The sequence below is a fragment of the Polypterus senegalus genome, chromosome 10, assembly GCF_016835505.1.
Source record: "Polypterus senegalus isolate Bchr_013 chromosome 10, ASM1683550v1, whole genome shotgun sequence".
Classification (NCBI taxonomy): domain Eukaryota; kingdom Metazoa; phylum Chordata; class Cladistia; order Polypteriformes; family Polypteridae; genus Polypterus; species Polypterus senegalus.
Genome location: NC_053163.1, coordinates 17,573,892 through 17,645,980, shown reverse-complemented (window position 1 = coordinate 17,645,980; position 72,089 = coordinate 17,573,892). Strand labels below are relative to the sequence as shown.

Here is a 72,089-nt window from a genome sequence, read left to right as displayed (position 1 = left end):
CAAGCATCTTTAAATCTTTGACTAATGGATCAAAAAAAGCTTCATAACCAAACTCTTTTACATCCACACTTTTGCTTATAAGTGCTAACTGTATTGCATTGAGATTGCTTCGAAATTCTGATGGCCAGTTAAGAAGAACCCAGTATACTGCAGTTAACTTGTGTTTCTTGCGTGAAGTGCCAAGTGGATTGGCAACTTCAAAATCATCAATGTACAAACAAATAGCAATTCTGAACTCTCTGGAACCAAGAAGTTTGTTTTCTTTATAAAACTTTCCATCAAGATATGACATATAATATCCTGGTGTCTCCACTGGAGTATTCAATGTGTTCTCCAAAACATCATCTCGACCCAGCAAAGTTGTTAACACTTTCAGTATTGGAACATAAACAAATGACTTGTTTTTTATTCGGTTGAACACAAACTCAACTGGTTCAACTACAGCAAAGTTTTTCTTAAAATAAGCCTTTCTTTTGTGACCAGTAGCAAGTGTTCCTCCTTCACAAGCTTTTAAAATGGGTTGCTTTTGTGAATGGTGTCTGAAATATTTGCAAGATCAGAGTTACCAAGAGTGCAGCCATTTTTCTTCAAAGTGTCTACAATAATATTTAAGGTTTGGGATTCTGAAAGTTCTGAGATCTCTTTTAAATTTTCAATAATCTGTTGCACTGCATTTTGTGAAACGTGCAGCACAGTTTGCATGCACAAAAGAAAGCAGCAAGCTTATGTTCAATTGCTAAATCTAAATTTTCTCCTTCAACAACAATACTTGTTAAAATGTTACTGCTACACGCCTCTGTGGTATCTTCACCATTATTAGAGTCCTCTAAAGTACAGCAAGCTTCACCTAATTCATCCTCTACAAGCACCACAGATGTTCTAAAATCCTTCAACGAGTGATTTTTGTGTTTTCTATTAATGTGCACTCGGAATGTGGAAAGAATGTTGGTTTTAAAAATACAATTAGAATATGGACATTTCACAGTTTCATAGTTTTTCAAGTGTCTGCTCAAATGAATAATATAAGTCCTTTCTTTGCAAATGTCTCTGAAATGACAGTTTTCACAGTTAAATGTGCACACTCCGATTTATCACTTTTATAATGCACGCGGCTTAGGTGCGTTTTTAAAGCTCCTATTGTATTAAATAAAGCTAAACAGTCCAAGTACAAACACTGCACTCTTCTGTTGGTTAGATGATGCCAGTGTTTTAATCGATAGTGCTTAATCAGAATGTGTTGTTTTCATGTGAAAATTTGCAATAACGACAAGGTATTAATGGCGTGGACATTATTTTGTTATTTAAACTCGACTTCCTTAAACTTTAAAATTGGCACATTCATTAACATTTCTGATATAACAAGACTATATAAACTAGGACTATTCTGAAATTTTGGCAGAAAAATAAAGAAGTGCAACTAAAGTGAAACGAAGTAAACTGCTTAGCTATGCAAACAATTCACGGCTCACGCTATTAGACTTCCTCCTTTACGGCAGGTTAATTATTCGCGAATTATTATGAAGCTGACCGCTTTCCTTAACTCACACTGTCAATGTCAGAGAATATCACGTACCTCAGAACTAAACAAAATCTTCACAAAATACCGCATGCAATGAAAATGGAGTCACTTTCCTGAATCTGCCGGAATATCTAGGCAATATTTTTACCTCTTTTCTCATCACTTTAAAGAATGAACATATAGATTTATATCTGCAGAAGTCAAATAACATGTCATTAAAGGTTTCATGACATTCAGAGAAAATTTGTTGTCATTGAACCAACCAATTAAACAATCCACGTATTACAAGTAATGGTTTTGAATCTCATCAAGTATGCATCTTGTCATGCCAGTTTACCATTGGAGACCAATAAAATTCTGTCTATCACTGTGCCTTGTGACAGTTGTCCTGTGTACGTGTTTGGTGTCATTGGCAGTTTGCACCTTTCTGCTAACAGTGGAATGACTGGATTTGAAATGCCAGACTGGTTCATGTGGAAGGGAGCAACTAACTCGGAGGGCCAAATAAACTGTAAGGGGAGGAGCCGACAATACTTAAAAAGAAGTGGTGGCGAAGAAGGGGGAGAAGAAAGGAAGGAAGCGACAGATTGGAAGGAGAAGTCAGACTTTAATAAAGGAGGGAAAGCTACATTTCACGCTGAAGGAAGTCGGGTGAGCCCGGGTTCATTTCAGGAAGCGTGCGGTGAAATCGGGAGAGGACCTGACGAGTCAGCGTAAGGGATGGTGTCTGATAGGAGGGTCCCAGGACTTAAGGTACGGCTCGGCGCATCCTTCATAAGAACAAACTGTAAATGATCAGTAACAACGGTGGACATTTAGAGGACGCTTTTTTACATTAATTCTTTTCTTACAATTGTTATTGGCGCGTTGGTGGTTTATTTCGTGATTCGTGCGGTGAGTAGCGAAGAATGAATGTATATTGGGGATTCATTTGCTTTGCACATTTTTTTTTTAATTTACAGAATAATAACATTTATCGTTTAACTGAACATTTGTTTCTGTACTTTTTGTAGTCTAGTGCGAAAGTAGTGTTGATCGCTCGCGCCCTGGATCATTTCTTTTATTTTTTTCTCACTTTGCTGCCGCTTTAGATTGGCTGCGTATTTAATACATTTCCGGGCTCACCGTGTGGGAGAACCTTGTTTTTTCATTCAATAGAGCAGCGGTTCTCAAACTGTGGGGCGCGCGGCGCCGAAGCTGTACAAGGGGGGCGTCGACTAAATGAACAAGACATCAAAATTAATTTTTTACATTTTTCTTTCAAATTTAAATTTGCAAGCATATAATCACAACGAATGTAGTATAACTAAAATTAAAATAAAAATTTCTAAGGCATAGATCTAATGACTAACTGACGAGCGGCGCTGCTTCTGCTTTTATAGCCGCGTATTTTCAATCCAGAAAGTTCGAGACGTATCGGTATCAGTCGCGAACATTCTGGTAACAGTAGATCTGATAATGCGGCGCCACTGCACCATACTGGCAGCGTGGCCAATATCGCCAAATTGAGTTAAATAATTTACTGCGTATTGGGTTATTTTCATACGGAAGCGTATTAGGGCCACGGTGAAAAAAAAAATACGGACACAGCGAAAAAAAAGACTAAATGTCGAGATTAAAGTCGACATGTTGACTTTATTCTCGACATTTCCACTTTATTCTCGCCATTTATGTCGAGATTAAAGTCGACATTTACACTTTATTCTATTGTTTATTTTGTCAGTAGAATGTCGCAAACTAAATATCTTTAAATGAATGTTCAATTTACTAGATTTTCTCAAACCCCTTCATTAATTAATGTAGCACATTAAATGCTTTATATTAAGTGTTCCCCGACCCAGTTTTTAATCTCTATGCGCTTCTTCAACTGACTTCCTCTTGCACTGTGAGGCGCAGACAGCGATCGCCGCACATTGACTTCATGATGTTCCTGCTCCAAGAACATTCAGAATACTAAGAGAAATACTTGATATCTTCTTCACGATAAAATGCAACAAAGCATGTATTAAACATGGGTGGCGTGGCTATAGAGCTGCTCCCTTGCATTAAGGGGTCCCCAGTTGTATGTTCAGTGTAGTGCAAAGTCCCAAAAACTGGATATATGAATGGGTATCGCGCAGGTTTAACTTAAATATTGTGTAAATATTGGGCTTGGTGGGTCGGAGACACGAACACAGGATTAAATGGATGTTCTTCTGAGCGGGCTTTCTTTATTGCATGCGTGCTGTCTTTATCTGACGTACTAAACCTCCAGTTTCTATCCTTGTTTTTTCTTTCTGCACATAACCAATCACCACAAAATAAACGTCTTTGTGAAATTAAAACAAGTTATAAACTTAGACCTCGGAGTTTTCAGAACTTTAAATTATTAAAGCATGTGGGGCACGGTGCTTGCTGGGATGGAGTTTTCAGAATTTAAAAAAAAAAATCTTCATTATACATGCTTAATTATGCCATCCATTCAGGGTTGCGCCCATCCCAGCAAGCATCCTGTGCGAGGCAGGAGTAAATCCTGAATGAGACGCCAACACATCGCGGGGTGAATACGTGCAACATATAAAGTAGCAGGGTCAATAATACATAACAAAACCCCACATCCTACATGTCTTTGAAAGGAAACTGAAACACGCCGAGTAGACCCACCAGAAAAACATGCAAACTCAAGGCAGGGACCCGGGACCCCCTTGCTGCGAAGCAGCAGTGCAACCACCACGCCACCGTGCCCCCATATGCTTTAATACATTTTAAGTTCTGTACATTTTAAGTTTTGAAAACTCTGGGGTCTAGGTTTATAACTTGTTTTAATTTCACAAAGACGTTTATCGTGTGGTGATTGGTTATGTGCAGAAAGAAAAAACAAGGATTGGAACTGGAAGTTTAGTACGTCAGATAGAGACAGCGCGCATGTAATAAAGAAAGCCCGCTCAGAAGAACATCCATTGAATTCTGCGTTCGTGTCTCCGACCACCACATCACGAACCCAACACTTACACGATATTCCAGTTAAACCTGTGCGATACCCATTTATATATCCAGTTTTTGGGACTTTGCACTACACTGAACATACAACTGGGGACCCCTTAATGCAAGGGAGCAGCTCTATAGCCACGCCACCCATGTTTAATACATGCTTTAATGCATTTCATCGTGAAGAAGATATCAAGTATTTCTCTTAGTATTCTGAATGTTCTTAGAGCAGGAACATCATGAAGTCAATGTGCGGCGATCGATATCTGTGCCTCTCAGTGCAAGAGGAAGTCAGTTGAAAAAGCGCATAGAGATTAACAACTGGGTCGGGGAACACTTAATATAAAGCATTTAATGAGCTACATTAATTAATGAAGGGGTTTGAGAAAATCTAGTAAATTGAACATTAATTTTAAGATGTTTAGTTTGCGACATTCTACTGACAAAATAAACACTAGAATAAAGTGTAAATGTCGACTTTAATCTCGACATAAATGGCGAGAATAAAGTGGAAATGTCGAGAATAAGGTCAACATGTCGACTTTAATCTCGACATTTAGATTTTTTTTTTTCTTCACTGTGTCCGTATTTTTTTTTTCACCCGTGGCCCTAATACGCTTCCGTATTTTCATGATACAAATAACAGCGGTTTAATATTTGTCAGACGATAATACGTTCGTCTCGCGCAGATTGATTTCATCGGTGTCCTCGTTTACGAGATTTTTTTTTTTAATTTAAAACATTTAATCGTTTCTTTACATAAAAAAACTAATTAAATAAGAATAAATAATTTTTGGGTTTAAAATTACTATAAACCACACAAGGCATTTTAACAGTTATTAAAGCACTTAAAAAAATAAATTGCAAATATTTCATCGAAGTTAGCCGAACGCATGCAAATCTTATGGAAGTAAAAATGATAGGAGACCGTGACACCGCACGAGTATCATACCTTTGTTTGTTGTATCATGGGTTATTCTCATCTATCTTATCTTATGTAGTGGGCGCAGAATTATTCCAAAAAGAAAAGGGGGGCGCGAAATACAAACGTTTGAGAACCGCTGTAATAGAGTGACTTCCAATGGCGTAGGTGGAGTTCGTGCCGCTCAGAGCGGGACGGGGCTTCAGTTTGCCGCCCTCTAACATATCTGAATATGTTAACCTATTTAAATAGAACAATAAAATGGCGTATAGAGGAAAAACTAAGGTACATTCTGCACATATTTATTCATATATATAGAAACAGCAAAACTTTTTCGCATATAATTATTTATAAGCATCAACTAGACAAGTATATAGTATAGACAGACTGATAAGCCATGTTCTAATTATTAGTTTAATATAATTACGCTGCGAAAAAATGTAAGCCGATCTTGTACAAGTGACAGGTGGGGATGTTTTCTGCGCAAAACAAGAACGCATTCGGATTGATAACGAAACAAAATTATAAATTGTAAATTAGTTGTTTATCTTCTTAGAAATTATTATCGGTATAATGTTTATGTTTATTTTTTTTATTGCCTCATAAATTTCATTTGCTGTGTCTGATGCCATCACAGAAGGACAGTCTGAAAATTATCTTTGAAGCATTTATGGATAAAAATCAGAGAATTTGACTTTTTTTCATTCAAGAGGGCTATTTTTCCGAACCCTGCTGCTTACACAAGAATTGTACTGGGCCTTTTTGACCAATAATTACACCCCTAGCTACGCCACTGGTGTCTTCCATCTCTATATATAATCTTCATTTGGATCTTGATCTTTGTTTGTCCGTGAATGAATTAGAAGAAGAAGCACTAGATGGCAGTAGAGAGACAGCTAAAACATAGGCATTGCATTAATAATCTCCTCCAGGCTTATACTACTGAAGACTGTAGTACTCCAGTCACACCTCAAAAAACAGACATTCAAACTAAACAAATACCTATGTGTAACCTCGTTTATAACCATTGCACTGTGTATATTGCCTTACTCTTTGGATTGCCACAAAGCAACCTGCGAGATTAGAGGAAGGTTGAGAAGACATCGTGAGAGGAAACGATAGCGTCGTGGAAACGAGGCGGACTGTGAACGGACAGAAGCAGAAATGCTCCTACACCACCACATAATTACTATTCGGACAGTGATTCCGAGTAGGCCGTTCCTATCAAATCAATATCCAAGGGTTTTCTTTTGTAATTTGTTTCCCTTATAAAAAAATCATAATGCTGTGCAACGAAGGGCCCGGTTCACGACTGGCAGCAGCGTTTAAACAGGGAGCCATTCACAGGCAACTTTAACACGCGCATTGTAGTTGGGCGCACATGGCTAGTATTTCATATAGTGCCTTTCACACTCTATCACAGTTCCTTACATATTCTTTAATATAGTGCCTTTCACAATCTTTTACAGTATCTTGCCTATTGTTTAATATAGTGCATGCCTTTCTAGTCTGTTATATTGTCTTTCATAGCTCTTATATCCTACCTTTCAAAGTCATTAACCTTTCCTTATCTATTCCTTTAATATAGTTCCTTTCATATCTCTTATAGTGTGCCTTTCACAATTTAATGCAGTATCATGTCTTATTATTTCATTTAATATAGTGCCTTTCTCATCTCTGATGTAGTGTCTTTCATATCAGTTATTACTTTTCACAGTCAACTTTTCCTTACCTATTCTTTAATGTTCCTTTCATATTTCTTGTATAGTACCTTACCAATCTATTATTGAACCTTATATGTAATATAGTCATTCCTATCTGTCTTATATACTGTCTATCACTGTGTTTTATCTGTCCTTTCAGTACCCTTTCTTTAATTTAATAGTGATTTTCAAAGCTATCCCATGCACTGCATTTTACATTCTATCACAGTCATAATCTATTCATAAAATACCTTTCATATCTGCCATTTAGTATCTTACCTTTTATCATTTAATATAGTGCCTTACCCTTTATTTCATAGAATAACCTTCAGTCTTATAGTTCTTTATCTGTTTTAAAATAGTGCCTTTCACAGATGATCACAGTACTTTGTTTCATATAGTGCCTTTCATATCCATCTCATGTACTGTTTATCACAGTGCCTTATCAGTTCTTTAATACAGAGTTCCGCCCCGCTCTCATGTGCCTTTCATATTTCTCATATACCATCTTTCACTCTCTATCATGTTGTGCCTTATCTGTTGTTTAATAGTGTTTTTTTATACCTACTGTACATCATAGTGGTTTTCACAGTAAGACCATGTTTTCTAATCCCAATTAGTGCCTTTCATATCTATTGCAGTTCCTTATCTATTGTTTAACAAATTTTCCATAGTGTGTTTTTCTATTACACTGCCTTATCTTTTGTTTAATTTGTGCCTTTCATAGCCATCTATCTTCTAGAACAGCTTTTTCCTATCTATATCTTATAGTTCGTTATCTATTAATTTATTTTATAATGTGGCCTGTCTATCTGTATGTCAGACTGTCAGTACACTTAGTCAAGGAATAATGGCCATTGTCTTGTTTCTGGCTGCTGGTGTACACAAAACATAATAAAGTAGTCTGTTCTCAACCCGAGGAGCCCGTTTGTCTGCTTAAAAGCCGTTTAACAAAGAGGTGCATCCTCTATTTGGAAACAATTTTAAAAACAAATTCTCAATCTATAATGTAATAAAAACATATACATTGTTCAGTTTATAAATCATGTATAAGCCTGTACGCGTACTGAACGGGAAGAGTATTAGGACCATGGAGAAGAAAAAGAAAAAAAAAAAAAAAACAAAAACACGGACACAGTGAAGAAAAAAAAAAAGTGGATGTCGAGAATAAAGTCGAGATGTCGACTTTAAAAATATTCCACAAATCAAGCTTTAATATAGAGACAAGCTTGTGAAGAAATGTAGATATGATGTAATTTAACCATCGGTGCGCGTCCTCTTCTCGCGTGTGTCATGAAGATGCTAACCGCCAGATGTGTCAAAACATTTCACTGGAATGGAGATATGGGCTTGCCCCCCTGTAGTCAGCATTTCATACGTGAAAGGAATCGCTGTAATATTGTGTCACAGCCATTACTGCTTACGTTGCGACTGCAGCACCTTCAGCGCGTGCGCAGTCACAGATTCATTTGACAACAGGGGAGTTGTCCTCGAAAAGCACTTGCTTAGTGTAACACAACACAACACAAGAACGGTCAACTCCACTCGGGGGCTGCAAGCGAAGGGGCCCCAAACATCTTGCCCTCATGAGATAACATCACACAAACAGACTTAAGGTTTAAAAAGGGAGGAAAAAAAAATCGAGAAACATCAGCTCTACATGTCTTAACCCCACCTCCTTAAAAGACCCAGCTGTGTTAACCCGAGGGTCTTAAGAGGGGCTGGACTGCAGAATGAATCTGAGAAATACAAGCTACTCGGTGGTCCACAGACTCAGTTGGGACAGAGCCTCCCGGAGAAGTTTGGATTCCCCCAAACAGGACTGCATTTGCCAAAACCGATGAGTCTTAGCGAGTAACCAGTAACTTTAGGATGCACATACAGTATGTAGCGTACAAGCTGCTTTATCATGCGTTTCACAAAACCATTCTTAAGCAGTTATTTTACGAGCAAGCCAAGCATAAAGTAATTTTTAGTTAAACCCGACCTTGAAGGTGCCTACACTGTAAAAAATGTTAGTAAATTTAACGGTAAAAATACTGTAAATGGTGAAAGTAAAAGACCTTTTCTGAAAAAATGGAATGTTATCTTATGTTCTACTGAAAATTACAGTACTGTATATCTTAAACAATACATTTCATAATTTTTTACAGCCAAGTTCTGTAAGATCGATATTTTTCTACCTTCAGAATATGCTAAATACCGTTTACTGATGCATTACGATTACACTGAAAAAATCTGTTAATTTTACAGTGTAAAACTGTTAAATAGCGAAGGTAAACAACCGTAAAATTTAAAACGGTAAAGTGCTGCTTCAGTAAAGCCGAGGTTACGATATTTGCATAAGGACACGCCCCCGTTTACCATATTGTTCCTGGTAAACCGCATATGAACAGTAGGGGGAAAAAAAAACTTAAACCAAGTTAGCAGACTTATTTTTTCACTGCATGCTGAAGGTTTTTTGAGGTTATGGAAGCTGACTGATGGTGGGTTGTATTCGATAAGCTGGCACACCTGTAGGACACCATACACCACATAAGCAAACTTTACTTCCCCAACAGACAATGTGACATAGCTTCCTTAAACATTGAATTGTTTTCAATGTGTATAATTAAATGGTACATGTTTGGTATTGGTTGTTACTTTACTGATGCATGCTGTGTTCTGGAGTTTGACCCTGACAGTACTTTCTAATGGTTTATTGATTGGCATATTTATTACATTACATAAATTTCTAGTTATGGTTAAACATTTCCTTCTGTTGGAATGTGCTGCAAAGAAAAAAAAAAGTTATTTACTACAAAGTTATACTGCAGACCTAAAAATATTATCACCTTATTTATTACAGTAAAATTTTAGCAACCCAGATGCCAGTTTTTATCGTGAAAATAACATTTTTATAGACCTAAAAATACTGTCGCCTTCTTTTTTTACGGTAAAATTCTGGCAGCCCAGCTGCCAGTACTTTACTGTAAATTTAACTTTTTTTTTTTATTTTTTTTACAGTGTACAATAAAACATCACAAGTCGACTAAAAAATACATGCTACTTCGGTTATTAGAGAAACCTTTGTAATTGCAGTAACATCATTGAAACCTGTTATTCTGTTCACATGAACTACAAGGTACTGGCATTCCTAAAGCTCAGTTCTGGGTTTAATAACGGCCAAAATGAAATAAGTTTCTTGACAAAGCTGCCCGTCTATTGTTTTGCAGAATGAAGGTGACTCACTGTGACAGATTGACAAGAATCTGAAGATTTCATACAAAGATGTCTATTACTGTCTTGAGAGAAGAGGGCAAACTGGATCTAATTAGGGTTGTAAAAGAAGGGGGCCACCCAAATGCACACAAGGATAAGAGCGTCAGAGTGTGTAGTGTAAGAAACAAAAGCCTTACCTTTTCCTCGATTGTCTTCTTCGTTAAAAGACACCAAATATCAGTGTCCTCTGCATGTGCCTGGAACAAAAGTCTGCAGCTACTCCAGCCTTCCATGAACTGAGTTTGACACCCCTAATTTAGAACAAAATGGTGATTTTTCCATTCTGAAGAGTGGCAGAGATTCGGTTTAAAGGCCGTAAATAGGTCTGCACGTATGGATGGAAAAGTCAAGAGAGTGCTGTTGCCACACGACTCCAATTCTGCATGAGAGGTATACTAAATGAGAACCTGTTCCACAGCCCTCTACACCTTGGAGTGGGCTGAAGGTTGACCTTACAACAAGACAACATGCGAGTGGCTTGGAGACAACTTTGAGAATGTTCTTGAAGGGCCCAGCCAGAGCCTGGACTTGAAGCCAATCAAACATCTCTGGAGACCCTTGAAAAGAACTCCCCACTGATGGTCTCCATCCAGTCTGACAGAGTTTGAGCAGAACTGCAGAGAAGAATAACACCACATCCTTAAATGTGCCATGTTCACAGGGCCGCAGATTAGATCAGGGGTTGCCAGCTCTGGCACTGGCAGACCACCATGGCTGCAGGTTTTCATTCTAACTCCTTTGTTAATGAGTGACTTGTTTTTGCTGCTAATTCATTTCTTTTTAACTCATTTAAATTGACTTGTTATTGAAGACTCAGACCCCTTGACTGTTTCTTTTTTCTTAATTAGCAGCCAAACAATAATGACCAAACAGGACTGACCTTGGCGACCCCTGGATTAGATTAACAATTCCACAGTACAACCTCTGCTACAGTGGCTCATGCGTAAAGGAACACGTGTGGTTTGATATCCCAGTGCCTTCACTGTGAAACAGAAAACATGAGCTCATAGCAGCTAACGAGGTTGCGTCAAATTAGTTTAAAAAAAAACAACAAAAAAAAAAACAGTATTATAAAGAATAAGTTTACAGTGACATCTATTGGCGACCTACACAAACTACAGCAGAATTTAAGGTGGAATGGAAAAATCCGGGCCGCATGGTGGCGCAGTAGGTAGTGTTGCTGCCTCACAGTTAGGAGACCTGCGGGTTCACTTCCCAGGTCCTCCCTGCGTGGAGTTGGCATGTTCTCCCCGTGTCTGCGTGGGTTTCCTCCCACAGTCCAAAGACATGCAGGTTAGGTGCATTGCCGATCCTAAATTGTCCCTAGTGTGTGTGTGTGTGTGTGTGTGCGCCCTGCCTGGGGTTTGTTTCCCGCCTTGTGCCCTGTGTTGGCTAGGATTGGCTCCAGCAGGCCCCGGTGACCCTGTAGTTAGGATATAGCGTGTTGGATAATGGATGGATGGACGGAAAAATCTGAAAAAGTAGCTGGAGAATAAGTAGCCAACTCCAGCCTCGTGTAAAACACAGATTATCTCAGAGGTTTTGAAACTCAGTCCTGGGGAACCCCTGTGGCTGCAGGTTTTTGTTCCAAACAGCTGCTGTTAATTGGACTACTAATAATTAGGGCTAGTTAAGTGAACTGTTATTTTCTGGATTCTGTGTTTTGGAAACAATACTTTTTTTACAATATTTTTTATCTTTATCTTTTATTCTACTTTTCTAGATGTTCTAAAAATCCATTATTTAATAATTAGTGGGATTGGCGCTAAAGTAGCTGTAGCCTTTCCGATTCTGGCTGTCTGCTCTGCTAGTTTTTAATTGTCATTATTCAGATACAATGAAGGGAGCAAACTGCACAAGGAAAGAGCAAAAATATAATGAAATCAGCAAAAGAGAGTTAAGCATTTAAATCTATGGCAAAAATAGAAATCAGTCTTATAAATGTAAAAATCATGCTGTGCATTTCTGAATGTAGAATAAGAAGAAGGAAAAAAAAAAAAAAACAGCTGTGTTATAAGTTGTTGTCACCGATTAAGAATCAGGCTGGAACAAAAACCTGCAGCCACAGTGCGTCCCCAGGGCTGAGACTGAAAACCCCTGGATTATTTTACGAGTCCATAATTTTGAGTACTCCATCCTATTTACAAACTCCGTCTCAATGACATGTCAAAATGTGATTAACATTACTCTCGATTAATTAGGTGATGACTAGTTAGGATATCTGTGGTGGGCTGGCGCTCTGCCTGGGGTTTGTTTCCTGCCTTGCGTCCTGTGTTACCTGGGATTGGCTCCAGCAGACCCATGTGACCCTGTAGTTAGGATATAGCGGGTTGGATGATGGAAGGATGTAAGAGGTAACAAGACAACGAAAACAATAAAATTTGTTGGCAACTATTTTAAGCATCCATTGTGGTTGGTTAGTTGTTGCACCCCTAGATTAATTGATAAATGAAGTGTTCACATACAGTGGTTTCAGAAAGTATTTGGACCCCTTCACTTTTCTCATTTTGCTATGTAACAACCTTATGGTAAAATTGTTCAAATTAATTTTTCTCCTTTATCAAGCAACACTTAATACCCCAGAATGACAAAGCAAAAACAAGATTTTAGATTTGTTTTGCATTTATTTAAAAAAATAAATAAATAAACATTTTCAAATAAACACTGGCTGTTTGGCATGAGGGAGTGCATGAGTGTGTTCTGAGTTAGTCAGGTAAGCCAGGCAGGCCTGCTCCCTTTACTGCCAGAATAGACATCAGCTTAGAAAAATAGTGGATGAAAAAATGGATTATTATACATCTGAAACATTTTTGAAAGCAGGTCATAAGCCATCAAGTGTTTTATGTCAACAAATTCACACAGCATTGAGTATGTTTACCGCTCTATAACATTTTTTATGTGCTTTGTGAGCACCACGTGCCTTAACAGATGTACCATTTCTGGGTTGCTCCAATGCACTGCTTACTTACAACTTCAATTTGTAATTTCAATGCAGTATGGAATTTATAGGTCTATCAAGTCATATGAAATTCTTCTTTATGTGTGCTACTCAACAAACAACTTGTCACCACTCTCCGGCACCTAAAAGAGCGAATGGAAGTTACTGTACCATTTAGCCTTTTCCCGTTCTACCAGTTTGCATTTTCCTTTGGGTACTCCATTTCTCTCTCTCACATCTGAAATCACTGCACAGCCAGTTGGCAACTCTAAACTGACTCCATATAAGTGTGCCCTATAATGTAATAGCACATAGCATATGAAAACGTTTGGGAACTCTTCTTAGCCTGCATAATAATTAACTCTCCTTTCAACAAAAAAAAATAACAGTGGTATGTCTTTCATTTCTTAGTAACATCGGAGTAGTGCAGTATTTTCTGAACAAAGATTTTTAGTGAAGCAGTATTTAGTTGTATGAAATTAAATCAAATGTGAAAAACTGGCTGTGCAAAAATGTGGGTCCCCTTGTAGTTTTGCTAATTTGAATGCCTGTCACTGCTCAATACTGATTACTTGCAACACCAAATTGGTTGGATGAGCTCGTTAAGCCTTGAACTTCATAGACAGGTGTGTCCAATCATGAGTGGTAAAAGGTATTTAAGGTGGTCAACTGCAAGTTGTGCCTCCCTTTGACTCTCCTCTGAAGAGTGACAGACAGCATGGAATCCTCAAAGCAACTTTCAACAGATCTGAAAACAAAGATTGTTCAGTCTCATGGTTTAGGGAAAGACTACAAAAAACCTTCTCAGAGGTTTAAACTGTCAGTTTCAACTGTAAGGAATGAAATCAGGAAATGGAAGGCCACAGGCACAGTTGCTGTTAAACCCAGCAGGTCTGGCAGGCCAAGAAAAATACAGGAGCGGTATATGCACAGGATTGTGAGAATGGTTACAGACAACCCACAGATCACCTCCAAAGACCTGCAAGAACATCTCACTGCAGATGGTGCATCATTCCACAATTCAGCACAATTTGCACAAAGAACATCTGTATGGCAGGGTGATGAGAAAGAAGCCATTTCTGCACTCGCGTAACAAACAGAGTCACTTGTTGTATGCCAATGCTCATTTAGACAAGCCAGATTCATTCTGGAACAAAGTGCTTTGGACTGATGAGACAAAAATTGAATTATTTGGTTATAACAAAATGCGCTTTGCATGGTTGGAAGAAGAACACTGCATTCCAAGAAAAACACCTGCTACCTACTGTCAAATTTGATGGAGGTTCCATCATGCTGTGGGGCTGTCTGGCTACTTCAGGGACTGGGGCCCTTGTTAAAGTCCAGGGTCGGATGAATTCAACCCAATATCAACAGATTCTTCAGGATAATGTTCAAGCATCAGTTACAAAGCTGAAGTTACGCAGGGGTTGGATATTTCAACAGACAATGACCCAAAACACAATTCGAAATCTACAAAGGCATTCATGAACAGGGAGAAGTACAATGTTCTGGAATGGCCGTCACAGGCCCCTGACTTGAATATCATCGGAAATCTATGGGATGACTTGAAGCAAGCTGTCCATGCTCGGCAGCCATCAAATTTAACTGAACTGGAGAGATTTTGTATGAAAGAATGGTCAACAATACCTCCATCCAGAATCCAGACACTCATCAAAGGCTATAGGAGGTGTCTAGAGGCTGTTATATTAGCAAAAGGAGCCTCAACTAAGTATTGATGTAATATCTCTGTCGGGGTGCCCAAATGTACGCACCTGTCTAATTTTGTTATGATGCATATTGCGTATTTTCTGTTAATCCAATAAACTTAATGTCACTGCTGAAATACTACTGTTTCCATAAGGCATGTCATATATTAAAAGGAAGTTGCTACTTTGAAAGCTCAGCCAGTGAGAAACAAAAATCCAAAGAATTAAGAGGGGTTCCCAAGCTTTTCCATATGACTGTACCTCAGAACACTTACGACGAACACAGGCCATTCAGTCCAACAACTCTCACCACTCCTATTCACCCAATTTCTTAAAAATAATCTCAAGATTTAAAGGTCCCTCAAGTCCCACTGTCTACCTTGGTGTATGATTTTTTTATTCCATGTGCACATGGTTCTTTATGTTGGGAAAAGATGTTCCAATATTCATGCAAAATTTACCCTGAGCACATCTCCCTCCATGTTCTTTTTCAAAAGTTAAAGCTCAGATCCTTCACACCAATTCACTTCATAATTTTAAACACTTTGTGTCACCTCTTAAAATCCATTTGATTAAATTGAAATGGTTCAGCTCCTTCAACAATGTCTCCTCATAGCTCAATATTCTCAGTCCTGAATCTCCTGTGGACTTTCTCTAGTGTGGCAATCTCTAGTTTCAATATGGAAACTAAACTGCATGCAGTACTCCAGGGTAGGCCTCACTAGTAGAATATAAAGCTTAAGCATCACCTCCTTTGACTTGTACTCCACAAATGAGGGCACTATATAGCCTAACATGCTATTAGCCTTCATGCTCATCTGGATGTAGATAGTAAGAACTCCACAATGACTCCTAGGTCTTTCTCGTAAAGTATACTTTCAAGCTTCAGCCCTCCCATTGAGTATTCAAATCTAACATTTCTACTTCCTACATGTAATACTTTACATTAGCTTACATTCAATCTAATCTTACCATACCTACCTTCTGTCTAAATCTCTCTGCAATAATTTGGCCAATTCTAGACCATCTGCCAGTCCTCCTAATTTATCTGCAAATTGAGACGGCTTGTTATTTATATTTTTATCATGGAACATGTTATTTTACTGTCTGTATATTTTAAATCACCCTTGATGTTCCCTGTAAATTTTGCATTCTCTTTGACCTGTTTTGCACTATTAAAATAGTGAAAGTATCTCTTTGGATCATCTTTTGCATTTTCTACAAGTCTACTTATTTCCTTTTGCTACCTAAAAAGGCAACAGCTCCCTGCAAACCTGAACTAGATATGCATTTAAAATTATCACAGCATGCTATTACTTAGATCACTCACTCACACACACACACACATACATACACACGCGCGCACACACACACACACACAGTGAAGAACTGGATTTCGATATTCCTACAAAAATAGCCAAGAAAAGAATCGGATATGGCAATTATATTCAGAAGTTAAATATGATGTCCCGCAGGGTTCAGTCCTCTGACCTTTACGGTTTTTACTTTACATGCTTCCAAACCCAGCAATAAATTGGTGCAACGCAGGAACAATCCCTAGATGGGGCAACAGTCCCATTGGAAATTTTACTCATATGCAGATGATACCCAGACAAACCTTTCTTTTAAACCAAATAAAATTTCTCAGATGGTATTTGTTTCCCTTAGCATTATATTAAGCCTTGGAAAAATGAGCAAAAGATGATGAAATGTTTTTTAACAGGAAAAACTGTTATTACATATAACAGAAATGGGTAAACACTAAAATGTCAACATAAATACAGTAGGAAAGGTATGTCAAGTGTCCACTACTGTACTGAGGCAGATTTACTGTAGTACATGTAATTGTGTAACACTGAAACATTGACCAATGCACAGCCTTACGCCACAAACTAGAAGGTTAAAGCATGTTTCTTTGCACACTTTTCTTATATTTTTTTCTGTTGCTTGTGCGTGATAAGGTAGAATGTCAGTACCTGGGCAGCACCAGTGATGCATCTCTTGTATTAGTGTAGAATACTACCACACAAGGCTTAGTAACGTCCACATTTTCCCCCTGACATGAGCATTCACTGTTGATGCATTGTGAACAGTGCTTAGGGACCTAACATCTTCCTGGTGAACTTCCATTGGATCAAATTCACACCCCTTATCATGACGGTTCAATTGCACAGTGCTGTATGCATCAGTCTTACAATCAGTGCCAACATCTGATGACCAATTCTCACTATCATCACTTTTGCTTGATTCAATTAGTGGCTCAGTTTCACTTTTTTCTAAAATTGGTTTTACAGCTTTTCATTTTTTACCCCATTGTGTTTTTTTTTTGTTGAAGCTTTGAATCATTCAAAATTATTTAGGAGTTACCACTGAGTAGCAGAGCACATAGAAAAATTTAAGAATGTTTTGCAGTATGATGCTATTTCATTTACAAGATGGCAGCAGTACTTGGGTTTAATGCTCAGTATCTCAACAAAATCGATTGGCCTGAGCACTGCTCATAATTACCCATATTACACAGAATTCTCATCCCAGGAGATGCTTGGGCATAACACCATGAGGTTAAGGAATTTTGTCAGTGAGTTAAAATAGTGGATGGATGTGAACTATTTGCCTCTGAATACAGAAAATAAAAAAAAAAAACAAATAATTAATTTATGTGTGCATGTGTTTGGGTTATTTTCTGTCACTTTTTTAACTTAGTTGGAATCACAACTAGTTTTACTAAATCATTTATAGTGTTATCATTGACACGTGCATGCCATTCAACACACACATTACGCCACTATCCAAAACGTTTTTTCAATCTTAAAAATGTTGGAAAATAGAGACCCTAAGCATAGTAGATACTGAGAAATAAATTTATGCATTTATTTTTAGTGGGATTGACTACTGCAATGCATTATTCACAGGCTGCTCAAGTCATTAAATAAGCAGCTTTCCGTTAATTCAACATATTTCTGCAAACATTATTACAAGAACTAAAAAGTATGGCCACATTATCCTATCCATGATTATATGGAAGAAGACATTTTGAAATCAACCCTAAGTTAAATGGAGCCCAGTGTAAAGAGTCTTCAATAACCAAGGCCCCACTTACCTATTTTATCGCTACTTAAAAGCCACAGCAATCTTTAAGATCTCAAGATACTGGCCAACTAAAGATTCCAAGAATTAATAAAATGACAGTAAGAGTGTGGGCTTTCAACTGGTGGGCTCCAAAGCTGTGTAATGATGTGCTTGCTTATATAAGAGTTGCTGCTTTGGTCTCCACATTTAAATTCAGATTGAAGACTCGCTACTTTAGTCTGGCATACCCTGAGTAGAGCTGCTGATTAGCTGTACATAATACATGTGTTTGTTAGTCATGTGTACAAAAATATAAGCAATATAATAATTATGAATTGTTATTAACCTCTATTCCGCTTCTTTAAATGTTATCCTGCTGCGGTACTTGATGCCACACTGTTTTTATGCTTACAAAAAGACATCCAAGGTAGATGAAACGAAAGTATCCTGTCATCAGATGAGAAGGCCTATCACAGACTTACTCTTTAGAATGTCCAGGAGGGGGTGGGCAGCCAGTTGGCCAAGGTCTCCAGGTCGTGACTGTTTTCAGTGTTATAACTTGACTACGGGCTCCCCAGAGGTTTACTTTCCCCAGGGATTCTGTACACTGGAGTTTTTCTTTTCTTCTCTTCAACTGTCATCTGCTCAAAGATCAACAATTAATTAATTGACAGATTTGCTGGTCTTTACCTGAGTTAATCAGTTTCAAACTATTTTGTTTTCCTCTCTGTTTCAATAAATCTGTGTCAATATACATACTCATTAGGTAGTCGTTAATTTGTAAATTTTGTTTTTGCAGTTTCCCTGAGAACTTGTCATAGCATTCAGTGAAGAGTGACAGAAAAATAAACAAATATGACTCTTTATCTATATTCCCAGTCTCTGAGGACTATCAATCCACACATTCCAGGGGTCAGTGAGCGAGTATGGCCATGTGTGTAACTGTGCCCTGTGGCAGACTGGACCTTATACAAAGTTGTTTCTGCCTATGAACCTGAATTGTATTAGGTGGGCTAGAAAATGGATGAATGCTATCCTTACATTAGGAAACTACTACAGCCATAGAAGATATCCTGAACTAAGACTCATGCTCTCCTATTCTGAGAGCTCATACTCCACTTTCACTCCATATGGATGTGTTTCATTTTACAAAGACATGTGCCGATTTTCACCAATTTATCAGATCTAGGATGTTTTAACAATAAAATTTAATTACATTTAAAAGATCTAAGAAAAAGTTAAAGATATATCACGCTGCAACATTGAAATATCTACAAATTGTAAAACACATACTGGCTAACATTTGATACAAGTATGGAATGGAATGTTAATTGTATCTCAGCAGTATGGCTTCTCCCCTGCCTCAGTCTGCTGCCATATTCTTAACATTCCATCATTATCAAAAGCATTTCTAGAAGTCCATACAGTTAGTTTTTTTATTTATTTTTTAAACCAGTGGGAGTTCTCTCATGGACTTGCAACTGTCAGGAATAAAACAATACTTTTTCTTCACTGAGTATAGCAGTACTCCTCTGCCTGTGTGTGAATTTTCTGGTGCCTATGTAAATTATTTGACCAAGTATATCTCTTCCCACAATCTCTACAGTTATACGGCTTCTCTGTGATGTGGACAGTTTGGTGGATTTTTAGATGGTTTAACTGTTTGAAGCTTTTTCCACAATCTTTACAGCTAAAGTGCTTAATCCTGGTGTTCGTTTTCTGGGAAACTTCTAACTTTGTTGATTTGCACTTACTCTTTCCATATTCAAAGGTGTGTGGGTTTGCTTTTTTTCTTTGTTTTACATTATTCTTCAACTGTTTTGACTGCATTTTCTTTGAACCTCTGATGTTACCACAGTGGTCTTCAAGGTTTAGGTCACCATTGCAGGTCTGACTGAGATCCCCGTCAACACAGTTTTGACCAAGTAGCTCTCCTGTTATGCTAACAGGTGCCTCTTCAGAGAGATTCATTTTTATCGGAATCGTCTCTTTTGTGGTGGGCTTACTTGTCTCAGATACAGATGTCTGTTCCAGTTTATCACTGTCACGATGGATGGTATAAGAGAAGTCATTCTGACAGGAAGTCTGTTGAAATAAATTCTGTTCACTACCATAAACATCTGTGAGAAAAGGCACATTGATACTTACACAGTCTTCCATCTTCAGATGGCACTTGCTTACATCAGCTTTTAATTTTTTGCTATGAATTTCCCCTGTGGTAAAACAGATAAGCACAGTTACGTTAAATTAATATTTGGCAAGAGCTTTAAATGTATCAGAAACTGTAAATAATCTATTAAAGACAAAAGGGTACATAAACTAAAAAATCATGTAAAACATGTTAATGCTATTATTTCAGTAGCTTACTAACAATTTTTTATCTTGATATTTAAGCATATCTTAAAATAATTAGCAGTGAAATCTGTTGTATAAAGCACATTGAACTACATACAACAAATTATTATTATTTTATTCTAAAGAACAATATTTTGGCACTACAGTATTATGCAATTGTAATCTATAATTGTTGATGCTATCTGAAACATTAATGAACTCAGTTTCAAATGTAGGCAAACTGATAAATATTCAGTAAAACTAAATTAGTACTGGGATTACAGTGATCCCTCGCTATATCACGCTTCGACTTTCGCGGCTTCACCCTATCGCGATTTTTTCTCATTCACGCTTACGTCACTACGCATGCGCTTTCTGAGAACTTTTATCCAAGCCCCACGATGGCTCCTAAACATGCTGCTTTTTCTAAGCCTTCAGACAATAAAACTAAGCGCCGGAGGAAGATGCTTACTATCCAGGAGAAGGTGAAACTCTTGGATATGATCAAAGATGGCAATACCCTACAAAAGCCTCCTCATGCATATGAAAAGACAGCGCCAGCAACTGCCTATCAAGATGTTCTTCAGCCGCGCACCCAGACACCTATTGCCTACTCCTAGTACTTCTTCAGCGGAAGAAGACAACGACGCACCTGTTGAAGATACTGCACCACCTGAATACTCTCCTACAGAGGTTGTGCCTTCATAGGTTAGTGGTTGTGTGTAAGAACTGTGTGTGTGTGTGTGTGTAATTAAATGTACAGTACAATAATCTACTATAAAAAAGCGGTCGGGATCGTCCTACAGTCTCGTGAGTGCAAAGCGTAGCGGTATTCCGCTTATCACAGACTTACTACTTGCGGCTTGCAGTATGAAGTGACGCGATGTGAGCAGAGTTCTGGTGCTCTCATCGTTCCCTTGTTTTTGTGCGCAATGCGCTGGAAAAATATACAAAATTATGTCTCTGGAAATAATTAATGTTAATGGAGTACAAATACCTCACCGCGTAGTAAATATCAGGGGAGATGGTGCTTGCTTATTCTCATCTATAAGCTTATTTAGTGCGCGAAACTCCATCTTTAGCGGTACAGATTCAGGCTGACATTGTACGACTTTGGACAGGCACTCGAGGGGATAAAAAAAACGTACGTTTTTGGGAGATGTTATGAATGGGCACTTTTATGTTCTCATTCCCTACACTTACATGCCTGATGTACACATGGAGCGCACACAAATTGAGGATAAAAGTCGGTCGCCTTAAAAGGCAGGTGAGCCTAGTAATAATATATTTGTAACGTCTAATATGTCTTATTTTCTGTTATTTTGTCTAATATATTGGGTAATACGAGTGTAATGGTGACTAAAGGGTGTTATTTCATGTCTATAGGGCTCTAATAATGTTAAAAAACGTATTTAGAAGGTCGTAAACAGGTTTTCTATATTCTAACTGTGAAAATATTCGATTTATAAATAAAGAATCCTACTTCGCGAAAATTCATTTATCACGGTCGAGTCTGGAACACATTAACCGTGATAAACGAGGGTTCACTGTACTCTATTTTTTCCAGATGGTTACTTCCACTTAAAGTTAAATATGATGAAGAATATTACTAAATTTTGATAAAACTGACTCATCCACTTTTGAACCAACCATTTCAAGACTGAAGTGACCGAGCTTGACAAATAAGTTAGTGAATGAATGTTAAGTCATGATTATGACCCTGTGATGGATGGTTCACATACAGTTAGAAATATCATACACCATACGATGTTTTAAGCCCGCTGAATCCTGATGATGTGTGCTGTGATTTACACTGAATCATCATCAGTGTTTCAGAGGGTTGCATATGAGCAATGAGTTAGTACAAAATGATAGGCTATGGTAATAGTCCAAATGAAATTTGCCAAGTGTACACAGTAGAATGAAATTATTACTTACATGTCTCCTCAGGACAACTGACAAAAAAATACAATATGAACAAAAACACACAAGCAAAAAACGCATAGCTACATTCATAACATACATGCAACGATTAGAGCTGGTAAAACCTTACGATTACCCAAACCAACTGTCTAGAATATCATTATGAAAAAAAGAATTCACTGGTGAGCCCAGTAATCATAAAAGGACTGGCCGGCCAAGGAAGAAAGACCTCCTCTTCTGATGACAGGAGAACCCTCATGATGGTAAAGAAAAAGTCCCAAACATCTGACAGAAAGATTTATAAAGCTACTCAGACTGAGATAAATCAGTGAATGTAAATTGTGTGCCAGAGTGAGTGTGTGACGGACTGGAGCAGATTCCTGCTTAGTGCTTAATTACACAGGTAAGATGAATACATATGCTGTCACTGCAGTAAATATCCAGTGAATGCCCACACATAATATGCACAGTTTTTATGTATGTATTCTTTGTTTTTTTTTAGTCATTAAGAAAAATGTAAGGACACAAAACTAAAGAGATAAAACATTACTGGACCTCTCGGCGCTATTCTGCCTCCACCCCCATGTCTCGAGTTCTGGCTGGCAGACAGCAAGACGAATGAAACTCTTATCTGCTTTCCTGTATGGTACATCAACCTCTGTCCTTGAAAGATGTACACTGTGTGATTTCTCTGTTCAGTATCCAAAGACTTTTCATATGACGTAACAGTGGAACATTCTAAAATAAGCTTACAAATAAGCATTACAAATTATTTGGGTTAACTGACAACCTTTAAGTGTTGTTAAGTGTTGCCTGGTGATTCTCAGATTCAAAGAAGTCAAATTAAAAATCTACACTCTAAAAATAGTTCAGGGACCTTTAGCCAATACTTGTTTACAAGACAGAAATTCAAATTTAATGACTTTGTGAAACTTTCTCAATTGCAAATAGTGCTTAATATGTTTTGGGGTTTTTGTGACATTTTGGGACCCCCAAAGCCTTGAGAGACAGCAAGAACAGGTGGCAAGGTCATACTGCACTTTGGTTATGCATTTACATTGAGTATAAAAGCACCTTGCATTGCTTATCATTATTAACCTTGGCTCACATATTTCCTTCAACAATTAAGAAAACAAATATAAATGAATGTGTTTTTTTATACAAACCGGATTCCAAAAAAGTTGGGACACTATACAAATCGTGAATAAAAACTGAATGCAATGATGTGGAGGTGCCAACTTCTAATATTTTATTCAGAATAGAACATAAATCACGGAACAAAAGTTTAAACTGAGAAAATGTATCATTTTAAGGGAAAAATATGTTGATTCAGAATTTCATGGTGTCAACAAATCCCAAAAAAGTTGGGACAAGGCCATTTTCACCACTGTGTGGCATCTCCCCTTCTTCTTACAACACTCAACAGACGTCTGGGGACCGAGGAGACCAGTTTCTCAAGTTTAGAAATAGGAATGCTCTCCCATTCTTGTCTAATACAGGCCTCTAACTGTTCAATCGTCTTGGGCCTTCTTTGTCGCACCTTCCTCTTTATGATGCGCCAAATGTTCTCTATAGGTGAAAGATCTGGACTGCAGACTGGCCATTTCAGTACCGGATCCTTCTCCTACGCAGCCATGATGTTGTGATTGATGCAGAATGTGGTCTGGCATTATCTTGTTGAAAAATGCAGGGTCTTCCCTGAAAGAGATGACGTCTGGATGGGAGCATATGTTGTTCTAGAACCTGAATATATTTTTCTGCATTGATGGTGCCTTTCCAGACATGCAAGCTGCCCATGCCACACGCACTCATGCAACCCCATACCATCAGAGATGCAGGCTTCTGAACTGAGCGTTGATAACAACTTGGGTTGTCCTTGTCCTCTTTGGTCCGGATGACATGGCGTCCCAGATTTCCAAAAGAACTTGAATCGTGACTCGCCTGACCACAGAACAGTCTTCCATTTTGCCACACTCCATTTTAAATGATCCCTGGCCCAGTGACAACGCCTGAGCTTGTGGATCTTGCTTAGAAATGGCTTCTTCTTTGCACTGTAGAGTTTCAGCTGGCAACGGCGGATGGCACGGTGGATTGTGTTCACTGACAATGGTTTCTGGAAGTATTCCTGAGCCCATTCTGTGATTTCCTTTACAGTAGCATTCCTGTTTGTGGTGCAGTGTCATTTAAGGGCCCGGAGATCACGGGCATCCAGTATGGTTTTACGGCCTTGACCCTTACGCACAGAGATTGTTCCAGATTCTCTGAATCTTCGGATGATGTTATGCACAGTTGATGATGATAGATGCAAAGTCTTTGCAATTTTTCGCTGGGTAACACCTTTCTGATATTGCTCCACTATCTTTCTGCGCAACATTGTGGCAATTGGTGATCCTCTACCCATCTTGGCTTCTGAGAGACACTGCCACTCTGAGAAGCTCTTTTTATACCCAATCATGTTGCCAATTGACCTAATTAGTGTTTATTGGTCTTCCAGCTCTTCGTTATGCTCAAATTTACTTTTGCCAGCCTCTTATTGCTACTTGTCCCAACTTTTTTGGGATTTGTTGACACCGTGAAATTTTGAATCAACATATTTTTCCTTTAAAATGATACATTTACTCGGATTAAACGTTAGATCTGTCATCTACGTTCTATTACAAATAAAATATTGACATTTGCCATCTCCACATCATTGCATTCAGTTTTTATTCACAATTTGTTTAGTGTCCTAACTTTTTTGGAATCCAGTTTGTATAATGTTCATGTTTATTCATTGTGACTAATGAATAGCATAGCACTAGCACATAGCACTAACACTAGCATAAAGGGTTTATGCTAGTGAACATAAAGAAAGGTACTGACTTGAGACTTTGCATGTCTAATTGTTTGATCTGTAAAACTATTTTTGATTATTCCAAGAATCAACAATTAATAACAGATGTCCATCCATCCTCTTCTGCTTATTCGGGGTCGGGACGCGGGGGCAGCAGCTTAAGCAGAGAGGCCCAGACTTCCCTCTCCCCGGCCACTTCTTCTAGCTCTTCCAGGAGAATCCCAAGGCGTTCCCAGGCCAGCCAGGAGACATAGTCCCTCCAGCGTGTCCTGGGTCTTCCCCGGGCCTCCTTCCGGTTGGACATGCCCGGAACACCTCACCAGGGAGGCATCCTGATCAGATGCCCGAGCCACCTCATCTGACTCCTCTCGATGCGGAGGAGCAGCGGCTCTACTCTGAGCCCCTCCCGGATGACTGAGCTTCTCACCCTATCTTTAAGGAAAAGCCCAGACACCCTGCGGAGGAAACTCATTTCAGCCACTTGTATTCGCGATCTCGTCCTTTCGGTCACTACCCATAACTCATGACTACAGGTGAGGGTAGGAACGTAGATCGACTGGTAAATTGAGAGCTTTACCTTATGGCTCAGCTCTTTTTTCACCACGACAGACCAATGCAGAGCCTGCATCACTGCGGATGCCGCACCGATCTGCCTGTCGATCTCACGGTCCATTCTTCCCTCACTCGTGAACAAGACCCCGAGATACTTGAACTCCTCCACTTGGGGCAGGATCTCTCCCCCAACCCTGAGAAGGTACTCCACCCTTTGTCGGCCGAGAACCATGGTCTCGGATTTGGAGGTGCCGATTCTCATCCCAGCCGCTTCACACTCAGCTGTGAACCATTCCAGAGAGTGCATAATAATAACATAATAACAGATGTTTCGTGACCTAAATGTGACTATCTACAAGTCAGCACAATATTATAAAAGAACAAATCTGTGAACAAGCCACACACATATATGGACCTTGCAGCTGAAAGTCTGTGAGTGTGTTAAATAAAATCATGGCTTAACACAGATCAATAAATAAGTTTATTTGCTTTAATTTCCACACAGGGTTTATTCTCAAATGGGATACTCCTTTTCATTAACCTTCAGGTAAAGTACAGATCAGTACTGTAGACATGTGGAGGGTCATTTTATGCCATTTTACGGTTGCTGACCACAAATTGGATTTTTTTCCAGTGGCCTTAGCCCTCTAAAGGAAACTCCTAGGAAATTACAAATGAGAAATTTCAAACATATGCACGTGGGTATCGTTTTAGAGTCTTTCAGGGTCAGTGACAACAAATGTGATGTTATATTTCATCCTTTAGTAGGGATATAGCCCTCTTCTCTATCAGATCTTGAAAAATGACAGATTTATATTACAATCGAGACTATTTACACTTTAAACATTTAAACTGAAGCACACATTTTAACAGTTTGAATACTATAGGCTAATGCAGACTATTTATTACGTTTATAATTTTAAGATAAGTTTGGCAATTTTCAAGTTTAAGTTATTTCTTCATAAGTCGGCCACATATGCATTTGCCATGCAAATTTGTGTTTTATAAGCTAAGTATTTTCTAAACATTTTTAAAAAGTATTTCGCCCACACTGGTGTCTATTGTGCAAAGAGGAAAACCTTAAAAACTTCAATATATCCATTTTCCAAGCCAAGAAAGTTGTTAAGTATTAAGCGGCGCCTTCCATGTTTCCAGCACAGGTTTGTGACAATAAAAACAATCTGAAATAATGTTGTCAAATATTCCTGGTATTTTTTTTTCTTGTGGTAAGGATATGTTTTCTGTTCTCTTGTACAAGTTCTCACATAAATATGGAAGTAAATCAAAACAAAACCAACCACATGGCACAAAACGTTTACTGTGATTTAGTTTTTCAAGAAGAAAACTACAGCCCAGGAGGGTGAAAGCTGAAATTTTAATCTTCCTGTGCAACAACCTTCTTCTTCTTCTTCTTTCAGCTGCTCCTGTTAGGGGTCACCACAGTGGATCATCTTCTTCCATATCTTCCTGTCCTCGTCATCTTGTTCTGTCACACCCATCACCTGCATGTCCTCTCTCACCACATCCATAAACCTCCTCTTAGAGCTGCAGGGTAAGAGGAGAAGAGGAAGGCCTATCTTTAACACCTTTCTCCCAATATACTCAGCATCTCTCCTCTGCACATGTCCAAACCAACACAATCATGTCTCTCTGACTTTGCCTCCCAACCATCCAACCTGAGCTGACCCTCTAATGTCCTCATTTTTAATCCTGTCCATCCTCGTCGCACCCAGTGCAAATCTTAGCATCTTTAACTCTGCCACCTCCAGCTCTGTCTCCTGTGTTTCTGGTCAGTGCCACCATCTCCAACCCATATAACATATCGTGCATTTACACTCACCTAAAGGATTATTAGGAACACCATACTAATACGGTGTTTGACCCCCTTTCGCCTTCAGAACTGCCTTAATTCTACGTGGCATTGATTCAACAAGGTGCTGAAAGCATTCTTTAGAAATGTTGGCCCATATTGATTGGATAGCATCTTGTAGTTGATGGAGATTTGTGGGATGCACATCCAGGGCACGAAGCTCCCGTTCCACCACATCCCAAAGATGCTCTATTGGGTTGAGATCTGGTGACTGTGGGGGCCATTTAGTACAGTGAACTCATTGTCATGTTCAAGAAACCAATTTGAAATGATTCGAGCTTTGTGACATGGTGCATTATCCTGCTGGAAGTAGCCATCAGAGGATGGGTACATGGTGGTCATGAAGGGATGGACATGGTCAGAAACAATGCTCAGGTAGCCCGTGGCATTTAAACGATGCCCAATTGGCACTAAGGGGCCTAAAGTGTGCCAAGAAAACATCCCCCACACCATTACACCACCACCACCAGCCTGCACAGTGGTAACAAGGCATGATGGATCCATGTTTTCATTCTGTTTACGCCAAATTCTGACTCTACCATTTGAATGTCTCAACAGAAATCGAGACTCATCAGACCAGGCAACATTTTTCCAGTCTTCAACTGTCCAATTTTGGTGAGCTCATGCAAATTGTAGCCTCTTTTTCCTATTTGTAGTGGAGATGAGTGGTACCCGGTGGGGTCTTCTGCTGTTGTAGCCCATCCGCCTCAAGGTTGTGTGTGTTGTGGCTTCACAAATGCTTTGCTGCATACCTCGGTTGTAACGAGTGGTTATTTCAGTCAAAGTTGCTCTTCTATCAGCTTGAATCAGTCGGCCCATTCTCCTCTGACCTCTAGCATCAACAAGGCATTTTCGCCCACAGGACTGCCGCATACTGGATGTTTTTCCCTTTTCACACCATTCTTTGTAAACCCTAGAAATGGTTGTGCGTGAAAATCCCAGTAACTGAGCAGATTGTGAAATACTCAGACCGGCCCGTCTGGCACCAACACCCATGCCACGCTCCAAATTGCTTAAATCACCTTTCTTTCCCATTCTGACATTCAGTTTGGAGTTCAGGAGATTGTCTTGACCAGGACCACACCCCTAAATGCATTGAAGCAACTGCCATGTGATTGGTTGATTAGATAATTGCATTAATGAGAAATTGAACAGGTGTTCCTAATAATCCTTTAGGTGAGTGTGTATATCAAGTGCTTAACTTTAGAACACAATTTCATGTGGCAAATGCATATAAACTAGGTTTGTAAAAAATAACTTCAACTTGAAAAATACCAAACGTATAATTTATTAAAATGCATACTATTGTGAATAATGGTTATTAATATTAATAAAGTTGTCCATTATTGTTTTGTGTCCTTTTATACTGCACTTAATGCACAGTTGCAGAGTTTTGGAACTAAGAATTTCACTACATATTGTTCTGTGTGGATTTGAGTTGATTTCAAAAAATGCGAGCTGCAAGCTATTGCCTTTTTTTTTATTTTTTAGCGTGGTCACACTAATTACAAAAACTTACATTTAACTGTACAGCAATCAGACTCTGGCTAATTAGAGTAACAATATAGAAATTTACCTGAATACCTGCATTTCCCTAACAAATATTTAAATGCACTTAACTCCATTAAAATAACACTCAGGAACTGCCATTGTTGTTAACTAATACTTTTAATGGAGGAGCCTTGGGGTGCACGGAGAACCACATTGCAGCTCAACATCAGCAAGACTACACAGTTGGTGGTGGACATCCAGCATGAGCCTCGGAGAGCAGTCACCATTCAGGTGGAGGACGTGGAAGTAGTGCCTGGGGGTTTACATGAACAGCGAGCTGAACTGGTCTTACAACACAGCAGCGCTGTACAAAAAGGACCACAAAAGATTGTACCTCCTGACGAGACTCAGGTCTCCTGATATATACGTAGCAAGCTGCCGCCATCAGGGCCAAAATAGGTGCTTGTCTAAATAACAGACAAACAACACGGACCCCGACTTAGGAATACGTGAACTCAATACACCTGTCTGACTGGATAACCACATACTATATACTTGTTTCAGACTTTAGTACTGCTTGCTCTTATTGAATAATAAGACCAGACGGGTAAGATGCACCACAGTTAGCTTCTCTCTAAATGTCCTTGCTACTTTATTTTCTTCATGTGCAACTTTGTAGTTTTACTTTTGTTTAAGTTCTGCTTCTCTCTCAGCATTTTTTTTTTTTTTTATCTTGTCTGCCATCTTTTTCCACCACTGGGTTGATTTGGAGACTTTAGAGACAAGCAAGATAAGCACAGATCAGGACGAGTTTTAGAAGGTTAGTTTATGTGCCTGTCATGAATCTTGACAATATTTAATCATGCCAGATTGGGACCAAAAATGCTTAAAGGCTGGATTTCTGCATCATTACTAAACTGGTTAGCACACTCTTTACAACCCTGTATTTTTTTAAACTGCATATTTAAATCTGTGTATATTACTATATGCTTTATAATTATTTTACATTAGAATTAATGTGAATAATTTGTGAGATTGAGGGACAACAAGAACAAGTGGCAAGGTCATGCTGCACTTTGGTTAGGTATTTACAGTACATTGAGTATAAAAGCACCTTGAATTGCTTATTATTATTAACCTTGGCTCACATATTTCCTTCAACAATTAAGTTTTTTTTTATATAATGTTAATGTTTATTCATTGTGACTAAGGGAACTAAAGGGTTTATGCTAGTGAACATAAAGAAAGGTACTGACTTGAGGACTTTGCATGTCTAATTGTTTGATCCATAAAACTATTTTTCATTATTCCAAGAATCAGCAATTAATAACGGATGTATCGGGACCTAAATGTGACGATCTAAAGAAAAATCATACCATACAATTTAGCAGTCACTTCTGTGGTTTATACAGATATAATCAATATATCTCCTAATATACTAGGGTATTTACTGCATAAATCCTTAAGGTTCATTTAATTCTCAACAACCTTATAAGTGGAGAGTGAACAAGCCGAAAAAATCCTAATTTTACAAAGATTTAGCTGTTTTGAATTTCAGTTTTGTTTTTATAATTGTACACATCTTTAGTTAAACATCATTACTATCATCATCATTTGAATTTCAAAACTGGTATTTTGTTTGTAAAAGTTAAACTCAACCAATTAACCTATTACATTGTTATATCTTTATATGTGTTTCCCCATTTTGTCAATAAAATATACTCAATTTTTAAAATGCCTAGTCAGATTCACATTTATCTCAGAACTCTAGTAAACAGCTAGTTTTCTTTGGCATCATTCACTAACAATTGTGAGTTTCATTGAAACAAGTACAGTATATACCTACAGCGCGCAAAAATTCAATACATGAATGTAAATATATAAATCAGCTCATAATCCATGTAAACTGCCAGATTACACCAAATGGCATAAAAGTAATAAATGTTATGTCAAAAGGTAAAACAACAATAACCCCACTCTTGTATCAGAAGGGGTTTCACGATTGGACTGGGTGGCCAGCCAGCCATTCATAGCTTCGCCAAGTGCAGCAGATACTAGATGTACTGCTTCGCCTGTCTTATTGAGGCTATCACATCGGCCGTCACTGTCCAGGACGCACCTTCTTACCTGGGCTGCTGCCGCTGCTCTCCTCGTGCCGGCTGATCAATGTCTCTAGACGGGGTAACGCAACTACTAAACTCCTGCCCTTTTCTACCGCCGCTGACTCCTTTGGGATTAATTCTTCTTTAAAGGATTTCCGAACTTTGTATGAAGATGAATCTTGACCGATCGGTCCGCCAGCTGTGCCCATCGCCTCAGGTCGTGAATCGCCGCAGCTCGTGTCACCTCGCACGGACGTCTTAGGGCCACGGTGCGTCTCCGTCTTCTGCCTCAGCCGTTCGATCTCCTCTTGATATTCGGCCACCGTGGTTTGAAGTTCCTTAAGTCTGCTGTCCACGACGCTTTCAAACTCACACAGGACGATTTCCACCGCAACCATCACCGCCTCCTCGACTATTTGAGATAGCCGCTCTTCAAACCCCAGCGTGCCTTGGTATCCATCTTCGAGTATTCCAGAAACACGGAGTTCCGCCGACAGTTTGCTCGTGACACTCCGTGAGGTCACTCTCGCCGTCCGCTCTATGCTCGGAGTGAGCTGCTCTTTCAAATCCGAAACGGAGACTGTGCGCTCAACTCCGCTCTCAGCCATGGTAGTTCGAAGGCGGCTGGTCGACCGCGAGTGTCACCACACTACTCAGACTAGACACCCGATGTGAACAACGAATGCGCAGAGGTCTTTCGAGGAAATGTTTAGGGAGTCAAACCTTGCGCTGTGTTGCTTCCGCCTACTGGCCGGAGGTGTTCATTGACGGCGTAGAGTCTTATCGGTCTGTCTTATTTCGTTAATGTTATCAATAGCTGGGTTACCCGGGTTCGTTCGTTAAATTTCCTAAGACAATGGCGATGCACCTGTCGGTGTACTTTAAAATTAGTCATGAAATTATAGTCGATTAATGTTTTTGCATTAAATGATGCCATTTGAAACACACTCTTTTATTGTCTAAAACAGTGGTCCCCAACCTTTTGAACACCAAGGACCACTTTACTAGAAGCAAATTTTTCCAGGGACCAGTGGTATTATTTTATACATAATTTACATTGCATTTCTATTATTATTAAGTTATAATATCGTAATTGAAATTATACAACTTACCATAGTGCAGAATCAGTGGGAGCCCTGAGCTTGTTTTCTTGCAACCAGGCAATCTCATTTGGGGACGATGGAAGACAGTGACACACTAAGTGTGTTGCTTATGTTCAATCTACTCCATAATCTCGTTTTGGTTGCTGTCACTGCGGAAAACGCTGCCTTACAAAGATAGGATGTTGGAAAAGGAAGCTGACTTTTCAGTGCTTTTGTGGCAACCTCAGGATATTCCGCCTTGACTTTAATCCAAAACATATGGAGATTTGAAGTTGTCTCAAACATACTTTTAAGGCCACCATCATTTGCAGCCTCAAGCAGTTGATCCTCTTCAAGCACAGACAAAGTTGATTCACCTGGCTTATTCACAAATGGGTCACATATCCATTCCTTCGCATTTCAGGCCCTGGCTTGGTATCTTTAACAACCCCTGCTAACGTTTGAAACATATCAAAAATCCCAATGTTCACTCGTCAACCCCATAAATCAAGTTTGGCTTTGAATGCAGCTACTTTATCTGCTAACGTGAACAACGGGTATCTTCTGCCTCTGCCCCACATGCTGCTGCTCCACTGCTGCCTCAGATTTTCCTCCTCAGGCTCTTCCAGCCTGGCTCTGAATACTGAGCCTGCAGAGTGGGTAAAGTAGGGTAAAGGTGGGGTGTCCAATAGTGCCTGTTCATATTGTGAGGTTTCTGAACTCTTTTGGGATCAATTACAATAAACGCCATCCACCCAACGGGAACGTCACGCTGAAGTGCGTCCCGAAGCGCGATTGCTTAACAGTAGAGCTGTGAGGTATGGAGGAATATTTCGGACAAAATGAAATAAATAAATGCGTAAATAAATAAAAGTACTGTCAAATGTGAGCATTAATAAATAAATGTGTCATGAAATGAGAGCCTTAATAAATAAATATGTCATGAAATGAGAGCATAAATAAATAAATGTGTCACGAAATATGTTTTTCGTTGCTTATTTATTTATTTCATTTTGTCCGTAACATTCCTGTAAACCGTCATGAAATACGGCTTGAAATAAAACTGTCACTTTCACTCGTCAAAGTTGAGAGGGTGGGCTCTAACACACCCTCTGGTTATTGATTGATGAATCGAGAGCACAAGAATTAATTAGAAAAATGCTTACTACTGCCGATGAAATGGATTCTGCCGAAGATATTACGTATTTCAGAGAGAGAATTGAAGATTTGTCGGAAGAAATTACAATGTTGGCGGCCCTTTTAGACTCCGATATAGATTAAACTGTTTTTGAAATTATCGAAGAACAGGTGGAACGGACTCGACTGCACTCCAGTTCAGGTGATGCAGTACCCTGCTCTGGACGTCCAACCTTTGACATTCCATGCAGCTGAGTCAATAGAACACCTTCTGTTATGCGGTTTAAAATTACAACAGATTGCAGATCTATATGGTGTATCGAAGAAGACGATCACAAGGCGAATGAGCCAGCTTGATATACGGTAAGCTGCAACTGCTGTATTAGTTTAGGTACTTTGACATGGAATGCCCAAAGCAGCTCCAACTAATATTTTGAACTGAACAACTTTACCACTGATCAGAGCTGTACAGTTGTTTGAAAAAGTAGCTGCGAATATGCAACTGACTTTATACTCGTAAAACAAGGGTCAAATACTCAGTTCTAAAAGGGCCGCCAACATTGTAATTTCTTCAGATAAATCTTCAATTTTCTCTCTGAAATACGTAATATCTTCGGTAGAATCAATTTCATCGGCAGTAGTAAGCATTTTTCTAATTAATTCTTGTGCTATCGATTCACCAATCAGTAACTAGAGGGCGTGTTAGAGCCCACCCTCTCAACTTTGACGAGTGAAAGTGACAGTTTTATTTCAAGCCGTATTTCATGACGGTTTGCAGGAATGTTACGGACAAAATGAAATAAATAAATAAGCAACGAAAAACATATTTCGTGACACATTTATTTATTTATGCTCTCATTTCATGACATATTTATTTATTAAGGCTCTCATTTCATGACACATTTATTTATACTCACATTTGACAGTACTTTTATTTATTTACGCATTTATTTATTTATTTCATTTTGTCCGAAATATTCCTCCATAGTGAGGCTGCTGTGGCCCCGGCAACAGATAAACAGTCTTAAACAGACGTAGTGATCGTACTTTGGGACGCTCTTTGGCGTGTTGTCCCATTGATGGAGGTCCCGAGAGAGTTTAGAAACATCACATTTTCTTAAATGAGTGCTGCATTAATAGGAATGTTTCTTGAACGAGCATCACTGAACCACATAAACACTGTCTTCAAATGCAGCAGTTCGCATACGTTTGCAACCCGAGATTTTTCTTCTTTTTTTGCATATAACAAACATGTCATTCCAACTGATTGCACATCACACGCATTAACATTGCTATTGTTTTTTCGTGTCTGCCGGTTCTATAGGAGTGTGACAATTAGTTAAATTTCAATGGATGTTTTTCAAATGTTGACGAGCAATAAGCAACAGGTATCACTGAAAACCACAGAAAACAAAAACAGCAAAAAAAAAAATATGAGGAAAGTTCAAAGAAAGACATTTTTTTTACAATGTTTCTATTTGGGGATCATTGTGCAAATGTGCTCAACTGAGCTGCGACCACAGATCTAACTGCTCTGTGGATGATTCATTCAAGCATTTCAAGGTCATATCATTGTAATGAAGGTATCTGCTGAATGTAGGCCTACTTTGCAGTAACGAGATTTCTATAGACTCGTTTCATATGGGGAAACTGTTGGGACCATAAAAATACATTGTTGTAATACTCTCTCACCTCGGTCTCTGTCCGCTCTCTGCGCCGCTGCAAAGCCCCGCCTGCTTAGTGTTCTAAAAAGTGTCCTCAGTGAAGCGGCAGCCATTTTGCTGTAGCCCTTCACTAAGTAAGTCTCGGTTGCCTGCAGTTCTCTCGTGGCCTGACTGTCAGATGGTTTTAATAGGAAAGTCTTTTAAAGGTTACAATCTGATTTTTCCACTTTTGAGACAAATTCCATGCGGTTCATCACTTCATTTCAATGCACAACAATAATGGTAAACAATATTCATTGACCCATTAAGAGTTTCTTTATTAGACCAGTGAACAGTGTGGGAGAGGAGTGCTGCTGCTTATATTATATAATATATATCCATCCATTATCCAACCCACTCTATCACGGGTGTTGAACTCCAGGCCTGGAGGGCCGCAGCAGCTACTGGTTTTCATTCAGGCTCTTTTCCTAATCAGTGACTTGTTTTCACTGCTAATTCACATTTTAATAGCCCTGTTAGAAGGTTTCAGTCCTCTAAATTGATTCATTTCCTCATTAAAATGGCAGCCAAACAGAAATGAGACGTGAAACGAACCAACAGATGACCAGCTAAACTGGGGCTTCAAACTCCAACCAGTTTCTTAATGAGAAACCAATTCTTGCTGTTAATTAAACTCATTATTTAATTCCACGGCATGTTGTTGCTCTCGTTCTGCCACAGCTGACATTTCCAAAACTGTTGATTTTCTGTTTTTCATAAGAACATCGTCAAAGTGTTTTGGTGAGTTGAGAGATCGACCTTACTGAGACCTTCACCTTTCTTTATTTTCAGATATTGTGTGATGTGGTGGCTTGTTTAATGTCTTATTATTGTATGGCTGCTAATTAAGTAAAAAGAAACAACTAAAGGGCCTGAGTCAAGTTAATTAAAAAGAAGTAATTAGCAGCAAAAACTGGTCACTAATTAAGAAGATGGTTAGAATGAAAACCTGCAGCCACTGCGGCCTTCCAGGACCGGAGTTTGGGAACTGGATTGGAGAAGCCAGATAACAGGATCATCCAATGACGACATCTTCTTAACGTCTTTCTTACAGTCGGATCGTTAATATAAATATGTATAAGTTATATCGTGTCAAACGTGTTGGTTATTTTGTTATTATTTTGATAAATGTGCATGTTTAGCTTGATTGGTGTAGTCGGATACCTTGATCCAACAATGAAGACTTCTTAACATCTTCCTTACAGTCGGATCATGAATATATATTGTCGCAATAACAACAATCAAGCATTGAGAAGGTTTGGGGCAGCCACCCGTATAATTGTTCCCGGCTGCAAAACTGATTCAAAAATCAAGACATGTTCATACAACTGAGTCCAAAACAGAACTGATTCTCTGGAAACAAGATGGCGGCTTTAAAGGCCAGTAAAGGAAGTGATGTCATTGGTTGCCCCAGAGCCGGGTGGGATTTCCCTAAAATGGTCTGCAAAAGATCGAGAGGGAAAATTAGAGCACTTCGCCACACCCTGGTCTGGCATGGAATCACATGTATTGAAGCCCTTTAGTTGTCTCCTAAACACACGTGTGTGACAATATATACTGTATGTATATGCTATATTGTGTTGAATGCGTAATTTATTTTGTTACTATTTTGAAATATATGAATGTTTAGCTGTTAAAAGTGGTTTTTGTAAACTTATAATTTTCCAAGACTGGAATCTATTTTTTATAAAATTATCCCAATTGTTTTTTTCTGATAAACAGTTAAAACTAGTGATTATAGTGCTCTTTATTGCTGCAAAGAATGCAAGCCGGTGGATATGCCCAAGGCGACAGGATAGGCAGTGGAGGAAAAACAGGTTGGTGAGCATTTGTGTTTCTCTTTTTATTCGTTCTTCAAGTTATGTTTCATTGGTTGGGTGTGGTCAGAGAATTAGCCTGGATTGGAGGGGGTATGAGGAAAAGAGAAGTGATATGATTTGATATGGTTGACTGACTGAATGAAATTACCTTTTTACTACATTGGAGAATTTTTTTTTATTTTTCCAAACATATGTGCACTGTATACCAGTCCAGAATCTTCAGTTTGTATCAACAACATTATTTCAGACTACTTCAAACTAGAACTTGGTACCAGACAAGGTTGCCCCCTGTCACCACTGCTATTTGCAATTGCCATTGAACCACTGGCATTCACTTTCAAAATGCTTATTAGATAAAGGGGATTATCAGAGAAAGACTTGAACAGAAAATATCACTATATGCAGATGGTATGGTACTATCTACATCAGATCCACAAAATACTGTGCCTGCTGTCCTAACAGCACTAGCAGAATTTCAAAAGATTTCTGGACTCAAAATTAATTTGAATAAAAGAGTGCTCTTTCCAGTGAACTCTCCAGCACACAATTTTAGATTGGACAACTTCCCTTATATCGTCACAGATCAGTTTAAATACCTTGGGGTAAACATCACAAGTAAACATACAGCTCTTTATCAACAAAATTTTGCAGTCTGTTGTGACAGATAGGGGGCGCTACCGTTCCCTTGAACCCTCCGATCAAATGTCAGACACCAAGTAAAAGTTAAAATATTGACTTTCTTATTACACAACAGTGCACCAAGTACCCTCCTCTCCACTATACTCATTAATAATACAATTACAATAATCAATAAACTCTTCACCACTCCCAGACACATTGCCACCCTTCCACCCAGCTCAGCTCGCCGTCTGGGAGCTGTCACAGTCCTTTTATAGTGTTTGACCCGGAAGTGTTCCAATCCCCAGTTCATGTGATACTTATCACTTCCAGGTCAGATAAAAAGTCATTTTCTTCATCCCGGAAGTACGTCACTTCTGCTGTCACTCTGCCTATGACGCACTTCCGGGCTATAGGGCACATATGACTCTCTAAGCCTCCCTGCAGCATCCTCTGTTGGCCCCTGGGGTATCCAGCAGGTTTATAAGGGAAAACTCCAATAGTCCATGATTCCCTGCTGGCATCCGGGGCACCTCCATACTGCAGGGAGAGCACCATCTGGCAGCCTGGGGGTATTGGCCGTTATGACAAGCCGGCCATAGACCACACTGTATTGAAAAAAAATAATAGATGGTCTACCCTTCATCTCACTTTAGCTGGAAGAATTAACACTGTCAAGATAAATATCCTTTCTGAGCTTCTTTTTCTATTTCAAAGCATTCCCATATACATCAATGGATACTTTGTTAAAGAAGAGAAATTCAATCATAACCTCATTTATTTGGAACTCAAAACATCCACATATTCAAAGGGCACCTCTACAAAGACCTAAGACAGAAGGTGGCATGGCTCTACCTAAATTTCAATTTCATTACTGGGCAGCAAATATACAAGCTATAAAAATCTGGACATTGACACAAATAAATGAACATACACAGGCTTGGTCTGCAATAGAAATAAAATCCTGCAGTACTTCTTTATATCCCTCGCTTTGTACCCCAGTAAATACAAATATGTCAGTACACTAGCAATCCAATTGTGCTTCATTCCCTCAGAATATGGGACTGATGTAGGAAGTACTTCAAGATAGAGAAGTGTTTTTCTGTGGCACCTCTGTATGATAACCACCTTTTTCCACCCTCTCAAGCGTATGCAGTTTCTAATGTTTGGAAAACATACAGGATTAGATCACTTAGAGATTCGTACACAGATAATGTTTTTACATCCTATGAAAAATTACACTCCAAATTTAACTTTCTATTAACACAATTCGCTGCTGCCTCACAGTAAGGAGCCCCGTTTTCACTTCACAGGTCCTCCCTGCGTGGAGTTTGCATGTTTTCCCTGTGTCTGTGTGGGTTTTCTCCGGGTGCTCTGCTTTCCTCCCAAAGTCCAAAGACATGCAGGTTAGGTGCATTGGCGATCCTAAATTGTCCCTAGTGTGTGCTTGGTGTGTGGGTGTGTGTGTGTCCTGCAGTGGGTTGGTGCCCTGCCCGGGATTGGTTCCTGCCTTGTGCCCTGTGTTGGCTCGGATTGGCTCCAGCAAGCCCCCGTGATCCTGTGTTCAGATTCAGCGGGTTGGAAAATGGATGATGGATTAACACAATTCTTCCACTACCTCCAAATCAGAAACTTTGCTAAACAAAATCTACCCGATTTTCCTCACCTCCCACCTACTTCTATTCCAGAAGAAATATTGATCAGTCTTGAGGACTCTGACAGCATTTCTGTAATATATAAAAACATTTTAAATCCTTTTCCTTTCAAAGATCCCAGAGGACAGTGGGAAAAGGATCTCTTACTCAACATTTGAGAAAAGACGTGGAAGGCAGCCATGCACAGAATTCACTTGAGCTCCATATGCACAAAATATACAATCATTCAACTTAAAATCTTTAATCGAGCGCCTCCGTCTCATTTAAAATTGTCCAACATGTTTCCAGGACAAGATCCAACCTGCGAACATTGCAATCAAGCTCCAACCTCATTGGACCACATGTTTTGGGGCTGCACCAAATTAACATCATTCTGAACCAAAACCTTTAACTGCCTATCAAACTGCCTTGATGTCACAGTCTCCCCTAATCCACTAACAGCTGTGTTTGGTGGGCTCACAGAGGGGCTTAAAGTAGAGAAAAACAAACAAACTAATCGCCTTTACTACACTATTGTCATGCAGACTTATCTTGCTCAACTGGAAGAATCCTAACTCACCTCTGTTAAGTCAGTGGGTAACTGATGTTATATATTATATGAAATTGAAAAAGAAAAATCTAATTCTCACTTAGAAGATCTGTTCAAAACTTTTTTTAAAACCTGGCAGGATCTGATCAATAACATTTTAGAATAAGTATTTAAGTTGGGGAAAAAGATTTTCTCCACCTTTTTTTCTACTCTTGAAGTTTTACTCGCTCTTTCTCACGGGTGAGAGCTGATTTGAACTTAGTTTTGTCAAGTTTGACTTGTGTGGTATATGGTCGGCTTTTCATTCTGGCCAATACCTCCATGCCACCAGATGGAGCCGTTCTTGCAACATGGGGGTGCCCTGAGTTCCAGCAGGGCATCATGGACAGTGGAGTTTTACATCACAGCCCTACTGGATACCATGGGGGACTACCAGGGGACGCTGCAGGAAGGCACGAGGATTTTTATTATAGCCCGGAAGTACTTTCTAGTCACGGGAATTGAAATAACGAAGTACTTCCGGAATGAAGAAAAGAAGGACTTTTCACCTGACCCGGAAGTGTTATGAAATCACGTGGACTGAGAGAAAGAAGCACTTCCGGGTCAAGGACTATAAAGGACTCTGGGAAACCCCAACAAGTGGAGCTGAGTTGGGAGGAAGAGTGACGAAGTGTCTGGGAGTGGAGGATTGTTATTATTGTATTATTGATTGTTTATTGAGGATTGTGGAGGTGGAGGTGCTTTGTGCACATTATTAGAATTATTAAAATAATTTCTTTGACTTTTATCTGGTGTCTGGCATGTGGTCTGAGGGTTCAAGGGGACAATAGCACCCTCTATCTGTGACACTTGCTTGTATGGAATGTTACTTGCTTTTAATAAATTTAATAAAAATGTTAAAAAGAGAAGTGAAGGGTTAAAAATAAGGATAAAGAAGCTGCCTAGAAATGTGGCAGATGCACAAAAGCTATGAACTCTTTGATGATAGGAAGTAGAACTATTTGCTCGTTACACACTAAGTGAAGAAACAAGCTGTGTCAATATATGTTAATGATGACACTGTAGAGGTATTGTTTAGATTTTATTATGATAACTGCACTACACTCTTAAAAATTATTTGTATGTATTACGTGATGGGGCGGCACAGTGGCGCAGTGGGTAGCGCTGCTGCCTCCTCACAGTTAGGAGACCCGGGTTCACTTCCCGTGTCCTCCCTGCATGGAGTTTGCATGTTCTCCCCGTGTCTGTGTGGGTTTCCTCTGGGTGTTCTGGTTTCCTCCCACAATCCAAAGACATGCAGGTCAGGTGTATTGGCGATTGTATATTGTGCTTGGTGTATATGTGTGTGTGTGTGCCCTGCCTGGGGTTTGTTTCCTGTGTTGGCTGGGATTGGCTCCAGCAGACCCCCGTGACCCTGTAGTTTGGATTTAGTGGGTTGGATAATAGATGGCTGTACTTTATATTGTCTTATGTAAAAGAAGTTAGTGTTGCTTTTCCTGAAATTACTTTTGTGTCTTTCATTGTGTATTTACTCACCGCCCAATTTAAACAAACCTGTGTGCTGTTTTCAGTAAATTTCAAGAGTTCCTGGTCCTGGTCTCTTAATAAAACTGGGTGGCGTAGTCGGATATTTTAATGGTGCCTCAGTTAGATTGCCTGTAAGTGTGAGCAGACACCAGAGTTCGGAGCCAGTTACAAATCTAAAAATATAAAGGTTCTTTCTGAAACCTTCATGTGGACGGGTCTTTTGAGAACCAAAAATGATTCCTCTATGGCATCGCTCTGAAGAACCACTCTGGCACCTTTATTAAGAGTTCAGCACGTCTTTCTTTCTTTCTTTCTTGCTTTCTTTCTTGTTTAATCATGGTATTATAGGCAGTTATCGATTTTACTTGTAGTAGGATGAGTCTATGGTCAGGAACGAAGGGTGTGTGTCAATGACCTCAGACGCACAGTTGAAAACCTTCTCAGCCTTAAACAACTTATTAGAGGGGTGTCCATCTGATAACTTTGGTGGTCTTCCTCGGTACAGACACTTAATCAGAGCCTCGGGTTTGTTGAAGAACACAGTAAGAGCACTTTTTGGGTAGTGGATATAGTAACAAGTTAAAGGTTATGCTTCTGTAACCGGGTGCCAGGAGGGTGTGATGAGAAAGCCTGATAATTCTATTTCTTATTCTTCTTCTTTCTATTCTTAAGTTATGTGCAGCTTTTTCTGTTGTTTGAATGACCTATTTCTGCTATTTGTTTTTTTAAATGATGTACATGTTAAATATTCTTGGAATGTGCAAAGCATGTAATATTAAAACAAAACTTGCTGTTGACAAGTAGACTAAATGTCCTTGCGATAGCAAGAAAACTATTAACAGCGTACGCTTGGGTAATACGCTGACGTCGGAAGAATAACAACACAAAAATACACCGGTCATGCAGTCCCCTTTTATTATAAAACATAAAAATAAAAAATATATATTTTACATGCACAAGCACCAAAATCACGCAAGCACTTAACAAGGGGAACACATCTTTCTATTGAGAGCATTTTACATTTATATGTCAACACTTGTACACAGAAAAGCGCTTTCATCTTTGGAAGAAATGAAAGTTAACACCTTCTCACTGTTCACTAATATAAAGACACAGAAAATTCAGAAAGATTATTAAAAAAAAAAGTTTTGGCCGTTAGCAGATTCATAACGGTACACTGGGATACAGCATACGTGAATCAGCACGAGCGTCGGGTTTAAACTGCCAATCGCATGCCGTGATTCTATTTTCCTCTGCGGCGATGCAGAGAAAAAAATGAACAAAAACCTGTTATCACGTGGAAAGAGCGATGCGGACCTGTGAGGAAACTCACAAGCCCACTTATAGAAGGGGCGGAGCCATGATGCTGGAGCAATAGAAAAGGAGATTGGCTGAACAGAAGAAAAGGACGCGAGGTCTAGCGTGGAACTACTGTATTTGTATAGGGTGGTCCAGATCTAATTATGCAGATCCAGACCGTCTGGATGACTTTGATTTATGCAGTGAAATTTCCAGTTCGGCGCAAAGACGATTTTTCATGTCGTCATTTCGCACACTTCTCAATGGTCCTGGATTTTTCGGGTAATTTTCTATGTAATAAACTTAATACGTTATAGCGTAATGAAAATTGCATAATTAGATCTGGACCACCCTATGGTTATCAGACGTCTCCTCAAACCGACGCTGAAGTATCCTTGGGAAGAAACCGGTGTCCGTCAAAGTCAGAGCGGAAGTTAATACGGGTCTGTAACAAAGCTAAATAAATAGTCATAGTGAAGGACAATCAACTGTTGCAGGCAGATGCCTGTGTCACTCCGCCCTCCAGGGCATCTCGGGTTGTTACTTAAATATTCAAAAAGCCTTAACAGTTCCTCATGGAAGAAAACATAGAAACGTACGTCTTCTATACATTTCACAATGTTCTAAATGGTTTTTATGTATTTTTTTACAAAGCATGGTTGGTTCAGTTTGTTTAAAAAAACGGGGCTGTGCTGTTTGCTAGGATGTTAGTGAGTTTTGCACATAAATTGCAGCGTCTCATGAGTTCATTTTTTCCACTTCAAACATTGACATTACTGCAGACGTGAATACAGAAATTGTCATGACAGCAGAATGGTGCAGCGTGGCTCCAGAGTTCTGGATTCAACTCCACTTGCCTGTGTTGAGTTTGCAAAGAGATAATCCTGTCTCCTTGGATTACTCTAACACAGGGGTGCCCAAACTTTTTCGGCTTGCGAGCTACTTTTAAAATGACCAGGTTGAAATGATCTACCTACATTAAAATGATATATAACTGGCCAAGGATAGGTGTGCCAAGCTTGTGGCATCATATTCAAAAAGACTTGAGGCTGTAATTGCTGCCAAAGGTGCATCGACAAAGTATTGAGCAAAGGCTGTGAAGACTTATGTACATGTGATTTCTCATTTTTTTTATTTTTAATAAATTTGCAAAAATCAAGTAAACTTTTTTCATGTTGTCATTATGGGGTGTTGTGTGTAGAATTCTGAGGAAAAAAATGAATTTAATCCATTTTGGAATAAGGCTGTAACATAACAAAATGTGGAAAAAGTGATGCGCTGTGAATACTGTCCGAATGCACTGTATGCTGCCATAGCTAGCGGAGGCTACGGAGGTGCAAGCTGCTCTGAGCAAAGGGGCATAGAAACCTCGGAAGGGGTGCCGAAGGAGTAGGCCCCGTGGTGCCGGTAGGAGGGGGAGCACTGCCTGTGCAAGGCATGGAAGGACACCAGATGGTGGCATCCAGGGCGGCGTCTCCGCCCTTGTTTCTGTTCTTTGTTTGACAGGACCGGACCCCTGTGCTTCAGGAGTAGGACCCACTTCGGGGGTAAGGTGCCCTCGTTGGGCGTGCTGCTCCACCCGATGGGTCTTCGCTTGAGGTGGGGCAGTGTTGGAGATGGCTGGGGGGGGCGACCCAATCGGAATGCCCAGGAGGACCTGAGGAGGGCTTATGCCTTCCCCAGACCATGTAGGGGCGACCACCCTGGTACTTTTGGGGGCCACGGGTACAGAGCTTTAAAGCTCAACCCTGTAGGGGCCTGTGGTCGCCGCCAGGGGGCACCTCTATGCCTTTGGAGCTCTGGACCTCAGCACTTCTGCCACACCCCGAAGTGCTGGAGGGGGGAAAGGAGCAAGGAACACCCAGAGTGCTTCCGGTGGAAGATGGCTGGGAAGCACCTGGAGCACATCTGGGTGATTGTAAAAGAGGTCGCTTCCCTTTCCTTTCATTCAGTGACTTGAGTCAGGTGGAAGAGAACGATGTCTGGGAGGAGGCAAGGAGGCGGCCTGAAGAAGGAAAGGCATTGTTTTGTGGCCAGGACTTTGGGGACTTTGGGGTTGTGTGGCACTGTAAATATGAGCAATAAACGTGTGTTGGATGACATTGACATGTCTGCTTGTCTGTGGCCGAGCCAGCCTCCACAATGTTTATTGTATCGGAAACATTATTAACTCCTTGACCCATGAAAATAAGAGATTCAAAAGTTTTCTCCACCATCATAAAAAAATTAAATGGGGTAACATGTAAAAATGATCATTTTTGTGTAGATATTCCTTTAAGAGAGACTGGATCCCAGCTTACATGAATCTGTTCCACACACTGCTTTGAGTCCAAAAGTCATTTTATGTAAGCAGTAGTTCTTTCCCAGAGGAGTCAAAAACACAGACAGGGAGTCAGTTCAACATTGAAGCCTGAGGCACACATGATTTCAATTCAGTGAATGAATTGGTGCACAAATGAGTGAAGATGTGCAATTAAAAAAAAAGGTTGCATGTCTGTTTCATTGTATCCATCTTACTACTCCATAATCCTTTGCACTCTCACCCAGGGCTGTGTGTTCATCTCAGCAACATCTAGTGTAGGGGTGGGCAGTGTTGGTGCTGGAAGGTCACAGTGGCTGCAGCTTTTTGTTCCCACCCAGTTTCCAAATGAGAAGTCAATTATTGCTAATGAAGTACTCATTACTGAGGTGACATTTTTTCTGCTCCTTTTTAATGGCCTTGCTTTTTAATCTTCCCCACCCTTAATTACTTATTTCAGCATTTCCCAACCTTTAAGTATTTGCGACCTGGGTTTTCATAACAGTTTTAATCACGACCCCCAAACATTTTTTGAAACCCTAATAAAATGTATTCCTATATTTTTTTGCTGCCGATACACGGCTACAAGTTTAAAATTTCCCTACCAATAACGAAGGTTCATATAGTAAAGGAAATTTAGAGCCACCCAGAATGTAGAAAGTATTTTAATTATTTAATAGGCCCTAAAGCGCCTTTGGGAAAAACACAAACCACAGAGAACCTTTTGATATCACAGAGATATTGTGACCAGACACAATAATGGCGTATTGAAGAATGGTTATGAATACAGCAGATCAATTATGAAAGAAAAACACAATGGTGTGAGTGATGTATCAGTCCTATATGATTTCTCAGTGAGGAAACTGCAGAAAGAGGACACTTTGATTTGATATGCTTTATTAATCCCTGAGGGGAAATTGTAATTTTGTGTGCCTTTTTTTAGGCAGTCAGAGTGCAGTATCAGCCATTGTACTACACCCCAGAAAAATTTTCAGGTTAAGGGCCTTGCTCAAGGGCCCAGCAGAGTAAGAGCCCTTCTGGAGGTAACCAGAAACCTGCAATGCAAATCTTTAGCCTCTGAACCCCCTCTCTGCCCATATACAGTGGGTACGGAAAGTATTCAGACACCCTTCAATTTTTCACTGTTTGTTATATTACAGCCATTTGCTAAAATCATTTACATTAATTTTTTCCCTCATTAATGTACACACAGCACCCCATTTTGACAGACAAAAAAAAGAATTTTTGAAATTGTTGCAGATTTTTAAAAAAGAAAAACTGAAATATCACATGGTCCTAAGTATTCAGACCCTTTGCTCAGTATTTAGTAGAAGCCCCCTTTTGAGCTAATACAGCCATGAGTCTTCTTGGGAAAGATGCAACAAGTTTTTCACACCTGGATTTGGGGATCCTCTGCCATTCCTCCTTGCAGATCCTCTCCAGTTCTGTCAGGTTGGATGGTAAACGTTGGTGGACAGCCATTTTTAGGTCTCTCCAGAGATGCTCAATTGGGTTTAAGTCAGGGCTCTGGCTGGGCCATTCAAGAACAGTCACAGAGTTGTTGTGAAGCCACTCCTTTGTTATTTTAGCTGTGTGCTTAGGGTCATTGTCTTGTTGGAAGGTAAACCTTCGGCCCAGTCTGAGGTCCTTAGCACTCTGGAGAAGGTTTTTGTCCAGGATATCCCTGTACTTGGCCGCATTCATCTTTCCCTCGATTGCAACCAGTCGTCCTGTCCCTGCAGCTGAAAAACACCCCCACAGCATGATACTGCCACCGCCATGCTTCACTGTGGGACTGTATTGGACAAGCGATGAGCAGTGCATGGCTGTCTCCACACATACCGCTTAGAATTAAAGCCAAAAGTTCTATCTTGGTCTCATCAGACCAGAGAATCTTATTTCTCACCATCTCAGAGTCCTTCAGGTGTCTTTTAGCAAACTCCTTGCGGGCTGTCATGTGTCTTGCACTGAGGAAAGGCTTCCGACAGGCCACTCTGCCATAAAGCCCTGATTGGTGGAGAGCTGCAGTGATGGTTGACTTTCTACAACTTTCTCCCATCTCCTGACTACATCTCTGGAGCTCAGCCAAAGTGATCTTTGGGTTCTTCTCACCAAGGCTCTTCTCCTCCGGTAGTTCAGCTTGGCTGGACAGCCAGCTCTAGGAAGGGTTCTGGTCGTCCCAAACGTCTTCCATTTAAGGATTATGGAGGCCACTGTGCTCTTGGGAACCTTAAGTGCAGCAGAAATTTTTTTGTAACCTTGGCCAGATCTGTGCCTTGCCACAATTCTGTCTCTGAGCTCTTCAGGCAGTTCCTTTGACCTCATGATTCTCATTTGCTCTGACATGCATTGTGAGCTGTAAGGTCTTATATAGACAGGTGTGTGTCTTTCCTAATCAAGTCCAATTAGTATAATCAAACACAGCTGGACTCAAATCAAGGTGATCTCAAGGATGATCAGAAGAAATGGACAGCACCCGAGTTAAATATATGAGTGTCACAGCAAAGGGTCTGAATACTTAGGACCATGTGATATTTCAGTTTTTCTTTTTTAATAAATCTGCAACAATTTCAAAATTTTTTTTTTTGTCTGTCAATATGGGGTTCTGTGTGTACATTAATGAGGAAAAAAATTAATTTAAATGATTTTAGCAAATGGCTGCAATATAACAAAGAGTGAAAAATTGAAGGGGGTCTGAATACTTTCCATACCCACCACTGTAACAATGAATTTTAAGATCACCTAAACTTGAAGTAAAATAATCCAAACTGTCTCAATTATATCCTTGGATGCTCAGGACTTATTAGTCCCAGATTTCCAACCACACAGGTGTATTATCTTCACTCAGTAAAAACAGCGGGGTACAACTTATGTACTATGCTTTGACAATTTAAAAGAACAAAACAAAAGTAATACAATAAAGAGTCACAATGAATGAGCAAAATTAATGATAAAGTTGAAAAAGCCAATTATTAGACACAATCTTCATAACAGAAACCACAGTTCAGCTTTGCTGGATATGCATTGGATATCAGTCACTTATCAGACCATCAATAACATTAGAAGATTCACCTGAGGTTTAATTGTTCTTTTCTATTTCATTTCTTCTATCTTGATTGTCCAGGTTTAGTTTTATTCTATTAAATGTATAACTGTTAGTTACTTTTATGAGGTCTATGTTTTAGTTTAATTCATGTTATGGGGGTTTTTATGTTGCTTTGTTTTGATGGTGGCAGGATGAAACCTTTAATGAAACGACAGGCCCCAGGTGCTGTAATCAGTCATCTTAGCATTACCTGGGCGACTCACTAAAGGTCATTCAGTGACTTCATCAGTGGAGTGGCATTAACCAGGAGCGTTAAAATTGTATCTTTGGGATTTGGGAAGAGCCAGGGAACACATATAGTTTTCTTCATGTAAATTAATCATAATTATGTGCGTGCTTCATGAAAAATGTACCTTACAATGGTGATTTTCTTAACATCAGCAAAACCAAGGAACTGGTTATTGACTTTCACTGCACCAAAGAGCCTCGTTTATCAGTCATTATTCAAGGAGTGGATGTAGAGGCGGTGCACTCATACAAGTACTTGGGGTATCCACATTAGTAACAGGATGGACTGGTCTTGGAATGCAGAGGAACAATGTAGAGCAGGTTGTTCCTCCTTAGAACGCTGTATTCCTTTAATGTGGGAAGTGACATCCTTCAGATCTTCTACAATTCTGTGAAAGTCAGTGTGATTATCTACACTGTCATATGCTTGGCTAGTAACATCACTTTAAGACAAGCCCACTGAATCAATAAGCTAATTGAAAGTACAAGCTCACGTATGGGACACACTCTGGACATTGTAGCAAAGAGAATTAAAACAAAACTGAGTGCCATTATGAACAATGCTGTACACCCTTTCTCTGACATACTAACACTGAGGACTTTCAGTCAAGGAATTATTTAGCAGAAGTATGTCAAGAAACGCAACCGAGGCTCCTTTATACCAAGAGTAATATATGTCTACATAATGCCTCACTGTGACTGCCAAGTCTGAAGTTTTCTTTCTTATTAACTTTCCTGCTTTATAGTCATCTATCTATCCTGCCTACTATACTAAAATGTAAGTCAATCTATCTTGCCTACTATACTAAAATGTAAATCTATCTATCTTGCCTACTTTACTAAAATTCAATTCTATCTGTCTAATCCTGTCCCAGCCAGGCCACTTCAGCATGTACAGCCAAGGAGCAGAATGCAAGATGCTGAAATATGTCTCTAAGAAAACCAGAATTTCATCACAGGACCTCCAGGAAGCTCTTGCGACTCTTCAGGTCAACCTGCACAAACAAATTTACCATCAGTGAGAAGCTTCACAAATTGGATCTACATGGGAAGTGGGCCGGGATTAAGACTTTGCTGTCCAGAAAGTACATCAGCACCAGACTAAAATATGCTCTTGAACACATCTGAATAATGTGTTGGGGATTAAGCAAAGGTAGTTACTTTACCACAGTACTAAAAGACATGTTTAGTGAAAAGCAAAGACATCCGTTGACCAGAAGAACCTGATACCAACCATAAAGGATGGTGGTGGAAATGTTATGATTTTGGGGTGTGTGCTAAATTAGGGCCTGGACAGCTCACCATCATAGAACCCACTAGGAATTCTTCATCATACCAGAGGTTGCTTGAGGATAACGTGAGACTCTCTGGCAGAAGACTGAAGCTCTCTCAAAGGTCGACCTTGCAACATAATAGTAAATCCACCAAGGAATGGCCAAACCAAAGCCTGGAACTGAATTCCTTTGAGATGCTGTGGGGAGGGATTTGAAATGGGATGTGCACACAAGACACCCTCCTCAAACACCACACAGCTGAAGGAATACTGCATGGAGGAGTGAGAAAAAAAAAACTTCTCCCAGGTGATGTTAGAGACTTCGACAGTTACATGAAACATTGACTTGATGGGGCAACTCCAGCTATTAGAAACAAGGATGGGCTTTATTTTTCCACTGATTGAAATCGCATAACTTTTCATTTTATGTTGATTTTTCATTGGTAAATCACCTTTACATAATGACACTGCATAAATGAAGTCCACATATGTTAAACAAGGGAAAAAAAAATTTCATGAGGTGTACTTGTTATTTCACATGACTGTAGGTAGCAAACTGAGCTTTCACTCCCGAGATGCCCATCTTATTGTCGTTCAAAATGACATGTATTCAGCCTTCAGGCGTTATGCTCCTAAACTGGTAGAATTCACTCTCGATCAGCTTAAGACAGCTGCATTGTTTCGTGATGTTCAAATTAAAACATTTTCACTAGAACAAGTTTTTAGATATTTTTATATATCTTATTCTGCTTAAAGTTGACTTTTAATTGGTTTTGCGTGTCATGTGCTTTTATACTGTACAGAGCCTTGGACACTTGCTCTGTAAATGGGCATTGAAATAAAATTCTCAAATCCTTCATGGCTCAATGTTGACCTACTAGCTATTACTTTAACTTCTTGAATATCCGCAATATTATTAAACAAAGCGATTATTTGCTCCGTGTGGTTTAATTGTATCCACTCTTATGCCCACCTGACTCACATACATTTATTTTAACCTGTAAATGTCCGATCTGATGCATGTGATTTATGTCCACACCAGAGTGCCTCTGCACTATGCCTGTCTGGAAGGTGGTGTTCTCGTCATCCATCAGACTTCCAGATTACTCCAAAGAACATGTTTCCAATGCTCCAGAGTCCAATGGCGGTGTACTTTACACCACTCAAACTGACACTTGGCATTGTGAATGATGATCGCAGGCTTATGTGGAGCTGCTAGGCCACAAAAGTTCTTCTTTGATCCAGAGCTTTTCATGCATTCATCAAACTGATCCTTACTTTAGTTTGATTTCATTTTTTTTTTTTGGCCAGGCTTTCCACCAATCCGTGTGGATTCACTTCCTCTTCCAATGTTCTTCTTTGCTCCCTTTTGATCCACAGTCTTTACCCGTTTCTCTGATCCGAGTCATTGCCTTTTACCCACTAAGCTAATCATTTTATAACCAACATTACCCCTTGATCCATGTGGTTTTACTTCCTTTTCCAATATGTTTGTGTCTTTTCAGCTTCGAACAGGTCCAGGAAGTGGACCAGAAGGTGTAAATTAGCTTAGCTCTTGCTCCATGCTATATAGTTCTGCACCTTTTCCCCTCCATGTGATCCTGGTGGTTTTTCAGGTTTAGTGCAGGCTCATTTTCAATCAGTTGATCAGAGTCTTCTGTGGATACATCAGTTCTGCTCTGCTGTGTTACTTGCCACACTTGTCCCTGCAGTACATCCTCGCACATAAAGGAAAGCAAACATATAAAGCCGTGTTTAATCTACTGATGTCTACACTCATGAAGAAACTCGATGGTTTAGATACTAATCATAGATCTCTATATATTCATCTAAAGTATAATTTCACAAATGTGTGCAAATTTTAAAAAATAACTTATTTCAGCTGCTATACTATTTTACATCTGTTTAGCAAATAAATATGTGGAAAAAACATGAGACTTTCACAAAGGGTACAACTTCACTGCGAGGTTAAATCAGGCAATTCAGGTGATCACGACTACATGATGATTGCCATGGTGCATTTCTTGATGTATTTTCAGCTGCTTCCGCTGAGTAAAGCTCTTCCAGCATTCACTGCAGCTGAACGAATTGTCAGCCACATGAATCTTCTGGTGTTTTTTGAGATCTGACAGCACGCTGTAGCTCTTCCCACAGTCAGTGCAGCAATGTCGCTTTTCTTCCGAGTGAGTCTTCCTGTGCTTATTCAGGTTTGACAACGCGGTGAAGCTCTTCTCACATTCGGGACAGCTGAAAGGCTTCTCACCTGTATGGACTCGCTGGTGGGCTTCTAGCAGAGTTAACCGTCTGAAGCTCTTTCCACATTCTGAACAGCTGAAGGGCTTCTCTCCGGTGTGAATTTTCAAATGAGCACGGAAGCTCTGTAAGTGAGCGAAGCTCTTAGTGCATTCCGTACAAGTGTACGGCTTCTCCCCCGTGTGAATCCTCTGGTGTTTCTTCAGATTTGATAACACACTGAAACACCAGCCGCACTCACTGCAGCTGTACGGTTTCTCTCCAGTGTGAGTCCGCTGGTGGGTCTTCAATGGAGTTGAGCGGGTGAAGCTCTTCCCACATTCAGTGCAGATGTAGGGCTTCTCGCCAGTGTGAATTCTCTGGTGCACTTTTAAGGTTCCAGATTCGCTAAAACTCTTCCCACATTCACTACAGCAGTATGGCTTCTCTCCAGTATGAATCGTCTGATGTTTTTTAAGAGGCTGCAGCCGAATGAAGCTCATCCCACAAACAAAGCAAATATACGGCTTCTCCCCGGTGTGAATTCTCTGGTGTCTTTTAAGGGTTGTTAACAAAGTGAAGCTCTTGCCACATTCGGTGCAGTTGTATGGTTTCTCTCCAGTGTGGATTCTTCTGTGGATTTTAAGACAGTAGAACTTATTGAAGTTTTTGCCACATTCAACACATATGTGAGGTTTCTCTCCTTTGTGTTTCCGCTGGTGAACTGTAAACTGGCACATATATCTGAATGTTTCTTCACACTCAGTACATTTGATCCACGTTTGAGAACCATTATTCTGCATGGTGTCTGCTGGTGTATTGTGGTAAAAGTTTTCCTGTTGACCATTTGGAGGTTCCTCCTCTTGCTTCTCCATTTTTATACTTGCATGTCTAGAGATACACTCTTCTACATTTGATTTATGATCAATGGAAATGTCTGACTCACAGAACTCATTCTTAACATGTTCAGAATTCATATCATGGAGGTCTTCCTTGATGTGAATGGTTCCATCAGAAGGGCTCTCAGTCTTTATATGAACAAATTGGTCAATACCAAATTTGTCTAAGACAGGCCCTGGCCCTTGCACCATGCCCTCTTGCACCAGTTGAACTGCATCCATCTTGTTGAGAATGGGTTTGTGCAAATTCTCCATGTCACCAGTGAACGCCAAACACTAAGTTTTCAGTCTTGACATGCCCAGCATCCATTTTGGTCTTTGCTTCTACAGATTCAATAAATCTGTGTGAAAACAGAAAAGCATAACTCTGTTAGAACAGAACTGCAGATACTGTAGATAGATGTGAAAAGGACTGTTGGACACTATGAGATAGAGAGAGATAGATAGACAGATAAGTAGATAATTTATTGTAGTTGGCAGGATTAGATAGACAGACAGACAGACAGGCAATTTAGCGTAGCTGGCAGGATTACACAGAAAAATAGACAGGTAGATAATTTAGCATAGTTGGCGGGATTAGATAGATAGATAGATAGATAGATAGATAGATAGATTTTAGTAAGTAGGTAGGATTAGACAGACAGACAGATCTTTAATATCCCAATAGGAAATTTAGCTTTTTACTGAAGCTCAGGAAACACAGAAACATTAGAACAAAAAATAATAACAACCCCCTCCCACCCCCAAACACACCCAAGAATTACAAAAAGAAAAAAAGGACAATCCACAATACTAATTATGTTACATAAAGTAAATGATTTAATAAAAATATCAATCACTGAGTAACTGCTCAAGTTACATCAAATCTGTACACATCTGACAGCATAATCGATTCCACAGATGCTAAGTGGTGTAAATTTTTATTTCTCACAAACACACACACACACACATAACACAAATCAGTAACAAATATCTGAAGGAAGAATCCACTAAAGGCGCAGAATGGAGCTGTTCATCATTTTATATTTGTTTAAGCTTATGAGAACCTTGAATAAGTTTCTTAGTCAAGTTTTTAAGGGAGAGATCATGGCAGTTCCCAAAGCATATATCCATAAGATTCTGGGACAACCTACAGTCATGTAAAAAGTAAGGTGACCCTGTTTCAATTCTATGGTTTGACATTACATAACTGTTGTGATTCCTGCTACCACAAGCTCAAGGCCTGTGTTTATCAAGCGTCTCAGAATCACTCCTAGTCATTGCACTAAAAGTCACACTTGGATAAGGACTTGTCCTGCCTTAAAGTAGAACATGCAAAGTATCCGAGTCCCAGTCACAACGAGGAAAAGAAGGTCACATCTAAAAATAAATGATGTCATGACTTCATAAGATCCTGTGCCACAAATTGGAAGTCATGATTGATGTTTTATAGTTTTCTGATACTAATGTTACAATTTCAACACTAAGATAATAACATGAAGAAGAAAAATAAGAAATATCCGAACAACAATAACAAGTAGAAAGATATTCAAAGTTGCTGGAAAATAATAAAGAACTAAAATAATAATAATAATACAGAAAACATGATAAGGTAGGATATTGAACTAAGCTGCACATAATTGTTGCCAATTCAGATTGCTTTAAGATCACCTTGAGTGGAGTGGTACGGAAATCTGCGTATTACCTCACGCATAGTACGAGGTTTCAAGATTGGTTCAAAATCCAGAAATAGCAGGTTGTGATATATCCAAGTCATCACTATTGTGAAGTTACATTTTACACGTACCGTTACCAACACTTTCATTTTAGCTCATTGGCTTCTCCACATAGATGATGAAATCACATAATGTACAAGGTTTATTATGAATATTATTCCATTTCTGTCAAATAAATATATTGCTATGAGTTTACTGTTGTCCGGAATTCCCAAAGCATTCATTGGTGGACTGCAGTTTTCAAGTCATTGGGTTTAAATCTTGACTCAGACTTGGTGACACAAGGTCATACCCAGAATTGATCCTAAACCACTCCTTTGTTGTTTTTGCTTTGTTCTTAGGGTCATTGTCCTGTTGAAAAGTGAATCTTCGGGCCAGATTTTCATTAATGATATCTCTGAACTTTATTTCATTCAGCTTACCCTTAACCCTGTCTAGTCTCCAAGTCCCCAGCCCCACACATGATGCTGCCACCACCATGCTTCACTGTTGGAATGCTACTGAAGAGGTGATGAGCACTGTCTGGTTTCCTCCAGACATGACACTAATCTTGGTATCATCAGACCAGAAAATCCTGTTTCTCTCAAGTCTGAGTGTCCTTCAGGCAGAGTCGGCTCAAGCATTCTTGCTACCCTAGTTGAAGCTGTAAAGGCTGAAGCCAAAGCTTTATTGTCTTCATACATATATTGCATATCCATGTTTTTTTTTAGGCATGGATGTACATTTATGAAATTCAAAGGGAGGGGGGCTTGAGGTCCCTAGTTGGTGTTCGAAGTACATTCATATTCAAAAGGGGGGGTTTGACGTCTCAAGGATCAAGACTCAAATATATATATTTTTCCAGTTTGTGAGTAGGGTGGGTCCCCTTGTGTTTCAAGTGCATAGATTGACGTAAATTTGATGCCACCCTTCAACATTTTGCTGCCATAGGCCACCACTTTCTTCCAACATATGGTAAGGGTGGCCCTGCCTTTAAGTGACTTTTTGCAAAGTCCAAGTGGCCTTTCATGTGCTTTTTACTGGGGAGAAGCTTCTGTCTGGCCACTCTGTCATAAAGTCCGGCTTGGTAGAGTCATGGAGTGATGGTTGTCCCCCTGAAAGTTTCAATCAGGGTGACCATTGGATTGATGGTCACCTCACTTACCAATGCCCTTCTCCCCATGGACAGGCAGCCAGCTCTAGGAAGAATTGTGGCTGTTTGAGCTACATCATTTGTATGAAAACATGCTATATAAATAAGTGCTGTTGTTCTTGTCTTCCAAACTTTTTCCGTTAACCAATTATTAAGGCTGCTTTGCTCTTGGGAACTTTTGATGCTGCAGGATTTTTTCTGTAGACTTCGCCAGGTCTGTGCCTCAGTAAAAACCTGTCTTTACATTCTGCAGGCAACTCATTCAAACTTATGACTTTGGGACCTTCTATAAATAGGTGTATGCCTTTCCTAATTACGTACAGTCAACTGAATTGACTTCTGGTGTAATTCAAACAGGGTGTACTGTTGAAACATCTCAATGAATGGGATGCACCTGAGCGAAACTTCAAGTGTCATAGCAAAGGATCTGTACACTTATGTCAACGCGATATTCTAATTTTGAATACATTTGCCAAAATTCCTAAAATCCTGCTTTTGCTTTGTCATTCAGGGATATAGAGCGTTGTCCGATGAGGGGAAAAGGTGAATTGAAATGATTTTAGTAAAAGGCTGCAGCTTTACAAATGTGTAAAAAGTGACGGGGTATGACTAGTTTCTAAAGTCAATTGTATGTAAATCAAATCGTAAACGCTAAAGACGGAGAAGTGGGTGCTAAATCTACCTAAGCAGTCGTTTTGCAGAGCGCTGGCAGTGCGTATCATTCAGCATAGCCGTATCAGCAATCTAAACGGGTCCCCATATTCACACGGAGAATAAAACGCCCCCCTTGTCACTGTCAGACAAATTCAAATTAAAGACGCTGCAACAAACTGCAGTCAGCGCCGAACAGCTCGTTATGCATGCTGGATCGGGTTTGCTTTGCCTGCTATAGAAAGTGACGCCGCTCGGAGTCTTACCATCAACTCCACGCTCAGCGATTAACAGCTGCGGTAACAAAAATAAAAAGAGTCCGCTGATCCTGTCTAATGCTGGCGGCGGCACCTCCTATTACTGAAGGATCTGATTCGCATCCACCCCGCTCAGGGGGGCTTGAAACATTTCCGGTTTGTTTTTCTATTTTAAAACACACCCCCAGCCCCCCCGACCGGTCGGCTACTACCTGGGAGTAACTCGTTTTAACGGCCGAATTACTTTGAGCTACAAATTTAACGTTCCACGGGGTTTTGTGTCCCACAGTGGCTCGAGTGTGCTTATTCTTGCAGATTCAAACACTCCATCAACCAATCGGTCGACTAATCCATCATCAATCGAGCGTTATCTTCTAAATATTAATGTGCCGAACTTTAAAGATGACACTACTTTAGTCAAGTAACTTTATCACGAATGTGAAGCTGAGTGAAGCTGTGTGTGCAAGGTCCCTAACTGTAATAGAATATTCTCATAATAGCTGCATTTAAATATCAATTCCAGAATAAACACATTCTAACAGGTACCGACATTTCGCTCACTGTTCGATGCGCACTTATAACACAAAATATATGAGGGGCAATAGAATGTGGAGATGAAGCGACAGTTATGTGAAAGAATCGGGGCGATAAGGGTTGGTACCTGTCGCGATGCAGAATTCAGCATCCAATCAGCTTGATGGAGGGAGCTGTTTCAGAGTCTGCTGGTCCCAGGTTCTGATGCTACTATCTTAAAAATAAAGAAACCAAAGTGGTTCTTCAGAGCAATATCATATGGGAACCATTTTTAGTTCCATTGAGGACTATTAATGTGAAGGTACCAGAAAGAATCATTGTTTATTTAGATGCATAACATTTTCCATCAATAACCACAGATAGATGGTAACAGATTTAATAATAATAACACTACTACTACTATAATAATAATAATAATAATAATAATAATAATAATAATAATAATAGTTTCATGTATAGCGCGCCTTTCACAAACCCAAGCTTGCATCGCTTTAAAAAAAATAAATCCATCCATCCATCCGTCCATCCATTATCCAACCCGCTATATCCTAACTACAGGGTAACAGGGGTCTGCTGGAGCCAATCCCAGCCAACACAGGGCACAAGGCAAGAAATAAACTCCGGGCAGGGCGCCAGCCCACCGCACACGCACACAACACACACACACATCAAGCAAATCAAACAAGACAAAAATTCATAGAAGAGGAAAGTTTTCAGTTGAGATTTAAGGACCTGCTCCCAGGGTCAGTTGCGTAGCCTGGGACAGGCGGAGGGGGCAGTACATTTTTGTGGGTGGCATTATTGGACAAAAGGCTAAGTACAATTCGTGTGTAAGCAGCAGGGTTCGGAAAAATATCACTCAAGAATGAGAAAAAGTAAAATTGTCTGATTTTTATCCACAACTGCTTCAAAAATAATTTTCAGAGTGTCCTTCTGTGACGGCATCAGACAGCGCAGATAACAAAGATAAACATAAACATTACACCGATAATAATTTCTAGGAAGATAAACAACTAAATTTACAATTTATAATTTAATTTTGTCATCAATCCGAATGCATTCTTGCTCTGCGCAGAAAAGATCCCCACCTATCACTGGTTCTGGTTCTCTCAGCATAATTATATTAAGCTAATAATTAGAACATGGCTTATCAGTGCATCTATACTATATTCTTGTCTAGTTGATGCCTATAAATAATTACATGTGAAAAATCATTGCTGTTTCTTTATATATGAATAAATCTATGCAAAATGTATCTTAATTTTTCTCTATACGTTATTTAAAGTTTCTATTAGAAAGGTTAACATATTCAGACATGTTGAAGACTCCGGTTTCCTCCCACAGTCTAAAGACATGCAGATTAGGTGCATTGGCGATCCTAGGAAGTCCTCAGACCTCTACTGGTTTCTCTCCTTTGAATTATTATATGGAAGACAACCCAGAGGGCTTTTGGATATGTTAAAAGAAGGATGGGAAGAGGAGGTCCTCCCAACTTCAAATATTCTTGAATATATCACGCAATTACGCGATAGATTAGAGAAAATCAGACCTATTCTAAAAGAAAATTTAGAAAAGGCACAAGCAGCGCAGTCCCGTTATTATAACCGAAACACCACCATTCGGGAATTTGTCCCGGGTGATCGTGTAATGGTACTCGTCCCAACTTCTCATTCAAAGTTGTTAGCACATTGGCAAGGCCCTTATGAAATTAAAGAAAGAAAAGGTCTCGTTGATTAATGGAAGGACAGGGAACTGATCCCTCGTCCAATCAGCCTCGTTCTCTTTTATGTCATGTGCCCATCTTAATTTTGGCCCCGATTTGACATCCAAACAACGACAAGATCTCGAGGCGGCTATCTTGTCTGTCCCTAAAGTTGTGGACGAGATACCGGACGTACGTGCTGATTGTTCACGATATTATTACTAACCCTGGAGTGATTGTCAGAGAGAGACCTTATAGGCTCCCGGAGGCAAAGAAAGCGGAAGTAGAGTTGGAAATTAGACGAATGCTAGAATTAGGGGTTATTGAGGAAGTCATAGCCCTTGGTCTAGTCCAATTGTCTTAGTTTCTAAACCTGATGGGTCGTGGAGGTTTTGTAATGACTTTCGCGACTTAATCAGGTCTCTAAATTTGATGCGTATCCCATGCCGCTGGTGGATGATTTACTTGATCGGTTGGGAACGCCAATTCCTAACTACTCTTGACATGACGAAGGGTATTGGCAAATTCCCTTAGCGGACTCCGCCAAAGAAAAACGCTTTTAGTACACCAGTGGACATTGGCAATACAGGGTCCTTCCTTTTGGCTTGCACGGGGCACCAGCTACCTTCCAACGTCTGGTAGACACACTGCTAAGGCCCCACAATTCATATAGTGCTGCCTACCTAGATGATGGTCATTTATTCCAGCACGTGGAAGGATCATGTATGGCAGGTTAAAACAATACTCTCCAAGCTAGCATCTGCTGGTCTTCGAATTAATCCGAAGAAATGTTTATTTGGATTAAGAGAAGCCAAATATTTGGGCTACCTAGTAGGAGGGGTGTTGTTAAACCACAATGTTCCAAAATTGATGCCATTCTTAATTGGCCCCGTCCGATGAATAAGCGGCAGGTACAAGCATTTTTGGGATTGGCAGGTTAATTGTCCCTAGTGTGTGCTTGGTGTGTGTGTTTGTGTGTGACCTGCAGTGGGCTGGTGCCATGCCTGGGATTTGTTCCTGCCTTGCACCCTGTGCTGGCTGGGATTGGCTCCAGTGATTGCCCAGGGACCCTGTGTTAGGATATAGTGGGTTGGATAATGAATGACTGACTGACAACACAGTAAAAGGCCATTTATGGAACCGGTGTATGGTATCATCTGCCTGAAGGTAATAATTTGAACAGTTTTTGTTAAACAGAACCTGCCCAATTTTCCTCACCTCCCACCTGCCTCTATGCCGGAAAAAATATTGCTCAGTCTTGAGGACTCGGACAGCATTTCTGTAATACATAAAACTATTTTACAGTCCCTCCCTTTGAAAGCTCCAATGATCTCTCACTCAACATTTCAGAAAAGGAGTGGAAAGTAGCAATGCAGAGAATTCACTCAAGCTCCATATGTGCAAAGCATACAATTATTCAACTCAAAATTATATATCGAGGACATCTCTCTCTTGTTTAAAATTGTCCAAAATGTTTCCAGGGCATGATCCAACCTGCGAACGCTGCAATCAAGTTCCGGCCTCATGTTTTGGGCCTGCACCAAATTAACATCATTTTGGACCAAAATCTTTACATGCCTTTCAGACAAGCCTTGGTGTCACAAAACCTCCTAATCCATTAACAGCTGTGTTTGGGGTTCTTCCAGATGGGCTTAAAGTGGAGAAGAACAAACAAACTCTGATTGCCTTTACTGCACTATTGGCACGTAGACTTATCTTGCTGAACTGGAAGAATCCTAACTCTCCTATTCTAAGTCACTGGGTAACTGATGTGATATACCAGCGGTTGTCAAACTGTGGGGTGCGCCCCTCTGGGGGGGCGCTGAAGCTGTACAAGGGGACGTCAAATAAATGAAAAAGACATCAAAATTAATTTTTTACATTTTTATTTCAAATTTAAATTTGCAAGCATATAATCACAACGAATGCATTATAACTAAAATTGAAATAAAACATTTCTAAGGCATAGATCTAATGACTAATATGTGCCTGTCCAGGTTTGGTTTGATATTCGAGAGACACTCTGAGCTCCTTTTCTATTTGAAGTTTGTTTCTATGATGAGCGGCGCCGCTGCTGCTGCTTTCACAGCCGTGTATTTTCAATCCAGAAATTTTGAGACGTAGCGGTATCTGTCGCGAACATTCGAGTAACAGTAGATCAGGTGATAATGCAGCACGACTGCACCACATTGGCAGCATAGCCAATATCGCCAAATTGCGTTAAATAATTTATTGCGTATTGGGTTATTTTCATGGTACAACTAACAGCAGTATAATATTTGTCGGACGAAAATACGTTCGTCTCGCGCAGATTGACTTCATCTGTGTCCTCATTTTTAAAAATTAAAACATATTTAATCGTTTCTTTACATAAAAAAAATAATTAAATAAGAATAAATAATTTATTCTTTGTTTTTGGAATTATAATTACTACCAAAAACCACACAAGGAATTTTAACAGTTATTAAATCACTTTAAAAAAATAGAAATTGCAAATATTTAATCAAAGTTAGACAAACACATGCAAATCTAAATGGAAATAAAAATGATAGGATACCACGACACCGCATATCTTTGTTAGTTGTATCATGGGTTATTCTCATCTATGTTATATTATGCAGGGGGCGGAGAATTATTCCAGGTAGAAAGGGGGCGAAATACGAAAGTTTGAGAACCGCTGTCATATACTATTTAAAACTGGAAAAAATTAAATTCACAATTATAGGATCTGTACAAAACGTTTTTAAACACCGGCAGGATCTAATTAATAATATTTTAGAATAAGCATTTAAATTGAGGAAGCAGGTTCTCTCCACTCTTTTACTCCATTTATCATTATTAACTTATTAATTTATCTATTCACTTATCTTTAATAGCATAATGTTTAACAATGCTGGCCTAGCTCTCTTTCTCAGGGGTAGGGTTTGATTTGTTTAGAACCTTTTATTTAGTTATTTAAAACTTGAGTTATGTGTATGACATGTTATTTGATTTTAATACAATCAATAAAATTAAAAAAAAAAAAAAAAATAATAATAATAATAATAATAATAATAATAATTTGAACAGTTCATAATTCAAAGGACTGGAGTCATTAATGCTTTTCCTGAGCATGGGAAAGGCAGTATATAAATAAAATGTATTACTATTATTATTATTTCCCTCAACACCACCTCACATATACAGACATGTGAAAAAGTGACTTCGCTCCATAGAGACTGTTGACTTTTTCAACATATTTTAACAGACAAATAATAGATCTCCATATAAACCGCTCCTACTCATAAGGCAATATCTTTATCTTTATATATAATCTGCTACTGTGGCTGTTCATTTGTCCGTCCAGGATTTTAAATACCTTGCAGCTCGCAAACCGTTTGACTTATTGACCTGAAATTTGGTACACATATACCTTGTGATTTCTACTATATGCTTTCAGGGTGATGATTGACCTCCAAGGTTATTCCACTTTTTATTTTTATTTTATTATAAAATCAACTCTTGGCAGAGGGCAGCATCCCAAACCACCTTCACTATCACTTCCCCTAACTCTTTATATCCCAAATCTTTCTTGGGGCACATTGAAGACTTAAGTGCCAGCTTAAGTGAAATATTAAGGAAACCATACTAAGTAATTGCAACACAAACCCTGACCTAATCAGTTCTAATGCGAAAAGATGTCAACGAAAGAAGAGATGAAGCGGGCCACTAGGGTGGAGAAAAGAAGAGCTGCTGAGTAGGCAGCAAACGCATCAACCTCTGAGCAAATTAATGCTACACGTACAGAGAAAGAGGATGAAAACTAGGAATGCTCAAGTCAAGTGTATTCACAGCACGTTATTGTGCAGTGAGCCATTACTGGTACATGAATAAAAACGCAAGGACATTTTGATTTTTCAATTATTTATTCAACCAAAATATCAATCTACTGGAGAAAAGGTAAGTCCACCCTTTGTCTCAGAAACTGGAATTGTCCCCTTTTAGCAGAATTGACTTCTTGTATGTGTTTTTCATAAATGCCCACTAGTCTCTGGTATCGAGTACCACTCCTCCATGCAAAATTCCTCCAATTGCAAGATGTTTGTGGGTTTTCTTGCATGTACCAATCCTTTCAAATCTTCCCTTAACATTTTAATGGGATTAAAATAATGGGCGTTGACTAGGCCAGTCCATAACCCTCCATTTCTTTGTTTTTAGCCATTCCTTGGTGGATTTGTTAGTGTGCTTTGGACCATTATTGTGTTGAAAGGTCCATTTCTGGTTCAACTTCAACTTTCAAAACAGATGGCCTCACATTCTCCTCAACCAAACTTTGAAATGATGCAGACGTTTGTTTTTGTAAAGTAGAAGTGTCTACATATATGAGCAGTAAAATAAAGTATCTATCTATCTATCTATCTATCTATCTATCTATCTATCTATCTATCTATCATCTCAGCCATGAAGTGGCAGACCACACAGACTCACAGAATGGGGCTTACTGATGGTTAAAGAGCAATCATCTCTACTCTGTGGCATCACTCGCAACAAGATCCCTGTGCACAATGCCAAGTTTTGGCTGAAGTGGTGTACAGCACACCGCCATTGGACTCAAGCTCAATCATGCTTCACTATCTGGTAGTCTGATACATGAAATTTTGGGTTTGGTGTGTGCCAGAAGAATGCTGACTTCAGGACTGCATAATGCCTACTGTCAAATTTGATGGAGGCGAGATAATGGCAGGATTTGGGCTAGGTCATTTGGTTCCAGTAAAGGGTACCGTTAATGCTACAACATATGAAGACATTTTGGACAATTGTGTGCTTCTCAACAGTTTGTGGAAGTCCCTTTTCTGTTTTAGCATGACTGTTCCCTGTACACAAAACCAGGTCCAAAAAGACTTAGAGGAATGTGGAGAAGAAAATATGGGGCCCATGGTGGTGACGACGTGTGCCTCAGGATTGGCTAATGCAGGTGCTTTGCACTCAGTTTGGAAGCAAGCTGATTACGTATCATCATCCAGGCACAATCAGCTGAGCTGTTCCTCATTGACATCCCAAAGGGTTGTTAGGCAAAGCATCTGGACCCAGAGTATAAAGGAACCAGAGTAGGACTGAGATTGAGAGAATAAAAGAGCAAAATAGAATAAGGAAACAAGAAACTGAGAGAAAGATGGGAGAAAGTTAAAGAAGAGAGTTGGTTGGATAGAGAAAGTAACATCAGGCTAGAAAGCCTATACAAAGGACAGGTGGCATGGTGGCGGGGAGTTGGCCCTATGCTTAATAAGATGAATGGTGCTCTTGCGGTAGGGTCGCTTCTGCTAAGCATCCAGGGAGCAGGAGCAACAGAAGGATCATCCTACAGATGTCAGACAGAATGTGGTGAGATAATGAAGCAAGGCTTGGGCATCCCAGCAGGTGCCCGATTGAAATATCTGACCATGCTTGTTGGTGTCTCAGCTCCTGCCAAGTAGACCTTATGGGTGAGCAGGGGTGGAGAAGAAAAAGAGGGGCACCAAGGCTCAGTGCACAGACAGAAAGACAACCCAGTTTTATTCTTGTGATTTTATTCCTATTTTTACATTCTGTTTGGATTTACTATTTGCTTGATTTTACTCCAACAAAGAACACCATATTTTATTGGTTATTTACTTATTATTTATGAAAGAGGACTGCACTGTACTTTAATTTTTGGACACTGAATGTTTGAATAAATGCATGTAGCACTTATATGCACCAATCTTATTTTCTGTGTGTTTTCATTGCACTTGTCCATCCCACTACATGACTATAGATGTCCAGGAATGGGAAGATATCCAGGCTGCAGGGAACCAGAGCATCGCAAAGAACTGCACCTAACCTAACCTAACCTCATCCTTACTGAACACCTTTCAGATGACTTGAAATGCTCATTATGAGCCAGGTGTTCCCATCCACCATAAACACCTCACCTTACAAATGTTCTTTTTGGTAAAATGCACACAAATTCCCATAGACACATTCTAAAATCTGGTGGAAAGCCTTCTCGGAGGAGTGGAGGCAGTTATAGGAGGGCCAGCTCCATATTAATGCCCACGGCTTTGGAATGGGATGTCCGACAGCTCATACAGGCGTTATGGTCAGGTGTACACAAACGTTTGACCATGCAATGTGTTTGAGTAACATTAACAGAGAGAGAGAGAAATGTGAAAAGTCCTGTCACCATGAAGGGGAGTTATTAAATATTTTCAGTAAATGAATAGATGGTCTTCCTCATACTCCATTCTTCAAATGAACAAGTTTGTGAGCAGCAGAACGTTTTATTAATGGAAAACGTCAGCTTCTCGCTGCTTATTGTGGCTACTTTTTGAGCCACCCTAACTGGGATCAAGTGAACCACAAATTAAGATATAACTTAACTGCTTTACGTCTCTTTTTTTAAGGAAAGAGTCAAGCCTTCTGCCCAGTAGCGTAGTCAGAAATTTGTTGGTGGGCGGGCATATAAGAAACTAGGTGGGCGAATAAAATTTCAGCCAGATAAGATGGTTTATAGAACTTGAGCATCAGCGGCCTAATGAGGGTAACCTGAAAATTGATTGAGTGGGCAGGACTCCAAGTGGCCCCACCCACCTCTGGCTATATACTACTGCTTTTGGCAAAGTATTGGTTACAGAATTAGCTACATTAATACATGCCCATATGCCAAACCATGAGACATTTAGCCTTTTCATTTATAAATAAATAAAATAAACTTCACACCCACGCTGCTGTGATTTTTCCACTTCTGAATGGAATTAGGTCACTTCGACAAAGGACATATGGACTTTATTTACCACAAACTCTCACGTCAAGTTTTTCCAAAGTCTACAAAGTTGTCATCTAGCTTTTGAATGAAAAATTAAGTGCATGCTTTATCTGGGGTTGTCTGGAAGTGGGCATCACTTCATCTCAGAGCGGTACTGCGAATGCGACACCTGAAACCCCCCCTTCCTCTTCTTCAGTTTGGGCGTGACAATTACCCTAAAGTATTTTCCATCTGGTAAATTAAATAACAGTATACCTTCTGGGACAGACAATAAAGCAGAACAGAACACATCGAAATAAAGTACACTCCAAAAAAACAAAAAATGAAACAAAACGGATGAGATATCGGGATAACTTAACATAAACAAACAAGCCTGATGGATAGAAGGCTCTTCTCTCGTTTGTCAAATTTCTTCTGGTCTTAAAAAAAAAAAAAATGGCCAAAATTAATAACTTCCAAAAAAATATCTACGATGGCTGTGTCCAAGTATCAAAACCACGTGAAAGTTCAAGTGTATCATCACCAGTCTCTCCGACTAATCCCGACTGCGCAGCTTCTCTCTCGAGTGAGTTCTCTGGTGTGCCTTAAGGTTCTGTAACAGACTGAAGTTCTTCCCACATTCCTCACAGCTAAACGGTTTCTCTCCAGTGTGAACGGTCTTATGTCTTTTGAGCGTTCCCGATTCTCTAAAGCTCTTCCCACACTCCGAGCATTTGTACGGCTTCTCCCCGGAGTGAAACCTCTGGTGTGTGCTCAGGTTTCCTATCCGACTGAAGCTCTTCCCGCAGTCATTACAACAGTATGGCTTCTCCCCTGTGTGAATCCTCTGATGTTTCTTAAGCGTCCCTGACTCGCTGAAGCTTTTCCCGCATTCGGGGCAGCTGTACGGTTTCTCTCCGGTGTGAGTTCGCTGATGTTTCCTGAAGGTCGTTAACAGGCGGAAGCTCCGTCCACAGTCAGTACAGTTGTAAGGTTTCTCGCCAGTATGGATTCTTTGGTGTAATTTTAGTTGGCAGGAACGATCAAAGCTCTTCCCACAATCTGGACAGATATGGGAGTTCTCCTCGGTGTGAATTATTTGGTGTTTCGTTAACATTGCCAGTCGACGGAAATTTCTGCCACATTGGGTGCAGGTGTACGGTTTCTCAATAGTGGGAGGAGTCGTCTGGAATGCACTTACACTCTCCACCCATCCGACAGTCTTCTCGTATTCATTATTACTATAGGGCTTCTCTCCGGCGTGTATTACAATGTGCTTTTTGTAATATTTCCGTTGACTGAAGCTCTTGTCACAGTCGTTACATTTGTATGGTTTCTCTCCGGTGTGAATCCTCTGGTGAGCTTTGAGCTTCTGCAGCAAACTGAAGCTCTTGTCACATTCACAGCAACTGAATGGCTTCTCACCACTGTGACTTCTTAGGTGAGATATGAGACTCTGCCGCTGAGTGTAGCTCTTCCAACACTGATTGCAACTAAATGGCTTCTCTCCAGTGTGAACGCGCTGGTGAACTTTAAGGGGTTGAAGCAGTCGGAATCTTCTGCCACATTCGTGACAGATATACGGCTTGTCATCGGTGTGGCTCCTCTGGTGCGACTGAAGATACTGTATTAGACTGAACGTTTTGCTGCACTTATCACAGCTATACGGTTTTTCCCCACTGTGGATTCTTTTGTGTCTCTTGAGGTTCGAGAACACATTGAAGCTCCTGCCACATTCGGTGCACGTGAATGGTTTTTCTCCATTGTGAATCCTCTCATGAACTTTAAACTGACACTTATACCTGAATATTTCTCCACAATCAGGGCACTTGATGTGGTGTGGCAAGCCCTTACCTGGTTGAACATGGGCTGTTGTAGCTGTCGGACTTTCCCAAGATGCATTTGTCTGCTCCTTTTTTATGCATGTTTCAGCAGCACTGCTCTCTTTGAAGTTCATTTTGATACCAGAAGAAATCTCTACTTCACACATTTCTTCTTTAATCTGCTCAGAATTGAAGTCCGTGCACTCTTGTTTGATGTGGACTAATGCCATATCTGTGGATTCCACTTTCATATGCAGAGAGCCATTCACACTGAACTTGTCCATAACGTGACGAGAGGTTTCTTCAAGGTCATGTTGTACACTTTTGAGGTTATTCATTTGGCTCCGTTTTAAATAATCTTTGCCATCTCTTGAAGAATCTTTGACACAAGGCTCTTGAATGCTCACACAACTTTCCATTTTATTTTGGATGCACTGAAGAGAGAAAACCTAATATACCTGCACAAAAAGAAAAATATAAATCAATCAAAACCAAATAAATATCCATCCTTCCTTTACTGAATCATCAGTTTCAGCAAAGCCCAAGCTGGCTGCATAAGGCACAAGGCATTCACAGTGCACCATGTAATGCATATGTCTCTGTTATATGCCATTTGGTCTGAATTTCTTAAATCTATTGTTAATGTTTGTGATGCACAATCGGTTAGAATGAAAAAAAAAAAAATAAATTTTATTACTACAAATGTTTGTGATGTGCATTCTTTTGGAATGACAAGGTCATAGCAACTAGGCAGATAAATAGATAGACACTTATCCTTTTATTAAGGTGGATTAGGCTGGATAAGCTTTTAAAACTATACAATCTGGTTTTAAACCACCTGTAGCTCACAAACCGTTAGAACTATTGACCTGAAATTTGGTACACATATACTACGTAACGTCTACTATCCAGTTGATGTGGGTGATGATTAACCTCCAAGGTTATTTCTCTTTATATTTTCATCTATTGTAGAATTAGCTCTCGGCAGCAGCCAGCAGGGTGGCCGTGTGGCACATGCGTACAGGCACCATTCTCATCCCTACCACCTTTGCCGTCACTTCCCCTACCTCTTCATATCTTAATTCATTCTTGAGGTAGATTGAAGACTTAAGTGCACCTTAAGCGAAAACAGAAAATGTACTAAGTAATTACAACACAAACACTGACTTAATCAGTTTTAATGCAAAAAGATGCCTACGAAAGAAGAGAAGCAGCCGGCCGCTAGGATGGAGAAAAGAAGAGCTGCTCAGGAAACAGCAAGCACATCAACCTCTGAGCAAACGAATGATAAACGTACAGAGAAAGAGGAGGAAAAATAGAAATGCTCAAGTCAAGTGTAATTAATGCTGTGTACCATTAATGCTGTGTTAATGCTGTGGACTGTGCCCGGCAGTTTATCTCGGCCATGTTCCCCAAGCTGCCAGATGGAGCCCTCTCTGCAGTATGGAGGTGACCCGAAGACCAGCAGGGAGTCATGGACGTTGTAGTTTTTATCCTCAGCCCTGCGGGATACCACAGGTGCCGTAAGAGGGAGCTGCAGGGAGGGCCGAAGACTTCTTTTTGCCCTATGCCCCGGAAGTACTTCCAAGTCACATGAGTGGAAGGGATGATGTACTTCCGGGGTGGAAAAAAGGACTTTTATCTGACCCGGAAATGATAGGGAATTATGGACTGAAGGATGAGAAACACTTCTGGGTCAGGAACTATAAAAGGATTGTGGGAGCTCCAAGACGGCGAGCTGAGCTGGGTGGTAGGAGGGCAACGCGTCTGGGAGTGGAGGATTGTGATTATTGATTGTTGGTATTATTGTATATTGATTTATGAATAGTGTGGAGTGCAGGGTGCTTAGTGCGCATTATTATAATAAAAAGAATAATTGTAGCACTTTTTACCAGGTGTTTGGAGTGGTACCTGAGGGTTCAAGGAAGCACTACTGCCCCCTACTGCGACAATATATATATATAGATAGATAGATAGATAGATAGATAGATAGATAGATAGATAGATAGATAGATAGATAGATAGGAGGGACATTCAAAAAATGTCTGCACTTTTTTTTTAAACTCTGTTTATTAAGAATTTCACAAATGACACCACTTTTCTACATAGTCACTTTTCTTTGAAATGCAATTTTACTAGCATCGTACTTTTTAATGCCCAACTACTACTCCTCCCACTTTCACCGAAAATATAAAAGTGCAGAAACTTTTTCAGCATTCCTCATATATATATATATATATATATATATATATATATATATATATATATATATATATACACACATATATATAACTATGAAATTTATTTACAATTAACCTTTTCTTCCAACAATATATCCATCCATCATCCAACCTGCTATGTCCTAACACAGTGTCACGAGGTTCTGCTGGAGCCAATCCCAGCCAGCACAGGGCACAAGGCAGGAAACAAACCATGGGCAGGGTGCCAGCCCACCACAGGGCACACACACCAAGCACACACTAGGGACAATTAGTAACTTGCATGTCTTTAGACTGTGGGAGGAAACTGGAGTACCCAAAGGAAACCCATGCAGACACTGGGAGAAGATGCAAACTCCACGCAGGGACGACCCGGGAAGCGACCGTGTGAGCTGTAGCCAGTCCTGTGTTTCAGAGGTATATTTCAGATAAAATAAATTCATAAACGTTTTATGAAATGTGACAATATATACTTTTTGTTCTTGTAGCAGTGATGTGCACAGCCACAACTTTGGGAATCCTGTGGCTCCTGAGCAAAGTTGCCACTGCGAGCATCCGCTCTACCAACGATTCGCCAGTGCCAACCCAGTACTCACTAGAGTCCAACCTCCTAATTTTGACGGGTGAAAATGACATTTTTCATTTCACTGTAGATTTCATGTTTGGGTTTGTGTCACTAAAATAAACAAATGAAGAAACAAAGTAGTAAGCAACAAAAATTATATATCATTTAATTATTCATGTTAACGTGTCGGGTTTTTTTTAAATATTTATTTTGACATTTCACACTACATTCATTTATTACATTTTCTCCGAGACTTTCCTCCATACACAATGCGTCAGTTGTGAGTTCTTTGAAAAGGGTTGAATTCCGAAAAATTCGATTCGCAGAAAAAGAAAGTGTTATATATATATATAGCCGTATGTGAGCTTCGGGGATGAGGCTCTTGAAATGTTGAATGTAAACGGATGATCGAACTTCACCCGGACTTCTTTATTTGTTCTGAAACTTGCTTGATACAATTCAATGTGAGACAATGGCTTCTTTAAACTGGACGGTGTAAAAGGAAAAAAAAAAAAAGTAAAATGCCTGTTCATTGTCACCGAAAGCTACCGCCTCTTTCCTAGCAGCCGAGTCCTCAACGCTTGTCAAAGCATCCTCAACCGAACCCCTTGAAGTGTGGCTTCAATGTGGGGTATACTTCTACTTTTATTAAAAATACTGTAAAATAAATCCTTTACACGTGGGAAATTATTAATACTACTACTAACAATAATAATTAATAATGCATCCATTTTTTTTTTCTAGAGCCCGTTATCCAGCTTTCAAACGGTCACTCATTTGATGAGATTCATTCCTCTCGGCGACCCGCTAGGCGAGCCCCTCGCTTTCACAATGCACACCTCTGCACACTGACCTTCATTATGCCGGCCAGGCAAACAGACGGTCTTCTTCGTCCCCCTAACGATTCTTCACTTCAGCATACAATCGCTGCGTAACCTCCCGCTACTTTCGTCAGTTGGAAACTGCAAATTTCAAGGTGGCGATCGCGATCTCCGCTTTTTAAAATGAGCCAGCTCAGCGGACTGTCGCGTCCCGGAAGCGGTCCCTTCACTCAGGCGTCCCAGGTATTAAAGGAGGTGGGAAAGCCGGTGGAAAAAAATTAAAGAAACAAACTAAATATTCCAGAACTTCTCTTTTGACTAGAGTGATGCTAATCAAAACATAATTAATGCTGAGCATAACTAACGGTACAATACACATTTACATTCGACTGCTCGTATTAAATCACCGAGGATGGTCTGAGCCCTAAAATGAACAGCCTGGATTCGGCTCGTCCCCGTCTTCTTCTTCTTCCGGTGCTGACAAATTCCAATCTCTCCAAAGCCTATTGCTGCCAACTACTGGACTTCCGTTGTAATTACTTTTATAAAGCTTCATTGATAAATAATGAAGACGTTTTTTATTTCCTTGGTCCAAAATGACTGACTGTCGAGGTTTTGCTCCTGAACAAAGTTGGATGAACTGTGTGGATTGTTTTTTTTTTCTGTCCAGTTCCTTCGATACCATCCTGTTGAGGATTATGCTCAGAGGTCTGCAGGTGGATTAGCCCTGGATAATGGACTATCTGTTTGGCAGCCAGCAGTTTGTGAGAGCCAAGTACTGTGTGGGCATTACTGAAGCACCACAAGAAACAGCCCTGTCTCCTTTTCACTTCACTCTAGATACCCCGAGCTATACACATAACACCAGGTCATGTCATTGGCAGGAATTCTCAGATGATGCTGCACTTATAGGGTGAATGGATAAGGGAGGCGAGATAGACTATAGGAGTCAGGTGGGGAACTCTGAGAATATTCTGCAACTCAACATCAACAAAACCAAGAAACTGGTTATTTGCCACAACATGGAGCCTCTACATCCCATCACTATTCAGAGAGTGGATGTGTGGACGGGAGGTCTACACTGAAAAAAGTATAACATTGATGTTGTTCATTTAGCGTAAATTTTCTCTTTCAAGCAACTTAAGATTAGTCATTTAGTGTTGTAGCTTGAAATATCTGGTTTCAGATCTCAACCAAAGTAAAAAAAAAAAAAATCGTTTGTACCAAAGTAAGTTATGGTGGAGGGAATAAACATCAAAATCCTCTTTCAGTTAACCTAATATTTTAGGTTGTCCGTGTGCTGTGTTTGAGGGGCCGTTTGTGTTTTCTTC

The 72,089-nt window shown here is 39.8% G+C and overlaps 2 protein-coding genes across 5 annotated transcripts; both read right to left on the bottom strand.

The window, feature by feature from the left end:
* Nucleotides 1-17,866: 17,866 nt before the first annotated feature.
* LOC120536857 (zinc finger protein 184-like) lies at nucleotides 17,867-31,904 on the bottom strand. 4 transcript variants are annotated; one of them, XM_039765378.1, is made up of 3 exons: nucleotides 31,216-31,904; nucleotides 20,234-20,298; nucleotides 17,867-18,726 (listed from the first exon to the last, which is right to left on the bottom strand). In XM_039765378.1, the coding sequence occupies exons 1-3, from the start codon at nucleotides 31,796-31,798 to the stop codon at nucleotides 18,649-18,651; spliced, it is 726 nt and encodes a 241-aa protein (XP_039621312.1). In that variant the 5' UTR covers nucleotides 31,799-31,904; the 3' UTR covers nucleotides 17,867-18,648. The 4 variants fall into 4 exon arrangements, with proteins under 4 accessions (XP_039621312.1, XP_039621313.1, XP_039621311.1 ...); XM_039765379.1 differs by having other exon boundaries at nucleotides 31,208-31,902; XM_039765377.1 differs by lacking the exon at nucleotides 17,867-18,726 and having other exon boundaries at nucleotides 18,733-20,298; nucleotides 31,216-31,888.
* Nucleotides 31,905-49,826: 17,922 nt separating this feature from the next.
* On the bottom strand, nucleotides 49,827-71,209 carry LOC120536398 (zinc finger protein 420-like). The gene is made up of 4 exons (XM_039764722.1): nucleotides 70,791-71,209; nucleotides 65,888-67,611; nucleotides 60,356-60,416; nucleotides 49,827-52,873 (listed from the first exon to the last, which is right to left on the bottom strand). The coding sequence occupies exons 2-4, from the start codon at nucleotides 67,570-67,572 to the stop codon at nucleotides 51,449-51,451; spliced, it is 3,171 nt and encodes a 1,056-aa protein (XP_039620656.1). The 5' UTR covers nucleotides 67,573-67,611; nucleotides 70,791-71,209; the 3' UTR covers nucleotides 49,827-51,448.
* Nucleotides 71,210-72,089: the final 880 nt, after the last annotated feature.

What these genes read in the sequence shown, in the direction of transcription:
- LOC120536857 (XM_039765377.1), bottom strand. Translation starts at nt 31,798, where the DNA reads ATGGCTGAGAGCGGAGTTGAGCGCACAGTCTCCGTTTCGGATTTGAAA. An exon ending in GAGCAGCGGCAGCAGCCCAG is followed by an intron (nt 20,299 to 31,215) that starts GTAAGAAGGTGC and finishes GTTTTACCACAG; the next exon opens with GGGAAATTCATAGCAAAAAA.
- LOC120536398 (XM_039764722.1), bottom strand. Translation starts at nt 67,572, where the DNA reads ATGGAAAGTTGTGTGAGCATTCAAGAGCCTTGTGTCAAAGATTCTTCA. An exon ending in AAGCTGCGCAGTCGGGATTA is followed by an intron (nt 60,417 to 65,887) that starts GTCGGAGAGACT and finishes CCCCTTGTACAG; the next exon opens with CTTCAGCGCCCCCCCAGAGG. An exon ending in ACCGCTGGTATATCACATCA is followed by an intron (nt 52,874 to 60,355) that starts GTTACCCAGTGA and finishes CTGAAAACTTAG; the next exon opens with TGTTTGGCGTTCACTGGTGA.